We start from the raw sequence: 72,089 nt of genomic DNA, 5'->3' as shown, positions 1-72,089 counted from the left end.
TTTTTAACCCCTTAAATCGTGCTGTCAAAATGTGACAACATGATGTAAATCCCTGCCGCGGTAAATGTTTACTCACTCGGCTCCATCGAGTGAACCGATGGTTGCCATGGTAGTACAGGGTCATGTGATGACTCCTGTAGCTGACATGACTCACTTCCTGTAACACTCGGCAGAGCAGCCGCTGTCACAGAAGACGAACATTTCTCCTGTTTTAAGCTGTGCAGAGCTGATCAAAAGAAATAAACCAGCGATCAGACTGCTGATCCTTATGGTACCCTAGGGGGACTAGTAAAATAAAAAAAAAGTAAAAAAAAGTTTTTAAAAAATAAAAGAACCTAAAAGTTCAAATCACCCCTCTTTCGCCACATTAAAAATTAAAGGTTTAAAAAAAAATAAAAAATATACACGCATCCCGTATTGCTGCATTCAGAAATGCCCAATCTATCAAAATATAAAATCAATTAATCTGATCAGTAAGTGGCGTGCCGGCAAAAAAAAAAATCACTTTTTTTGGACAAACTTCTGATTTATTTTTTTTAACCCCTTGGATAAAAGTAAACCTATGCATGTTTGGTGTCAAACTCGTACCGACCTGAGGCATCACACTGATTCATCAGTTTTACCATATAGTGAACACGGTGAAAAAGAAATCCCAAAAACAATCGTGCAATCATACTTTTTTTTTGCAAGTTTTCCGCACTGAATTTTTTTTGCCAGTACACTATATGGTAAAACTGGTTTATTTTAAAAGTACAATTCATCCTGCAAAAAGCAATGCCCTGCTATGCAGGGAAACAGTAGTATTACCCCACATATAGGGTATTGGCATATTTGGGAGAAATTGCTCAACAAATTGCATGGCCCAGTTTCTCCTGTTAACCTTGAAAAAATGAAGCATTTGTGGCTAAAGCAATAATTTTGTGGGAAAAATTACCATTTCCATTTTTTTCCTTCCACATTAGTTTAATTCCTGTGAAGTAGTTACAGGTACAATAAACTTCTTTAATTTGGTTTTGAGCACTTTGAGGGGTGCAGTTTTTAAAATGGTCTCACTTTTGTTTATTTTTCTGTCACATAAGCTGTTTAAAGCGACTTGAAAGGTGATGTAGTCCATAAAAAAATTGGTTTTGCAATTGGGAAAACTGAAAAATTGCGAAAAACTTTTACCCTTCTAACTTCCTAATAAAAAAAAATATGTTTTAAAAATGATGAAGATGTAAAGTAGAGATGTGGGTAATATTTATTAATGATTGCAGAACCCCTGATGTGCCTACATAATGGAAACCCCCCACAATTGACCCCTTTTTGGAAACTACACCTCTCAAGAAATTTATCTAGAGGTGTGGTAGCACCTTGAATCCAAGTGCTTCACATAATTTTATAATGTTGAGCCACGAAAATGAAAAAATACATTTTTACCACAGAAATTATGTTGTAACACCCGAACTTTTTAATGATTTTGTGTGATAAAAAATATTTGTTTTAAGGGCATAAAAATTCAAAGTTTGAAAATTGCTAAATTTTATGTCATTTTTTACATTTTCATAAATAAATGCAAATTATATCAACCAAAATTTACCTCTATCATGAAGTACAACATGTCATGAAAAAAACAATCTTAAGCGGGCTTTACACGCTACGATATATCTAACATGTCGTCGGGGTCACGTCGTAAGTGACGCACATCCAGCATAGTTTGATATATCGTAACGTGTGACAGCTACGAGCGACTGTGATCGTGCAAAAATACTCACCTTATCGTTGCTCGTTGACACGTCGTTCATTTTCTAAAAATCGAACGTACGGTTGTTCAATGTTCCCGAGGCAGCACACATCGCTCCGTGTGACACCCCGGGAACGATGAACTGCAGCTTACCTGCGGCCGCCGGCAATGCGGAAGGAAGGAGGTGGGCGAGATGTTTACGTCCCGCTAATCTCCGCCCCTCCACTTCGATTGGCCGGCCGCTTTGTGACGTCGTGATGATGCCGAACGTCCCTCCCCCTTCAGGAAGTGGATGTTTGCCGCCCACAGCGAGGTCGTTTGGAAGGTAAGTACGTGTGACGGGGGGTTACAACATTGTGCGACACGGGAATCAAATTGCCTGTGCCGCACAAACAATGGGGGCGGGTGCGATCGCAAATGCGATCACACGAGAAATTGTTAAGTGTAAAGCAGCCTTTAGGCTCCTTTCAGATGTCTGTGTTTAAACAAGTGCAAGTCACACGTACCGGTATTGTCATCCGTGTGACATCTGTGTGTCACACGTATGACGTCCGTGTTTGCATACGTATGACATGTGTGTGACTGGTACCGGTAAATAATGCACGATACTGAAATTAATGGTATTTTAATGTGTAAAAGATGGGTGAAAACTTATAGATAGCTATAGAAAGATACATAGGGATAGATAGATAGATAGATAGATAGATAGATAGGAAGATAGATAGAGATAGCTAGAACAGATTAGATAGATAGAATAGATTGAGAGATATAAAGAAAGAAAATAAGAAAGAACATATAAAATAGACAGAAAGAAAGAACAGATAGAATAGCTCAATAGATAAAGATTGCTAGCTTGGTCAGCTGTTTTACAGCATTTTCATTTTTTAATTTAAAAAAAAAAAAATTCACGTGGGTCCCCCCAATTTTTATCTCCAGCACAGGAACAGCAGCAGCAATCCTCAGCTGTCTGTTGTACCTTGCTTGGTTATTAAATTTTTTTTTAATTTCTAGGGTTTTTTTGTTTAAAAAATATGACGTGGGGTCCCCTCATTTTACTAAAACCAGCCGAGGTACAGCAGACAACTGGAAGCTGATATTATCACGGTAGGAAGGACCTTGGTTATTTGGCCCTTTCCAGCCTAACAATAGCAGCCCGCAGCCGCCCCAGAAATGACGCATCCATTAGATGTGCGCCAACTTTGGTGATGGACCCGGCTTTCCCCGTTGCCCTGGTGCAGTGGCAAATGGGGTAATATTTGTGGGGTTGATGCCAGTTCCAGCTGGCATCAAGCCCTGGTATTAGGAATGAGTGGCGTCTTGCAGACACCCCCATTACTAATCTAGTAGTTGAAAGGAGAATAAAGAAGATTATTTGAACAACTTCCCCCCCCCCGACTCCAGCCCTCATTCACCAATTTATTTGTTTGTTTTTTTGTTTATTTTTTGTTTATTTTTTTTTTTAAATACAAAAGGTTCGCCGTAATCCATGGTGAGGTCCCAGGACGTTCCCCAAAAGCAATCTGAAAAGACATAAAAAGAGAAAATCATTCAATAAATTAGACAAGAGACAGCCTCTATTCCAATTTATTTCCCTGTCAATGCCCTAATCCTGGTCCGCCATAATGCAATAAGGGGGGTCCCAGGTCGATCCCATACTGCTGGCACATTCAATGGAGAACCGAAGTTCCCCATTGTTTGTGAGCGCAGTCCCTGCAGGCACACACAGACTGCTGTGTATTCTTCCCTGCGGTGACTTGGACCTCATAAGGTCAGACCTGGTCACCGCAGGGGTGCCCTTATCAGTGTGTGTGCTTCCCTGCAGTGATCTGGACCTTATAAGGTCAGCCCAGGTCACCACAGGGGTGCCCTTATCAGTGCGTGTGTGCATGTGGCAGTGACCTCAAGGGTTAATCAGAGTTCACAATGAACTCTGATGAACCTGTGAAGTGACAGCCCCTACACCTGTGTTAGCAGGCGTGTCACTGTGGTGTCATCAGAGTTCCTTGGATAATCCAATGTTCCCCTGATGTGACTGCGCACACACACACACACTGTTGGATACTCACCTGTGCCCAGTGATGCCATCCCCAATGCTGATGTCCCAACACTGCACCTGCTTCCAGCTGCTCAGTGCAGTGAATATACAATGAGTTTAATGAGCGGGGGTCAGAAGCAAGTGACAGCACAGCACCGAAGACAGCAGCACTGGAGACGAGTATGGAAAATCCTTTTTTTTCAAAGACAAATGTTTTCTCCGGTACATATCACACGGATGTCACACGGATTACATCAGTGTGCGATCCGTGTGACACCCATGCTACTGGCAAAAAAACGAACATGTCTCTGTGTGTGCGTGCGGGGCCACGCAGGGTCACACGGTTGATGTGAAAACATGGCCATGTGAGTAACACCAGAGAATAACATGTGTGGCATCAGTGTTAGGCCCCCTTCACACGCACGTGTCTCCGGTACGTGCTAGGTCCGTTTCCGCATTTACCGGAGACATAGGCACACGTAAACCCATTAAAATCAATGGGTTTATGTGCACGCACGTGTTCAGCCATTGGCCCGTGCCTCCGTGTGGAGCAGACGTGAGCCCGTGTGCTCCATACGGAGGCATGTCCGTTTTTCTCTGGCAGCACGGGTGTCACGCGGCCCGCACACGTACCACACAGATGTAGTGTGGATGCGGGCCTACGTGACACGCGGCGGAGAAACACAGGTGTCATTGTTAAAATAAAAAAAACACATACTCACCTCCACCAGCCCTGCAGTCTCTGCCGCGGCTGTCACCTGCATCCGACACCCAGTGAATTTGAACAACGCATCTTTTTTACTGGAGGCCGGAAGCAGCATCAGCGGGGCGTGGCCTGTGCCAGACACTGTCATTCAGCACCACAGACAGCTCCGGAAGAAACAGGTAACACACAGAGAACACGAATATGCCACAAACACCGCACACGGGAAGCAAACCACCCATTTAATATGTACGTGAAAAAACGGTTCTTTTTTTTCACGTGAATGTGAAGGGTGCCTTAAAAACGGATATTACACGTACCTAAAACACGAACGTCTGAAACCGGCATATGTTGAAGCATTCCAGGTTTATTACTACATAAATTGACAATGGTCAGACTCAGAATTGAAAAATTTGACCTGGTCAGGAAGGTGAAAACAGGCTTTGGCAGTAAGGGATTAAAAAGGTTCTCCAGTAGTGATGGGCGAGCATATTTGCCTCTGCTCGATACTCGCCCCGTATTTTTTGCGGCTGTTAGACAACCAATAAACATGCGCCGATTGTCTGACATACACAGTTATGTCGTAGCCATATTGGTTACTGGCATTGCTCTGATTGGCTGGCCACATTGCATCATATATGAGACCCAGGGGCACGTGCTCAACACACTGACATCTGGAAGCAGTTCAGGGAGAGCTGGTATAGGAGGAACAGCTTAGATTAGAGTAATAATAATAAAGTTAATAATAATAATAATAATAATAATAATAATAATAAAGAGTAGAGTTTGTACCCTTATACCTTATGACGCCTTTCATGTGGCACTAAAGAATGTTTTTAGCATGGTTTAAATAATAAATAATTAAAAGAAATCTGCTGACATATTACATTAAAGGTTTAAATTTACATTTACTCAGCAATCACTAATCAGCAAAGGTGAGTTTGTTAAAATGAAAAAGGAGGAAAGTGTGCAATATAGACATTTTGTCAGTTGAGGAGGATTAGGGCAGCCGACAAGTTCTCTATAAGAGGCGAGCACCTATTAATGAATTTGGTACATACTTCAGATGGTTTGTGCCACTACAAAAAATCACGTATCAAGCAATATTTGGTACTCAGTAGGTGATTTTGTTCTATTTATTTTAAATATCCGGAAATTAAACAGACACAAACATTTCGGTCAGGCGACCTTCATCTGTGTGTTCATTAACACTAGAACTACTGAGGTAGTCATTTTGACTACTTTGCACCATGTATTTCTATATAGGTGTCACGAGTCCAGTAGTTCTAGTGTTAAACATCTCTGCACACAGACTGAAATGTTTGTGCCTGTTTAATTTCTGGATATTTAAAATAAATAGAACAAAATTACCTATAGAGCGCCAAATATTGCTTGATACGACATAAGGGTTTGGAACCTACTTGTGCACCACCGAGCCAGGAGTGCCGCGCTATCACTATCTACTACTAGAAATGACTCCGATCAGCGACTGAAATACATTTGTGTTGTAATTTACACTACTTTTGTGCCATAAAGTATGATGAATTTGTCGACCCTGCTTGGCCACTCATAGTCTTCCTAAGCTATGCTGCATTCAAAAAAGTTGCTGGAGTAAAATCAGGACTAGAGTAAGTATTACAAAAGTTGCAAAATGTTTGCACAATTAAGAGTTGCACAAACATTTTGCAACTTTTCCAACAGTTTTATGCCAGAGTTCTGACAAAAACTGTTAGACAAATCTTACCTATAGTACTTATCTATATGAGGATGATATTATTCATAAGTAGGATTTGTTTTCCTAGATATTTCACAGCCATTGCTCACCGTTATCTTGCACAGCCAAAGATCACTAATTTCAGTGTAATTAATGTTGTGGTTACATGGCGACCAGGGGCATAACAATAGCGTTTGCAGAGATCGCCACTGTGATCGGGCCCAGCAGGGTTAGGGGCCCAGCGCCCATCCTGCAGAGAAGCAGCTGGCTCCACTCTGTGAGAGAGGATCTGCAATATCCAGTGATAGATCATGCAGCCGCTAAGGGTCCAGTAGCGGAACATCGCCCCCCCCTTGATCACGGGCCCTTGTCTGTCATTGCACAAAGTAATGATGGAAGATGGAGCTATATACGAGGGAGGACAAAGATAAAAGCATGGGATGGGAAAGTTTTGTGCTGAGAGAAAAAGGCTCTTTAGCTCAGCACCCAGCTTTCCCATGCTCTGCTATACATCTTCTCTCAGCACCCAGCTTTCCCATGCTCTGCTATACATCATTCCCTCAGCACCCAGCTTTCCCATGCTTTGATATCATGGAAAGGCTGGGTGCTGAGGGAAAGTTAAATATCAGAGCATGGGAAAGCTGCATGCCGAGGGAAAGATTTATAGCAGAGCATGGGGAAGGTGCGTGCTGAGGACAAGATGGATATCAGAACATAGGAAAGCTGGGTGCTGAGGGAAAGATTTATAGCAGAGCATGGGGAAGGTGTGTGCTGAGGACAAGATGGATATCAGAACATAGGAAAGCTGGCTGCTCATAGAAAGAGGGATCATGGGAAACATGAGTGGTGAGGGAAAGAGCCAAGTTTCAGCGACACTATTCTGTACCCCGAGTGTCGGCACCATTTTACTGTACCCTGAGTGCCTGTGTACGATTGGAGAGGGGGGCTCAGGTTGAAACTTTGCATCGGAGCCCATCAAACTCTTGTTATGGCAATGATGGTGACTTTATGCGTGACACGAGCTGCTTTGCCAAAATCGCTATGTGCAGCTACTGCATCAAGCATAATGCAGATGAATGACTGCTAGCAAGACAAACAAGTAGCAAAAAATCAAATGGTTTTCAACTTGCTTGCCGTGATATTTCAGGGATTGCAATGTGACCTCTTTCACCTGCAATAGTGATTTTTGACCGAGCAGCTTAGCCTGTGTCAAGCAAAAAGTCACCATGTATCCAACATAATCACACTGAAAATAAGAAACTTTTAATGTATTAAGGTAAAAACAAATGTTTACTCTTATGTATTATTAACTCCTTCATGCTCCAGGCTTTTTTCACCTTCATGACCCGGCCAATTTTTCCATTCTGACCAGTGTCACTTAATGAGGTTATAACTCTTGAACGATTCAATGGATCCCAGTGATTCTGAGAATGTATTTTTGTGTCATATTGTACTTCATGGTAGTGTTATATTTAGGATGATTTTTTTTGCGTTTATTTGTGAAAATATCAGAAATTTGGCAAAAATGTTGCCATTTTCAAACTTGGAATTTTTATGCCCTTAAACTAAGAGAGTTATGTCACACAAAATAGTTGATAAATAACATTTCCCACATGTATGCTTTACATCAGCGCAATTTTGGAAAAATCTTTTTTTTGTTAGGAAGTCAAAAGAGTTAAAAGTTTATCAGCAATTTCTAATTTTCACAACAAAATTTACAAAACCATTTTTTGGGACCACATCACAATTAAATTGACTTTGAGACCTAGGTGATAGAAAGTAATCAAAAGTGGCACCATTCTAAAACTGCGCAAACCACATCCAAGAAGTTTATTAGCCCTTTAGGTGCTTCACAGGAACTAAAGCAATGTGGAAGAAAAAATGAACATTTCACTTTGTTCCACAAAAATGTTATTTTAGCCCCATATTTTGCATTTTCACAATGGTAGCAAGAGAAAATGCCATAAACAATTTATTGTGCATTTTCTCCTGAGTACACTTATGCCACGTGTGTTGGAAGTCTACTGTTTGGGTGCATGGCATGACTCAGAAAGGAGCACCATTTAATTTCATTTTTAGAGTGCAAAATGGTCTGGAATAGCCAACGCCATTCCACATCTACAGAACCCCTTATGTGCCTAAGTAGTGGAAACTCCCCACAAGTGACCACATTTTGAAAACTAGACCATTCAAAAATTGTATCTAGATGTTTGACGAGCACCTTGAACCCCCAGGTGCTTCACAGAATTTTATAAAGCTCAGCCGTAAAAATGAAACAGTAAATTTTTACCACAAATATGTTGCCCTAACCCCAAATCTTTCATTTTCACAAAGGTAACAGGAGACAATGCAATTAATCCTGAGTACTCCTATATGTGGTCAAAAACTACTTTTGAGGCACAGTACAAAGTGAAGAAGGGAAGGAGCACTATATTGTAATTTAGATTTAGTTGTAATGGTTTGCACGTGCCATGTCACATTAGCAAAGCCCCTGAGATGCCAGAACAGCAGACACCCCCACAAGTGACACAATTTTATAAACTGCTCCCCTCAAGTAATTCATCTAGGGGTGCAGTGAGTATATTGACTCTATAGGTGTGTCACAATTTTTATAATATTGGGAGGTGAGGAAAAAATAATTACATTTTAACCACTAAAATGTAATTTTACCCCAGATGTACAATTTTCACAAGGGAAATAGATAAAAAAAGGCCCCATAATATGTTACACAATTTCTCCTGAATGTGGTAATACCCTACATGTGACTGTACAGTACTGTTTGGTTACACCGCAGGGCTCGGAAAGGAAGGAGCGCCATTTGATTTTTGGAGCACATATTTTCCTAGAATACTTTGCAGGCTAATTTGGCAGAGCTCTTATGTACCAGAACTGCAGGAATCTCCTAAATTGATCACATTTTGTAAACTACACTCTTTTGGGTGTTCATCTACAGGTGCAGTGATTACATAGTCTTTGGAAAACACCCATGATGTGAAATGCAGTGAATGTTGCAGAATTAAAAATTTCAAATAAGCCCTTGTCGTTCATACATTGTGCCCAGCTCGTGCTTCTGGAGACACACAACCCATACATTATGCAGGCTCTCCTCACTACAGTAATGCTAAACATGTGGATGTTAACTGTTTTTAGGCACATTTGGTGCTCAGAAGGGAGGGAGGCATTTGGTTTGGGAGTACAGATTTAGAAGGATTTCTTTTTTGGTGGAGGAGCCATTGCGCTTTTCCAAAGTCATTGTGCTATCAGTAACATCCATTAACAGATGTCTTCAATGGAGGAGGAGAAAAAGGGGTTAATCCCGCGCAATCCACCAGAATGAGATGTAGAAATGTTGATAAATTAATAACTTTTTTATTCCATAGGTCTACGTGTTTCGAGGTATGAAAACCTCTTCCTCAGGACCAGAATATCAGCAATGCCATTGATATACTTTAGTTTTTGCTGCACTAGTTCTGCTGTTTTGTCTGCAGCCTTGGTGCCTGGCTGCAACCATGTTGTTATTATTATTGCAGTGGTGGGACTAGCGCTCTCGCAGGCCAACTCACTAGCCAGGGTGAGTGCAGGGCAAGCGAGGGACTAGGCATGTTGTTGGTGATAGGTTGAAAGAACCAGTTTAGGGATGTTAGGGAGTACAGGTAACTACCTCAGGTGAGCGCAGGAGGTGTCCCTGCTCCCCTCTCCTAGTGTCAGGACGCACCATTGTAACTGAGTCTCCGGTGTAACCTGTTTGTGGCGGGACTTGTTGGGGGTTCTTTGGTGCTTGATGGTAACCCCAATATTAACAGTAGAAATATTCTTTGTCGCTACAGTAGGTCACCATGCCAGAGTGACTGTGCTCGGAGCTCCGGTGCTGGTCGGTGCTGTGTGTGGTCCAGAAACTTGATCCTGCACCGATCAGCATGGAGCTCTAATCCCTGACAGCATTGCCTGTCATTGCTGCTCTGGGAGATAAAACAGAATTTGGGGTGTACTCTTGCAAGAACAGAGCCAGTGAGAACCTGTAAGAGCCCAACAGATGGTGGAGCTCTGGGCACTGTGTGGAGACGGCGATCTTAATATGCTTAAAACAAGAGCAGGAAGCAAGAAGCTGTCCTGGCAGGAGGAGAAGCCAAGCAGACAAGAAGATGTGCACATATGGATACTAGAGAGGAAATATTCAAATTAAAAAAATTATATTAAAAAATGCAGTCCAAAAGATTTGAGGAAGTTCAAGCCAAATATAATCACCCTGCGGGACAGTTTGACATGTATGCGCTAATGTGAACATACCCTTAGGCTGAAAGAATAGGGCGCTATATAAAAGCACCCACACAAAGTCCTCCGCACCATCCACGCATTTTGTCCTGCAGCAGGTGAACCATCCCAGGTTTGATGTTCTCCAAATATTTCCTGATACATAACTGTCTATTCTTTTTAATAAAGAGAGGATCACTATTTGCCTTCCTGTGCATACCAGTCAGTAATCCTGCAACCTGACATTCCTGCATTACCAGCAAAGATTTTCTACATCTTTAATATACTCAGTTTTCTCAAGCTTGCACACTTTCACACCTAGAATACCAGAAACGTGTAACAGATTCTTGAAGGTGTATTCTCTTCTCAGAAAGTCCCATATCAAGGCTGCTCAGCTATTTCTGTAATTCCCCCATAAGTGAATAGAGAGATAACACAGCCGAGGCACCGCTCACAGCGGCATGATGTGGGGCCCCATTTTAAGGACTTGAATCTCAAACATCTGTATCTCAGATATCTCTGCAAATACCATGAATATCTAGTGCAGCAAAGTCCAAGGAGTAGGTCAACATGTTTTCTAAATGATAGAATTTCCTTTTTTTATTTTATTATACGGATTATATTGATAATGACCAGTGAATGGAAACATTTTCTGGAGCAGCTTGGATATTTTATTAAAGGGGTGGTTCACTACTCACCATTAACGGCCACATCGCTGTAAAACTCATATGGAAGGCTTTTGTCAAATACCTTCTGTAGCACATTCTGCCTCTCAGCGGTGCTATTGTGGTCCGCTCATACTCATCAAGTGACCTCCCCCGGGGTCGATGACCTCTGAAATCCGGTGATGTCACATCAATTTCCAGTTGATCTGACATCACCGAGGCGGACCTCAGTCTCCCTGAGTGACTGGGCTGTGGGCAGCGGTTCACCGCTCGTCACAGCCCAGCATCTCACGCACGCTCTCCTCTGCTGCAGAGCACTACAAGCAAGAGGGATGATGGGCTGTGACGAGTGGTGAAACTCCGCCCACAGTCAGGCACTCAAGGAGACTGGGGCCCGCCTCTGTGATGTCATATAAACTGAAAGCTGACATGACATCACTGGATCTCAGAGGTGATGGAGCCCAGGGGTCACTTGATGGGAATGAGCGGACCGCAATAGCACCGCTCAGATACACAAGGTATCTGACAAAAGCCTTCCCTACAAGTTTTACTGTGATGTGGCCACTAATGGTGATTAGTGAACCACCCCTTTAAGTGCAATGTCCTCTTCACTGTTGGATCATTTGCAATCAGTGACATTTCAGAGCCCAAACTCAGAAATCTGTTTTTATCTTACTCTATTTCTATGCAAAGCAAATCTAGGACAGCATAACTCCTTACGTTATTTTATTATTACTAGACGGCGGTTTACAATGGGCATGTTTCCTGTTACAAAGTGGTATTTTCCCAGTATAAGACAATAGGCTCAAGTAGGGATCTGCACTTAACCTTTTCAGCCATGTTGTACATGGAAAAATACAGCTTACGTATGTAAAAAAAAAAGAAAAATACATAAATAACCTATTATACAAAATATGTGGAGAAAATCACATGTACAGATTATAAAAAAAGTCTTAATTAAAGAGAGAGTGGCTAAGAAAAGTCATAATTTGTGCCAAATTTACTTAAATAATATCTGTCATTTTTTATTTATTTATTTTAACATATTATTCTCCTTTACAGATGCTGCCAATCAGTGGCGTCCAGATACTGAGGCCCCCAGCAATCACTGAAATAATAGCTTTCAATTGCACTGCGGAGGCACTTAAAGGGCTCAGCTCCAGCTTTGACTGCGCACACGAGAGTTGTAGGGGCTCAATAAAACATGTATGGATCTGTAAATTATTCTATACACAGGCTTATGGAATTTCTGTTCATCCCATACACCACTGTGTGCATCTGTTGCATTCAAGAGCTGATTAGAGATGAGCAGACCCATGGATGTTCGGCTTCGCCGAGTTTGGCTTAACTTTAGTTAAAAGTTACAAGTACACTGCCTTGTGAAAGTATTCGGCCCCCTTGATTTTTTCAACCGTTTCCCACATAACAAACATAAGAATAAAAATTGAAATTTTATGGTGAAGAATCAACAAGTGGGACACAATTGTGAAGTTGAACAAAATTTATTGCTTATTTTAAACTTTTTTAAAACATAAAAAACTGAAAATTGCGGCGTGCAATATTATTCGTCCCCTTTACTTTCAGTGCAGCAAACTCACCCCAGAAGTTCATTGAGGATCTCTGAATGATCCAATGTTGTCCTAAATGACTGATGATGATAAATATAAGCCTCCTGTGTGTAATCTATTCTCCGTATAAATGCACCTGCTCTGTGATAGTCTCAGTGTTCTGTTAAAGCGCAGAGAGCATCATGAAGACCAAGGAACACAACAGGAAGGTCAGTGATACTGTTGTGTTGAAGTTTTAAGGCAGACTTGGTTACAAAAAGATTTCCAAAACTTTAAACATCCCAAGAAGCACTGTGCAAGCGATCATATTGAAATGTAAGGGGTATCATACCACTGCAAATCTACCAAGACCCGGCCGTCCCTCAAAACTTTCATCTCAAACAAGGAGAAGACTGATCAGAGATGCAGCCAAGAGGCCCATGATCACTCTGGATGAACTGGAGATATCTACAGCTGAGGTAGGAGAGTCTGTCCATAGAACAACAATCAGTCGTACACTGCATAAATCTGGCCTTTATGGAAGAGTAGCAAGAAGAAAGCCATTTCTCAAAGATATCCATAAAAAGCGTAGTTTAGAGTTTTCCACAAGCCACCTGGGAGAAACCAAAGATGTGGAAGAAGGTGCTTTAGTCAGATGAAACAAAATTGAACTTTTTGAGCACAATGCCAAACGATATGTTTAGTGTAAAAGCAACACAGCTCATCACCTTGAACACACCATCCCCACTGTCAAACATGGTGGCAGCATTATGGTTTGAGCCTGCTTTTCTTCAGCAGGGACAGGGAAGATGATTAAAATTGATGGGAAGATGGATGGAGCCAAATACAGGACCATTCTGGAAGAAAACCTGTTGGAGTCTACAAAAGACTTCAGACTCGGACGGAGATTTTTCTTCCAACGAGACAATGATCCCAAACATAAAGAAAAATCTACAATGGAATGGTTCACAAATAAACGAATCCAGGTGTTAGAATGGCCAAGTCAAAGTCCAGACCTGAATCCAATCAAGAATCTGTGGAAAGAGCTGAAAACTGCTGTTCACAAACGCTCTCCATCCAACCTCACTCAACTCCAGCTGTTTACAAAGGAAGAATGGGCAAGAATTTCAGTCTTTCGATGTGCAAAACTGATAGAGACATACCCCAAGTGACTGCAGCTGTAATCGCAGCAAAAGCTGGCGTTACAAAGTATTAACTTAAAGGGGCCGGATAACATTGCACGCCCCACTTTTCAGTTTGTTATTTTTTAAAAAACTTTAATATAAGCAATAAATTTAGTTCAACTTCACAATTGTGTCCCACTTGTTGTTGATTCTTCACCATAAAATTAAAATTTTTATCTTTATGTTTGAAGCCTGAAATGTGGAAAAAGGTTGAAAAAAATCAAGGGAGCTCAATACTTTCGCAAGGCACTGTATAACAGAAAACTGACTAGCAGCTTCAATAAGTACAAAAGCAATATCTAGTGGCACTCAATAATATAAGGATACTTTGGCATTGCAATAGTGCAGTAGGAATATTAGGAAAAAAAAAGGAATAAATACACAGCTAATGTGAAAATGAGGAAAAAGACATATGCATTGCATTACTGCTTTAGGCCTCTGCCACACTCACGTGAATTTCACGCACGTGCCGAGAGACACGTATTTTCCCTGCGTGTTGTGTGCAGGTAAGTACGTGTCTCTGGTACGTGCGTGACACGTGTGTTCTACGTGTGCTATCCGCGATAGGCCAAAGGAAGAAAAGGAAGTGTGCATTTAAGAGGGATACACCAGGTTAGTATAAAAAGGTACTTTATTACAAAGATAGAACACAGGATCACACACTTAAAATCATTTAAAAATCATAAAGCCTAAAAGCTTTATATCAAAAAGATGTCCCAACCTCTGTTAAGGTTGGACTATCCTCTGTTGCCAAAAGAGGGGAGCCATGCAATATAATACAGTACCCAGGGTAACAAAATGTGTAGCTATAACACAACGATATACATTAACAGTGGGTTGTATTGGTGCAGCCAAACAAGTGCAATACAGAAAGTGACATAATAAATATAACAATGACACAATAATATGCTCTAATAGTCAGTTATATTATTGTAGATAATGCCAACCATCTACTAGGGTACCATATGTAGAAACGTATCTATGGAACACAGAAGTAGTATCACCATATACAATTGGAGTTTGCATATAAAATACCGCACAGAGGTAGGCTGCTATATAGGGGTGATCTAACAATAAATAATGTTAGTACAAATAATGTAAACAGTCCAAGAGGGTATATAGTGCGAGGGTGTACATGCTGAAAAAACACCACAGTATATAACAGCAATAGACTATATTGGTAAAGTTTACATAAAAGATGTTTTAGCCTCTATGAAGGCAAAGTACCCCAAAGATATTTACAGCATATCACCAAAGAATGCCTAAGGGAAGTCCCCAGCATAACACACAACCAACCGGAAAGATGTTATAATAAACCCTGGATGCCAGGCATGGCGACCCTAAATCAAGAATCAGAGGATACACGTCCCCACGCGTATCGTCACCACCAAGGGTGACTTCATCAGGGGTGGGTTCCCTGTGCCCTAAGAGACCAGGTTTAAATACCTGGAGGTCCTGGATGTAAGCCGTAATGGCGTTTCAAAAAACGCGCGCTCCTGAGAGACCCGGCGTCCCGGAAGTCTCTACTGCGCCTGCGCTAAGTCAGAAGAAAGAGGAAGTTGGGAGTATCGGAGTACCGCGCATGCGCGGGACTCCGAAAATATGGCGGCCGCCACAAGAGGAGTCATTTTACATTATTAAGCGATCCGTAACTTTGAAGAAGCATGTTAAGGCTTGGTAAGGTGTAAAGCCTTATACTGGAGGAGAAACCAGAAAAAACTGATAGAGAAAGCAGTTTTATATTATGTATACAGAGACCTATACATTCCATATTGGGGGAAAGACCAACGTATATTCATCCTGTCTCTACAGGATCTTTAAGGACATAAAGACCTAACAATACCAATACCAGATGTAGGCACTGTTAAATAAAGCCCCCAAAAAAGGGGAAAAGATGGTAACTGTAAGAGGAGAAAAGAATACTTTAACACACAAAAACCCATACATCATGAAGAACAGACTAAGGTGCAAATTTCCCCAAAATAAACCACCATAGAGGAATAGGGACTGTACAATCATGTTGAGGGCCCAGGTATATATGGCCAGGCAAAGGCCTAACCATATATACGCCAACCCTACCTCTGTTTATAGAAACCCGTGAATAACAGTTCCTCATTTAACCCCACTGGTGCCAAACTATTCAGGTTATAGATCCAAGTAGATTCTCGTCTGAGTAGGTCCAATGTAGGGTTCCCCCCTCTTATATTAGTTTTGATGCTCTCCAGTCCAAGGATCCTTATACCAGATGTTCTGCCATTATGCTGTCGTAGAAAATGTGCTGCCACTGAAGAAAGAGTCCTGCCTTTTTCAAGGTCCGCCCTGGCCGTATTGATAGTGGAGATGTGTTGTTGGATTCGTCTTCTCAATTCTTGCCCGGTCTGTCCCACATATATCTTGGGACAATTGCAAATAAGGCCATACACTAGATTCCGTGTCCGGCAGTTGAAATAACCCTTGGGTTTCTGTTGAGAAGGAAATAAGTTATCAAAAATAGGGTCTCTTGCTAGCATCAGAGGACAGACATTACAATTTCCACAGGGGAAAGAGCCCTCCAAGGAGGAGCCCCCCCCCACCTTTCTAGATGGTCTGAGAAAATGACTAGAGGAGAGTACATCCCTGAGATTTCTGGCCCGTCTAGCAATTAATCGGGGGGTTTCTGAGATATGTGGAGAAAGAGCCACTTCACTTCGCAAGATCCCCCAATTCTTCTTCAGGATTCCACGCAGGTCAGACCATTGGTTATTAAATATGGTGATAACCCCAATATTACCATATGGGGTTCTCTCATCTCTTTTCCCGGCCAAGATTTCTCCTCTCCCCTTCAACATTGAGGATTGGAAGGCCCGTGAAATTACCTTCTTAGGGTATCCTCTTGCTTGGAAACGTCTCGTCAGTTCCTTTGATTGTAGCTGGAAATCCACAACCTGACTACAGTTCCTCCGAAGACGTAAGAATTGGCCCTTTGGAATCCCATTTCGGAGATGCTCTGGGTGAAAACTGCCGTAGTGCAGGAAACTGTTGATTGAAGTTGGTTTTCTAAATAAATCCGTGATGATTCTTGAATTCTCCAGAGAAAGTTTTAGGTCCAGGAAGTCTACCATGGTGAGAGACATGTGAGACGTTAAATAGATGTTACATGTATTATTATTTAGCTCGGAGATAAACTGCTCGCATTCTCCCCATGGCCCGGTCCACAACATAAGGACGTCGTCCAAGTAGCGAAACCAGCGAAAAACATGTTTGGTGAAGTTAGCCATATTCCTCACTATAGTCTCCTCCCACCATCCTAAGTATATATTAGCATACGACGGGGCACAACGTGCCCCCATCGCAGTTCCTGAAACTTGTTTGTAAAAAACTCTATCAAAAATAAAGTAGTTCAGGTTAAGGATAAGTGACAGCATGTTCAAAAGAAATTCGTCGTGTTCCCTGGTGCCAGTGCTCCGTGCGGATAGGTAGTAGGAAACAGCCCCCATACCTAGATCGTGTGAGATGTTCGTATATAGCGATTCCACGTCCATTGTGACAAGAATGGTACCCTCAGGGATGTTCAATTCCTCCAATTGTACAATCAGATCAGTTGAATCTCTGATGTACGATTCCAGACGAAGAGCAAAGGGCTGTAGATAGAAATCAAGATAAGTACACAGTTGTTCAAAAATACTCCCGATCCCTGCCACAATCGGTCTCCCAGGTGGTTTTAGAAGGGATTTATGCACCTTTGGAAGCATATAGAATGTTGGTACTATCGGGTTTCGTACTGTAAGGTAATCCAGTTCTTTCTTGGAGATAATCCCCTTCTGGTGCGCATCCAACAATAAACGATCCACCTTAGTTTTAAAGACATTTGTTGGATCAGAGGGGAGAGGTTGATAAATCCTCCTATTGGACAGTTGACGTTGTGCCTCCTCCAGGTAGAGTTTCACGGGCCATAGAACAATGTTCCCCCCCTTATCTGCTTCCTTAATTACCAGATCGCCATTCTCCCTCAAATGCTGTAGTGCCCTCCTCTCCTGAGTTGAGATATTATCTTGTCTATTTTTGTCCAATTTAAGAGATTGGATATCCCTACAAACAGCATCGAAGAAGACCTGAACCACTGGGAACAGAGAAAGACTAGGGGTGGCTTGTGAGGGGAGTCTGCCCGGAAATTTCTGCTTACCAAGAGGGGCCGACTGTTCATCCATCAGATCCAATAGGGTTTGGAAGGCCATTCTTTCATCCTGGGGGAGGGAGTCGATCAGTTGAGGTTTGTGGTACAGGAGTTTGAAGGTAATTTGTCTGCAGAACAAATAAACATCCTTAATAAAGGTAAATTTATCTAGTTTGTTCATGGGGGAGAAGGATAAACCTCTAGAGAGGACCCCCCTTTCCACCTCACTAAGCTCATAATCAGCAAGATTAATAATATTCAAATTACCTCCAACCTCCTGGCTTTCAGCTATTTTTTCTTGCGGTTGCCTCCTTTGTGGTGTGGGGACCAGCCCGTTTTCCTTAGTCCACTTCTCAGGTACCGGCCGCTTCCTTCTGCCCCTCCTGCATCGCTTTCTTGATCGCTTGGATCGGATGATAAAAAATCATCACTAGTAGATGCTTGATTTTCCCTGTTAGATTTGGTTGGTGAGGACACCAAGGGTCTACTTTTTGAACTCTGTTTTGATCTTAAATTACCCTTGTGGTTCCACTTAAAGATTTCACCAGACTGAAAGTCTTTTTTATCCCTTATCAATTTATTACGTTTTCGTTTGATCACCTCCTTCTCAAAGAGATCAATAATTCCCTTCAGTTTAATCTGGAAAGGCGCCACCACCGTAATTTGATCAAAGTTTTTTAGTTTAGATTCCCTATCCCTTATTTCAGTTCTAATGATAGTCATTAATTCTTGATCATGTGCTAACAACATATCTAGAATAATAGAAGAGCATTTCAAAAGACCGGTTTCCCAGGTTTTTTTGAAGGTTGGATCCGCCTCCCATGCAGGGAAGATTTGGACCCTCAAACCCCTCGGTACAATACCCAATTTTTTATAATGCTCCAAACTTTTTATGTTGTACCACACTTTGGTCAGATTTTTGTGTAATTTGATTAAATCTGTGCCAATTTTTTCAAAACCAGTATTCTCCTCCATATTTTCAGCCAGTTGGACAGTTACGGAGAGATCAAAAACATCCGCCACCTGGTTAGACCAGGCACTCTCCCTTTCTTCCAAATTCATCCTGATAACAAAAGGACCAAATATACGTAGTAATATAAGTAAACCAATTCACAAATGAATAGCCTAAATGTCGTTTAGGTAAGAAAGGTGTGCCACAACTCCAGAAAAGTATCCCAAAAAGGAGGATACTATAAACATAGAGTATCAGAGACAGAGGGGGGAGGGCACCACCTGGGGGGATAATTTTTACCCAATAACAATAGATGGGTTCACCTCAGCACACTTAATACATTATATGCCAAAGGAAGAAAAGGAAGTGTGCATTTAAGAGGGATACACCAGGTTAGTATAAAAAGGTACTTTATTACAAAGATAGAACACAGGATCACACACTTAAAATCATTTAAAAATCATAAAGCCTAAAAGCTTTATATCAAAAAGATGTCCCAACCTCTGTTAAGGTTGGACTATCCTCTGTTGCCAAAAGAGGGGAGCCATGCAATATAATACAGTACCCAGGGTAACAAAATGTGTAGCTATAACACAACGATATACATTAACAGTGGGTTGTATTGGTGCAGCCAAACAAGTGCAATACAGAAAGTGACATAATAAATATAACAATGACACAATAATATGCTCTAATAGTCAGTTATATTATTGTAGATAATGCCAACCATCTACTAGGGTACCATATGTAGAAACGTATCTATGGAACACAGAAGTAGTATCACCATATACAATTGGAGTTTGCATATAAAATACCGCACAGAGGTAGGCTGCTATATAGGGGTGATCTAACAATAAATAATGTTAGTACAAATAATGTAAACAGTCCAAGAGGGTATATAGTGCGAGGGTGTACATGCTGAAAAAACACCACAGTATATAACAGCAATAGACTATATTGGTAAAGTTTACATAAAAGATGTTTTAGCCTCTATGAAGGCAAAGTACCCCAAAGATATTTACAGCATATCACCAAAGAATGCCTAAGGGAAGTCCCCAGCATAACACACAACCAACCGGAAAGATGTTATAATAAACCCTGGATGCCAGGCATGGCGACCCTAAATCAAGAATCAGAGGATACACGTCCCCACGCGTATCGTCACCACCAAGGGTGACTTCATCAGGGGTGGGTTCCCTGTGCCCTAAGAGACCAGGTTTAAATACCTGGAGGTCCTGGATGTAAGCCGTAATGGCGTTTCAAAAAACGCGCGCTCCTGAGAGACCCGGCGTCCCGGAAGTCTCTACTGCGCCTGCGCTAAGTCAGAAGAAAGAGGAAGTTGGGAGTATCGGAGTACCGCGCATGCGCGGGACTCCGAAAATATGGCGGCCGCCACAAGAGGAGTCATTTTACATTATTAAGCGATCCGTAACTTTGAAGAAGCATGTTAAGGCTTGGTAAGGTGTAAAGCCTTATACTGGAGGAGAAACCAGAAAAAACTGATAGAGAAAGCAGTTTTATATTATGTATACAGAGACCTATACATTCCATATTGGGGGAAAGACCAACGTATATTCATCCTGTCTCTACAGGATCTTTAAGGACATAAAGACCTAACAATACCAATACCAGATGTAGGCACTGTTAAATAAGTGCCTACATCTGGTATTGGTATTGTTAGGTCTTTATGTCCTTAAAGATCCTGTAGAGACAGGATGAATATACGTTGGTCTTTCCCCCAATATGGAATGTATAGGTCTCTGTATACATAATATAAAACTGCTTTCTCTATCAGTTTTTTCTGGTTTCTCCTCCAGTATAAGGCTTTACACCTTACCAAGCCTTAACATGCTTCTTCAAAGTTACGGATCGCTTAATAATGTAAAATGACTCCTCTTGTGGCGGCCGCCATATTTTCGGAGTCCCGCGCATGCGCGGTACTCCGATACTCCCAACTTCCTCTTTCTTCTGACTTAGCGCAGGCGCAGTAGAGACTTCCGGGACGCCGGGTCTCTCAGGAGCGCGCGTTTTTTGAAACGCCATTACGGCTTACATCCAGGACCTCCAGGTATTTAAACCTGGTCTCTTAGGGCACAGGGAACCCACCCCTGATGAAGTCACCCTTGGTGGTGACGATACGCGTGGGGACGTGTATCCTCTGATTCTTGATTTAGGGTCGCCATGCCTGGCATCCAGGGTTTATTATAACATCTTTCCGGTTGGTTGTGTGTTATGCTGGGGACTTCCCTTAGGCATTCTTTGGTGATATGCTGTAAATATCTTTGGGGTACTTTGCCTTCATAGAGGCTAAAACATCTTTTATGTAAACTTTACCAATATAGTCTATTGCTGTTATATACTGTGGTGTTTTTTCAGCATGTACACCCTCGCACTATATACCCTCTTGGACTGTTTACATTATTTGTACTAACATTATTTATTGTTAGATCACCCCTATATAGCAGCCTACCTCTGTGCGGTATTTTATATGCAAACTCCAATTGTATATGGTGATACTACTTCTGTGTTCCATAGATACGTTTCTACATATGGTACCCTAGTAGATGGTTGGCATTATCTACAATAATATAACTGACTATTAGAGCATATTATTGTGTCATTGTTATATTTATTATGTCACTTTCTGTATTGCACTTGTTTGGCTGCACCAATACAACCCACTGTTAATGTATATCGTTGTGTTATAGCTACACATTTTGTTACCCTGGGTACTGTATTATATTGCATGGCTCCCCTCTTTTGGCAACAGAGGATAGTCCAACCTTAACAGAGGTTGGGACATCTTTTTGATATAAAGCTTTTAGGCTTTATGATTTTTAAATGATTTTAAGTGTGTGATCCTGTGTTCTATCTTTGTAATAAAGTACCTTTTTATACTAACCTGGTGTATCCCTCTTAAATGCACACTTCCTTTTCTTCCTTTGGCATATAATGTATTAAGTGTGCTGAGGTGAACCCATCTATTGTTATTGGGTAAAAATTATCCCCCCAGGTGGTGCCCTCCCCCCTCTGTCTCTGATACTCTATGTTTATAGTATCCTCCTTTTTGGGATACTTTTCTGGAGTTGTGGCACACCTTTCTTACCTAAACGACATTTAGGCTATTCATTTGTGAATTGGTTTACTTATATTACTACGTATATTTGGTCCTTTTGTTATCAGGATGAATTTGGAAGAAAGGGAGAGTGCCTGGTCTAACCAGGTGGCGGATGTTTTTGATCTCTCCGTAACTGTCCAACTGGCTGAAAATATGGAGGAGAATACTGGTTTTGAAAAAATTGGCACAGATTTAATCAAATTACACAAAAATCTGACCAAAGTGTGGTACAACATAAAAAGTTTGGAGCATTATAAAAAATTGGGTATTGTACCGAGGGGTTTGAGGGTCCAAATCTTCCCTGCATGGGAGGCGGATCCAACCTTCAAAAAAACCTGGGAAACCGGTCTTTTGAAATGCTCTTCTATTATTCTAGATATGTTGTTAGCACATGATCAAGAATTAATGACTATCATTAGAACTGAAATAAGGGATAGGGAATCTAAACTAAAAAACTTTGATCAAATTACGGTGGTGGCGCCTTTCCAGATTAAACTGAAGGGAATTATTGATCTCTTTGAGAAGGAGGTGATCAAACGAAAACGTAATAAATTGATAAGGGATAAAAAAGACTTTCAGTCTGGTGAAATCTTTAAGTGGAACCACAAGGGTAATTTAAGATCAAAACAGAGTTCAAAAAGTAGACCCTTGGTGTCCTCACCAACCAAATCTAACAGGGAAAATCAAGCATCTACTAGTGATGATTTTTTATCATCCGATCCAAGCGATCAAGAAAGCGATGCAGGAGGGGCAGAAGGAAGCGGCCGGTACCTGAGAAGTGGACTAAGGAAAACGGGCTGGTCCCCACACCACAAAGGAGGCAACCGCAAGAAAAAATAGCTGAAAGCCAGGAGGTTGGAGGTAATTTGAATATTATTAATCTTGCTGATTATGAGCTTAGTGAGGTGGAAAGGGGGGTCCTCTCTAGAGGTTTATCCTTCTCCCCCATGAACAAACTAGATAAATTTACCTTTATTAAGGATGTTTATTTGTTCTGCAGACAAATTACCTTCAAACTCCTGTACCACAAACCTCAACTGATCGACTCCCTCCCCCAGGATGAAAGAATGGCCTTCCAAACCCTATTGGATCTGATGGATGAACAGTCAGCCCCTCTTGGTAAGCAGAAATTTCCGGGCAGACTCCCCTCACAAGCCACCCCTAGTCTTTCTCTGTTCCCAGTGGTTCAGGTCTTCTTCGATGCTGTTTGTAGGGATATCCAATCTCTTAAATTGGACAAAAATAGACAAGATAATATCTCAACTCAGGAGAGGAGGGCACTACAGCATTTGAGGGAGAATGGCGATCTGGTAATTAAGGAAGCAGATAAGGGGGGGAACATTGTTCTATGGCCCGTGAAACTCTACCTGGAGGAGGCACAACGTCAACTGTCCAATAGGAGGATTTATCAACCTCTCCCCTCTGATCCAACAAATGTCTTTAAAACTAAGGTGGATCGTTTATTGTTGGATGCGCACCAGAAGGGGATTATCTCCAAGAAAGAACTGGATTACCTTACAGTACGAAACCCGATAGTACCAACATTCTATATGCTTCCAAAGGTGCATAAATCCCTTCTAAAACCACCTGGGAGACCGATTGTGGCAGGGATCGGGAGTATTTTTGAACAACTGTGTACTTATCTTGATTTCTATCTACAGCCCTTTGCTCTTCGTCTGGAATCGTACATCAGAGATTCAACTGATCTGATTGTACAATTGGAGGAATTGAACATCCCTGAGGGTACCATTCTTGTCACAATGGACGTGGAATCGCTATATACGAACATCTCACACGATCTAGGTATGGGGGCTGTTTCCTACTACCTATCCGCACGGAGCACTGGCACCAGGGAACACGACGAATTTCTTTTGAACATGCTGTCACTTATCCTTAACCTGAACTACTTTATTTTTGATAGAGTTTTTTACAAACAAGTTTCAGGAACTGCGATGGGGGCACGTTGTGCCCCGTCGTATGCTAATATATACTTAGGATGGTGGGAGGAGACTATAGTGAGGAATATGGCTAACTTCACCAAACATGTTTTTCGCTGGTTTCGCTACTTGGACGACGTCCTTATGTTGTGGACCGGGCCATGGGGAGAATGCGAGCAGTTTATCTCCGAGCTAAATAATAATACATGTAACATCTATTTAACGTCTCACATGTCTCTCACCATGGTAGACTTCCTGGACCTAAAACTTTCTCTGGAGAATTCAAGAATCATCACGGATTTATTTAGAAAACCAACTTCAATCAACAGTTTCCTGCACTACGGCAGTTTTCACCCAGAGCATCTCCGAAATGGGATTCCAAAGGGCCAATTCTTACGTCTTCGGAGGAACTGTAGTCAGGTTGTGGATTTCCAGCTACAATCAAAGGAACTGACGAGACGTTTCCAAGCAAGAGGATACCCTAAGAAGGTAATTTCACGGGCCTTCCAATCCTCAATGTTGAAGGGGAGAGGAGAAATCTTGGCCGGGAAAAGAGATGAGAGAACCCCATATGGTAATATTGGGGTTATCACCATATTTAATAACCAATGGTCTGACCTGCGTGGAATCCTGAAGAAGAATTGGGGGATCTTGCGAAGTGAAGTGGCTCTTTCTCCACATATCTCAGAAACCCCCCGATTAATTGCTAGACGGGCCAGAAATCTCAGGGATGTACTCTCCTCTAGTCATTTTCTCAGACCATCTAGAAAGGTGGGGGGGGGCTCCTCCTTGGAGGGCTCTTTCCCCTGTGGAAATTGTAATGTCTGTCCTCTGATGCTAGCAAGAGACCCTATTTTTGATAACTTATTTCCTTCTCAACAGAAACCCAAGGGTTATTTCAACTGCCGGACACGGAATCTAGTGTATGGCCTTATTTGCAATTGTCCCAAGATATATGTGGGACAGACCGGGCAAGAATTGAGAAGACGAATCCAACAACACATCTCCACTATCAATACGGCCAGGGCGGACCTTGAAAAAGGCAGGACTCTTTCTTCAGTGGCAGCACATTTTCTACGACAGCATAATGGCAGAACATCTGGTATAAGGATCCTTGGACTGGAGAGCATCAAAACTAATATAAGAGGGGGGAACCCTACATTGGACCTACTCAGACGAGAATCTACTTGGATCTATAACCTGAATAGTTTGGCACCAGTGGGGTTAAATGAGGAACTGTTATTCACGGGTTTCTATAAACAGAGGTAGGGTTGGCGTATATATGGTTAGGCCTTTGCCTGGCCATATATACCTGGGCCCTCAACATGATTGTACAGTCCCTATTCCTCTATGGTGGTTTATTTTGGGGAAATTTGCACCTTAGTCTGTTCTTCATGATGTATGGGTTTTTGTGTGTTAAAGTATTCTTTTCTCCTCTTACAGTTACCATCTTTTCCCCTTTTTTGGGGGCTTTATTTAACAGTGCCTACATCTGGTATTGGTATTGTTAGGTCTTTATGTCCTTAAAGATCCTGTAGAGACAGGATGAATATACGTTGGTCTTTCCCCCAATATGGAATGTATAGGTCTCTGTATACATAATATAAAACTGCTTTCTCTATCAGTTTTTTCTGGTTTCTCCTCCAGTATAAGGCTTTACACCTTACCAAGCCTTAACATGCTTCTTCAAAGTTACGGATCGCTTAATAATGTAAAATGACTCCTCTTGTGGCGGCCGCCATATTTTCGGAGTCCCGCGCATGCGCGGTACTCCGATACTCCCAACTTCCTCTTTCTTCTGACTTAGCGCAGGCGCAGTAGAGACTTCCGGGACGCCGGGTCTCTCAGGAGCGCGCGTTTTTTGAAACGCCATTACGGCTTACATCCAGGACCTCCAGGTATTTAAACCTGGTCTCTTAGGGCACAGGGAACCCACCCCTGATGAAGTCACCCTTGGTGGTGACGATACGCGTGGGGACGTGTATCCTCTGATTCTTGATTTAGGGTCGCCATGCCTGGCATCCAGGGTTTATTATAACATCTTTCCGGTTGGTTGTGTGTTATGCTGGGGACTTCCCTTAGGCATTCTTTGGTGATATGCTGTAAATATCTTTGGGGTACTTTGCCTTCATAGAGGCTAAAACATCTTTTATGTAAACTTTACCAATATAGTCTATTGCTGTTATATACTGTGGTGTTTTTTCAGCATGTACACCCTCGCACTATATACCCTCTTGGACTGTTTACATTATTTGTACTAACATTATTTATTGTTAGATCACCCCTATATAGCAGCCTACCTCTGTGCGGTATTTTATATGCAAACTCCAATTGTATATGGTGATACTACTTCTGTGTTCCATAGATACGTTTCTACATATGGTACCCTAGTAGATGGTTGGCATTATCTACAATAATATAACTGACTATTAGAGCATATTATTGTGTCATTGTTATATTTATTATGTCACTTTCTGTATTGCACTTGTTTGGCTGCACCAATACAACCCACTGTTAATGTATATCGTTGTGTTATAGCTACACATTTTGTTACCCTGGGTAGTGTATTATATTGCATGGCTCCCCTCTTTTGGCAACAGAGGATAGTCCAACCTTAACAGAGGTTGGGACATCTTTTTGATATAAAGCTTTTAGGCTTTATGATTTTTAAATGATTTTAAGTGTGTGATCCTGTGTTCTATCTTTGTAATAAAGTACCTTTTTATACTAACCTGGTGTATCCCTCTTAAATGCACACTTCCTTTTCTTCCTTTGGCATATAATGTATTAAGTGTGCTGAGGTGAACCCATCTATTGTTATTGGGTAAAAATTATCCCCCCAGGTGGTGCCCTCCCCCCTCTGTCTCTGCTATCCGCGATAGCACACGTAGAATCAGTAATTATTATACTCACCTGGTCCTTCCTGATGTCCGCGCTGCTGTCCGTGGTGCTGATCTTCGGCTCCAGCCCTCCCGTCTCCCCGCTGCTTCTGCTGCCAGGCTGTGAAGTGAATATTCAATGAGAATAATGAGCGGCGGTCGGCAGCAAGAGGCAGCAGCGGCAGAGACAGGAGGGCTGGAGAAGGTGAGTTAATGTTTTTTTTTTTTTTCACTGACATGTGTGTTTTCTCCGGCGCGTGTCACACGGGACCGCATCCACACTACACCCGTGTAGTACGGGTGCGGGCCGTGTAACACCCGTGCTGCCGGCGAAAAACCGGACATGTCAGCGCTTTGAAAATCGCACACACGTACAAACGCACACGGACACACGTTCCGTGTGGTTTTACGTGTGTGTGCCTGCTACAATAGGGTAGCATTGGTTAAAGTGTCTCCGTGCCGCCGGTACGTGTAAAAAATGACAAACACGTGCCGGAGGCACGGATGTGTGGCGCAGGCCTTAGAAATATTTGCAAAGAGAGATCCTTAGCGTATGTATCGACAAATCCATGTGAGCCCGATTACCTCGACAAGGTGATCTCATTATATCGGGAACCTAACCTTAAGGCCCCTTTCAGATGTCCATGTTTCAGGTACGTGTGACATCCGTTTTTAACACAGATGCCACACGTACCCATGTTATTCTCTGGAGTTACACACACGTCCGTGTTTTCACACTGACTGGGTGACCCCTCGTGGCCCCGCATGCACACACGGAGACATGTCAATTTTTTCTCCGGCATCACAGGTGTCACACGTATCGCACACAGATGTGATCCATGTGACATCAGTGTGACACATACCAGAGAAAACACGGGTCTTTGAAATAAAAAGATTTTCTATATTTACCTGTATCCAGCGCTGTTTTCTTTGGCTCTGCTGCCTCCCGCTTCTGACCGCCGCTCATTATATTCATTGATTATTCACTGAACTGAGGACCTGGAAGCTGGAGCTTCCCTGGGGACAGCATCGGGGACAGCACCGCCGAGGACAGCATCATTGAGTACAGCATCGCCAGGAACAGCACCAGGGACGATGCCGCATCGCCGGTGACAGGTGAGTATTCAGCAAGCGAGCAGTGTGTGTGCAGTGACGTCCAGGAGGTCATTGGCGTTACCAATAAACTTGCGTGACACACATATGACCATACTGATGCGTGTGGCTTGTACCTGATCAAACACGGATGTCTAAAGGGGCCTAAATGCCTCTATGTGCGATTAAACATCTGCGTGTCTGGGCAGATAGGTCCCTGGCTAAATAAGATGGTGGACGCACTCTGGCTATAGGACGGACTGCTATGTCAGAACAAATGCACTACAACTATATAAAAAACTGACCAGGAGCTTCAATAAGTGTGAACAGACGCCAACTGAAAAAAACAATATAACTACAAAAGCAATATCCAGTGGCACTCAATAATATAAGGATACTTTGACATTGCATTACTAGGAATATTAGAAACACGCACATATGGGACTGGAAACGGGGCACACAAGGCTGCTGAGAAGAGACCTCTACTTTACATATGGTGGTATATATGACTGGCATGGTCATTCATTGATTGAAACATGATTTTTATTACACATTTTTTTATTTAGCCTTTTTCCCCTCTTCCTATCTCTACTCCGTCATTACAGATGGCAGAAGTGATGTCACACTAGTGTTATTGCTCTGTTGTGATTCGGTTACCCGAGCGTCTTAACCACAGTCATAGACAATGTATATTATCTCTTCTGACAGTCACGCAATGCTTGTAAGCACCATGACTAATGATTGTATAATATTTTTCTTCATGTCACCATCCTTATGTCATAAGCTAGTAATTATCCATTTATACTTCTATTCTGTATGTATGTATACTGTGAATAGTAAAAAAACAAAACAAACATATTAAGGACAACTAAAGGGAGTGTAACAAAAAAAAAAGGTAGCTATAAAAACAGTTAAAGCACACCTAATTATAATAGTAAGTAATATACTATATTAGATAGATCAATACAAAAATGTGACACAAAAACATCATAAAAACATTTAAAAAGAACATAGTGGAACAAAGGCAGCTAAATGGAGGAGAATAAGGGGTATGACGTAGGACCTCAGAAATCGGCACAAAATTGACTGAGGGCTAAAATGGAAAATGACATATTCTTAAAGGGTTATTCCCACCTCCAAGATCCTTTCCCAATATGTAGTAGGTGTAATGATGATAATATTATGAGCACATACCTTTGATTCGAAATGTAGTATAGTTGTGATATAGCCATGTCTCTTACCTCATATGCAGGGTATTGCAGTAGCTTAGGTACCCATGGTTATGACCACAAGAAACTAATTGTCACAATATGAGTGGTTGTAACTGTGGATACCTAGACTCTTTTAGACTCTAAGTTCCTGTTGTTTCAGGAAACAACACATGAATATAGCCACAGTGTTTGGATCCCAATCCTATATGCTGTATTGAAGTGTTTAGTGAGCATATGCAAAGGTCATTGAGGGAGGAGGACCAGGATCAAGTATGACAAGAGATGAATGGATGCGACAATTTTGGGGTGGCTGAGGGCTGCTATTTTTAGGCTAGGGGGCCCAATAACCATGGGCCTCCCCAACCTGAGAATACCAGCCCCCAGTTGTCCACTTTATCTTATCTGGGTATTAAAATTGGGGGGGACCGCGGGCTGTGTTTAACATTTTTTATTTAAATAATTTTTAAAAATGCCGCATGGGGTCCCTTGTGTTTTGATACACAGCCAAGATGACGCGCACAGCTGAGTGCTGCAGCCTGTAGCCGCTGGCATTATCTGCACTGGGTATCAATATACGGAGGACCCTACTCCATTTTTTCCAATTGTTTACTTATTTTTACACTCCACAACCACAGATGCCGGCACGCCGGTCGTCTGACTGCAACTAATCACAGACACTGTCACAGAGGGTGTGCGGTGGAAGCAGAGAATATGCATGAGACCTAAGAAGCAGATCCGGAAGCAGTGTGACAGCCTCATGAGAGACTCAGTAAGTATAATTCTCCTGTTTTAATCTCTATTTTGCTTCCTTTCAACTTTTATTTTTTTCAGGGTGGCCAATCTCAAACAGTAACACAGACTTCCCTGAGAAGTCTGTGTTCGGGGTCCATGCACAAACACTAGGAGTCCAGGACGGACTTCGAATTTTACAATTCGGGTTCGCCCATCACTAGCTGTGACATCAACTATTGTAATTGGTATACCCTGTGTTATCAGCTATGTATAGAGGTGTTATTTGTCATTGTAATCCCACCTCTGATGATTTAGAGCTTTGCTGTAAACGCTTTGTGAAAAGACAAGAAATATGAGTCTAATAAAGTCCTGGTGGCCAGAGTAACAATTGAAAGATTAATAATTTTAATAATTTTGTTGTTCTATTTTTCCAATAAATATCATAATATAAAAAAACATTGCCAGCGTTTGTTTTTAAGTACATATAACACAAAATCCTGATGTAAATGATTCAGGGTACTTCCCCCTTGACGCAGCTTTTGGGAGGGGAATGCTCTCCTTAAAGGAGACAAGCTGTGCATGGAGTGTTACTGAGAAATACTCAATGGGAAAAAGTTTGCAAACTATTTATTTCCCAGAACAAAATAAAACATCTTTATTGGAGCCAGCAATACGTCAACCCGCATGAACGAGATATTATTAGCACAGCCAGACATTCCTCTACCGGTAGTTGGTTTGGTGTACTTGCCCTGGAGAACTGTACAAGAAAAGTTGACTTGCTGCATGTAGCAGCCAATGAGATTTCAGCTTTAATTTTTCAGAAACTTCTTCTTCGATTGGTTGCCATTTTTCCTTTGTACCCGTTTTCCCTAATTTACATAAAAGAAAAAAAAAGTTTTTAATTTATAGTTAAATATCAGGTAATGCTGAAAAGTTCTGAAACAAAAGACTGAAAATATTGCGAGGTCCTCAGTATTACGAAGTCTTTCCACAGTCACACGTCCAGCGAGGTTATCATGTGTTGTAAAGAATTGACTATAAACAAATCAGCCTTGGAATTTTGAATAGTGTAAAAAAGATTTGGCCTCAAACAAAAGTTCTCCTGCACTTTTTCCATTTTTTTTTTACATTTCTGGCATGAAAACTGGCAAACAGAATAGAAAGAACTATACATCAACAACAGTCTTATCCTACTACTACATACTACTATACTATGCAATTACTTCCACTGCTCCTCCTCCTACTATACCATTCTACATGTCTGTACTGTAGATGTATATTGTCACAACTTCCCTTCACTGCACAGAGGCAATTCCCTTAGACTCATGATTATCTTCCAAGGAATAATGTCACATAATATATGGCTAATATTGGTATTAGTATTGATCTAAGTGCAGCACCTAGGGTTAGGACTAGTATTGATGAGCGGCTATATTCGGCACTATTCGTTACTCACAAGAATATTACAGTATTTGTGAAATCCGTTACTCGTAGAGTATTCTGCTCCTCACCTTGTGAGCTTCTAGACCCCTCCCAGCATTGGTGCCACTAAACATGGTTGGATTGCTTGCCAATCACAATAATGCCATAGCCATCTTTGCTACTGGCATTATTGTGATTGGGGGCACAGTGAAAAAAACAAAAATGACTTTCAGTCAATAAAGCAGGAGAATTATACTTATTGAGTTTCCCTGTCACACTACTTCCTGGTTCACTCATTAACCTTTATGAATATGCACTGCTTCCCCCGCCCACTCTCTGTGCTGGCGTCTGTGATTGCTTCCCCTGCCCAGTCTCTCTCCTGGTGTCTGTGATTGGTGGAGTGTAAAAATAAATAAGTAATTAACGTATAGTCCACTATATTTTGATTCCCAGAGCAGATAATGCAGTCAGCTATGGCCTGCAGCCCCCAGCTGTTATTGTTTTCTTGGCTGTGCATCAAAATATGAGGGACCCCATGCAGAATTTTTTAAAATTATTTAAATAAATAATTTTAAAAAACAGTGCCGTCCTCCCAATTTTGATACACAGCCAAGATAAAGCCGACAACTGGGAACTTGTATTCTCAGGCTTGCGAGACCCATGGTTATTGGGCCCTCCCAAGCCTAAAAGAAGCAGCCTGCAGCTGTGACGCCCCTGGACTATCAGGTCATCACAGGGTACTGTACAAACTGCCCTTCCATGCAGTATTCCATGTCCCTCATGGTTCTGGGTCCCTATTTAATAGTGTTGCCTCCAACAGCAAATCAAATCCTAGATACACCCTGCACCACACCCACCAGATACACCAGTGGATGGCTTGAGTGGAATAGAGTCGCCCACCTGCAGGTTCAGGGAGGGGAGGTGAGAAGTGTAGTCAGTGAAGAGCATAGAGTGAGAGTGAGAGGAAGTCGGGAGCGGTGGATCCTAGAGAAGTTGTCTAGGTTGCAGACGGTGGTCTGGGCCTAGAGGAGTCGGACCCCTGGTCGCAGGGGAGTGTGGCTAGGTGTCTGGACTTGTCATGGAGGACAGCCAGCAGCCTAGCACTGTCACCGATCCGGGACCGAAGGACCGAAGGTACGACGGGGTACACGGACCCTACGGCGGGGAGTAGCTTCAGGCAACCCAACAATTCTCCTGAGGAGAACGGAGCCTTCATGATCCGTTCCCACCTGCTCCAGAATTAGGGCATTAGCGCAACGAGGGGGATAGGACTTTCCAATCCAAAATGGTCCAGAAAATCCCAAGTGTGAGCCTTGAGAGCAAGCTCCCACACTTAGCCATAGTGGAGAGCAGGGCCCGGCAAGTTCCATACTACCGGGCCACCACATTGAAGTTAAACTTAGTGTCAGGAAGCAGGTCACGGATCACCAGGCAACACTATAGGGGACGGGGAGAGAGGGGAGCCAGCACGATCTGAAATTGGCATGCATCATATAAAAAGTGAAAATTCACAGATTTATTCCAACTGTACTACAATAAAAAAATGAGATTTTTAGCAAATAATTGATCAATTTTTTTTTTTTTTCCTACGCGTTTCAGAGACATTGCCCGTCTCCTTCAGGAAATAGAGATGATTTCTTTTTCCTGAAGAAGGAGAAGGGCAATGTCTCTGAAACGCGTAGGATTGTGAAATAAAAAAGAAATTTTTAATATACCGGCATCAGTGGTTTTTAGCATGGCATAAACCCACTTCCCTCTGTGATCTATACTAAACCACGTTATCCACGGGGCCGCTGCTGAACCACGCGGACACTCACACACGAGTATAAGGGGTTGTAGCTGGCACAACCATACCAGGTGAGTGTACCTTTTCTCTGCATTACAAACCATCATACCGGGTAAGACCCTATTGTGCCCTTTTTTCCCATCTCCAGCATTTGTCAAAAAATAACAGCTGTCATCAAGCCCGAGGTGATTGGGAGGGGTCCATGAGACCCCCATTACTAATCCTGTAAGTCAAAATAAACACAAAAATCCTAATCCGGTTATCTGGCATTAATTACCGAGACTGCACCTGAGGTGAGGTCACTGAGTTCATTGACTTCACCTCAGGTCAGTTCACCTGAGGCCACAGCCAGGGTACTGTGTGAAGTCATTGAACTTGATGCTAGAATACCGAATTAGGCAATGTTTGCACATTGAGTATTTGGTTGCAGTAATTTCTGAATGAAATCTGTATATCCTGGTAGAAAAAAAACCCAGTACCGCATTAAAAATGCATGCAGTTTTGGTGCGTTTTTTTTGACAGGAGTTGCAGATTTGGTGCAGAAATGTCTGTAACCAAGTACTTAATGTGCCCACATCGCCTAATCTGGCATTGAGTTCAATGACTTCACTTGAGGTAAGGTGACTTAGTTCAATGAGTTCACTTCAGGTCAGTTCACCTACGGTCACAGCTGGGGTACCGTGGGGACTGCCAGCTGTGACATCAAGTGAACTCAGTGACGTCACCACTCACAGCTGCAGCTCAGTGTGTCCCTGATGGCTACAACGAGAGATCATGTTTTCTAATGTGACCGCGCACTGCGAGCTTGGATGTAGAAGTGTCGGGTTTATTGTGGGACCTCATGTGGATTACGTCAGACCTGCGGGGATGATTTGGGGGTTAATAAACTGGTGAAAGTGGGTTTTTTTTATTTACAATAGAGTATTTTTGTGTTTGTGTTTATTTCTTTTTACTTACAGAGTTATTAAAGGGGGAGTCTCATAGACCGCTCCCAATTACTAACCTTGGGCTTGATGACAGCAGTGATTTTTTGACAAACCCCCACTGTCATTAACCCCTTATATGACTTTGATTGCCACTGCACCAGAGCAATCAGGATGAGCCGGGTAGAGACGAAACTGTCGCATCCAATAGATGCGATATTTTTGCAGCGGCTGCACACTGCTATTTTTAAGCTGAGGAGGGCCCAATAACCATGAACCTCCCCAGCCTGAGAATACCAGCCCCCAGCTGTCTGCTTTACCTTGTCTGGGTATCAAAATTGGGGTGGAATCACGCGCCATTTTTTAAAATTATTTATTTAAATAATTTTAAGAAAACGCCGCCTGGGTAAAACATGTTTGATACACAGACAAGATAACGTGCACAGCTGGGGCTGCAGCCTGTAGACATCTACTTTACTTGTGCTGGGTATCAATATATGAGGGACTCTGTGCCATTTTTTTCAAATTATTTATTTATGTTAACAGTGCCCGTCCCGCCCCAGACAGCTACTGTGATGGCAACCAATCACAGACACTGGGAGTCTGACTGCAGCCAATCACAGATGCTGTCACAGAAGGTAGGTGGGGAAAGCAGTGCATATGTATGAGATCTAATGAGCAGACTCAGAAGTAATGTCACAGCCACGAAATCTTAGTAAGTATAATTCTCATGCTTTATAATCCACATAATACTCTGACAACATTATTCCTAGAAACCAAATACAAGTCAGAAATGCATCCAGGCATCTTCCTCATGCTGTTCACATTCAGTTTCAGCACTTTTCCATTCATTTCAGCATTTTTACAACCTTCCCAACCCTATTTCTAAGATCCTTCAGAAAATTATTCGAGTTTCCCATTGACTTGCATTGGGTTTGTTATTCATTATGAATATAGGAATAATAGATCTTATTAGGTTTGAATAAGCTGAACCCGAATATTTGACTATTCGCCCATCTCTATTGGTGTATTTTGTCATTATATCACTTCACTGTAAAGGGGCTGAACCAGGTAAAACGGTCTGCGTATAAAATTCAGAGACTCATGATCATCTTCTAAGGAATAACATCATATAATGTGCGGCTAATATTGGTATTAGCATTGAACTGATTGTAGCACCCAAGGGGTTAAGAGACCATTGGAGCAAAGTGATAATTTATTAAATGAAGTGCCACATTGATTTGTGTAATTCTTTATTTCCCATTTGTCTCATGCACAATGAACTGAGACAAAAGGAGTGTCTAGGGACTGTATGGCAGAATATACTATTAATTGTAAACTATACATGTCTCCATCTCTCCAGAGGGACAGTACAAGACCACAGCAGGCTATATGTGGTTGTATTATGGATTATATATAAACCTTTGTATACAAATGTGGCAGAATACATCAGAGTGAGTCCCTCAAGCCTCAAGCTAGAGAGTGCATGTACAGTGCTGGCCAAAAGTATTGGCACCCCTGCAATTCTGTCAGACAATACTCAGTTTCTTCTTGAAAATGATTGCAATCACAAATTCTTTGGTATTAATATCTCCATTTATTTTGTCTTCAATGAAAAAAAAAAATAATTGTCATAAAGCCAAATTGGATATAATTCCACACCAAACATAAAAAGGGGGTGGACAAAAGTATTGGCACTGTTTGAAAAATCATGTGATGCTTCTCTAATTTATGTAATTAACAGCACCTGTAACTTACCTGTGGCACCTAACAGGTGTTGGCAATAACTAAATCACACTTGCAGCCAGTTGATATGGATTAAAGTTGCCTCAGCCTCTGTCCTGTGTCCTTGTGTGTACCACATTGAGTATGGAGAAAAGAAAGAAGACCAAAGAACTGTCTGAGGACTTGAGAATCCAAATTGTGAGGATGCATATGCAATCTCAAGGCTACAAGTCCATCTACAAAGACCTGAAAGTTCCTGTGTCTACGATGCGCAGTGTCATCAAGAAGTTTAAAGCCCATGGCACTGTGGCTAACCTCCCTAAATGTGGAAGGAAAAGAAAAATTGACGAGAGATTGTGCGGATGGTGGATAAAGAACCTCGACTAACATCCAAACAAGTTCAAGCTGCCCTGCAGTCTGAGGGTACAACAGTGTCAACCCGTACTATCCGTCGGCATCTGAAAGAAAAGGGACTGTATGGTAGGATACCCAGGAAGACTCCACTTCTTACCCCGAGACATAAAAAAGCGAGGCTGGAGTTTGCCAAAACTTACCTGAGAAAGCCTAAAATGTTTTGGAAGAATGTTCTCTGGTCAGATGAGACAAAAGTAGAGGTTTTTGGGAAAAGCCAACAGCATAGAGTTTACAGGAAAAAAAAAGAGGCATTCAAAAAAAAACCACGGTCCCTACAGTCAAACATGGCGGAGGTTCCCTGATGTTTTGGGGTTGCCTCTGGCACTGGACTGCTTGACCGTGTGCATGGCATTATGAAGTCTGAAGACTACCAACAAATTTTGCAGCATAATGTAGAGCCCAGTGTGAGAAAGCTGGGTCTCCCTCAGAGGTCATGGGTCTTCCAGCAAGACAATGAGCCAAAACACACTTCAAAAAGCACTAGAACATGGTTTGAGAGAAAGCACTGGAGACTACTAAAGTGGCCAGCAATGAGTCCAGACCTGAATCCCATAGAACACCTGTGGAGAGATCTCAGAATGGCAGTTTGGAGAAGGCACCCTTCAAATCTCAGGGACCTGGAGCAGTTTGCCAAAGAAGAATGGTCTAAAATTCCAGCAGAGCATTGTAAGAAACACATTGATGGTTACCGGAAGCGGTTGTTCGCAGTTATTTTGGCTAAAGGTTGTGCAACCAAGTATGAGGCTAGGGGTGCCAATACTTTTGTCTGGCCCATTTTTGGAGTTTTGTGTGAAATGATCAATGATTTGATTTTTGTTTCATTGTCTTTTGTGTTTTTTCATTGCAAGCAAAATAAATGAAGATAATAATACCAAAGAATTTGTGATTGCAATCATTTTCAAGAAGAAACTGAGTATTATCTGACAGAATTGCAGGGGTGCCAATACTTTTGGCCAGCACTGTATATAACGACAGAGGTCCATCTTAAAGGAAATCTGTCACCAGGTTTTTGCTATTTAATCTGCAGATCTAGAAGTGCTCAGAATGCTAAGGACTGCAAAACCCCACCCACACCACTGATTGACAGCTTCCAGTGTACACTGCACATTGACAGTCAACGGCTAATCAGTGGAGGGGGCGGAGTTACACAAAGCAGTTGAATAGGAGACACAAGAGTAGTCCTGTAGAGATAATCTGCTACTGATAAAACAATGATTTAGTTGAAATAGTAACTCACATCTTAGTAAATTTCTCTTCAGTGAGGATGTAGATGAACTCTAGTACCACCTATTGGAGGTAGCAATCCTAAAAGTTAAAAGTGACCCTTTAATGAACCTTGAGATATGACTTAGGATTTAGGCCAGATCAGAACCTCAATTTGCAGACACAATGTTTCGGGGTGATTGCCCCTCGTCAGTGCAAAGCATGAGATCTGATCTGGCTGTGTAGCGCCCCTGAGACCATCAGAGAGCTACAATGTACTGCATCCCCACCGGGATGCAGGACCTACCCCCAGGGTACCCAGAAGACCAGTGCCGGTAACAACCAAACATTCCAGGTGATCCCTGTTTTTCCCCATAGACTGGTACCAGGCTAGGGTTGGACCTATGGATGGCCACTCAGAGTTGGAGCCAATCCAGTCCACTAAACGATCAGGTGGGAGGGGCAGACAGTGGACAGTCAGTAAGACAGTAGTCAGTCTGTAGTCGCAGTGAAAGAGAGTGGAAGCACTGACAGGAGTGTGACAGTGACCTGAGGGCCCAGGCGGTTGGTTGCAACTGGAGTACGGTGGAGCACTCCCAGAACTTCGCACCAATGAAGTACAGAGTCCTAGGTCAGGCAAAAGCTCCAGGCAGACCTGATAAAATCTGCACAGTGATGGGACCATCAAGGACCTCACTGATCTTGACGTTTGGGACACAGTGTGTTGTGAATACATTTGACTTAGATTCCAGTTTGAGGCTTCCTCTTGTGGTCAGTGCTGGTAGTGCACTTGACTTGCTGAATGGGAAACAGACATCTGAGAAGGAATGGCAATCAGGCCATTGGGACTGGGCTTATATAACTGAGTAGTTTCTTCCTGTTCCTTGGCGGTACGCAATGTATCTCCTGTGTGCTAAGGACATTCTGAAACCAGCCCTTTCTCTGTGTCTATCAGAACTCCTCTCAGATAAGTTGTTCTTTGTACCTCTGCTTATGGTTTTCACTTTCTTGTTATTTTGCCTGTGTGGAGTTCTTGGTGGAGTTGGATCATTCCCTACTGGGAGTGTCTGTGTACCTTGCTCCATGTTCTGCTATTTATTGCGTTTTGTCATGCTTGGTACTAAATTCAGTCCCTCCTCTATATAAGTGTTTTTCTTGGATCCCAGTAACACCAGAGTACTGATATAGTGAGGAGAACCTGTGTAGGCTCAGTATTTTTCAATATCAGGCATTCTGGTATTTACTAGGGATTTACGACTGCAGTCAGTGCTCTTTCCTATCCTTTCCTATGCACATAGTTTGGGCCTCATCTTTGCTGAATCTATTCTCTAGCTACGTATTGTGTTTTTCTATATCACCGTAGTCTTTACATGTGGGGGGCTATCTATATCTTTGGAGACTGCTCCGAGGCAGATTAGCTTTTCTAATATTTCTCTCTGTAAGAATATTTCGTTTTCTAGCTAAGTCGAGGCGACCAGGTCATCGTAGGCACGCCCCACGGCTACTTCTAGTTGTTTGTCAGTATTAGGTCTGCAGTCCGTTAAGGTTCTAGCCACTCTGGTTATTTTTTGGGTTTCCAAGTTTTCGTCCTTTTTCTGATCCTCCTCGGTCACTGAATCATAACAACAGTGGCAACGGGAGAACCGAGGACAGGACCAGAGACTCCAAACCCACAGGGTTCACGCTACCGTCATACGGACTGCTGTAAAAGTCAACCAGCAGGGGACCCCCAGTTGCTCCAAGCCACGGGGACCCAAAAACCAAAGACAGGTGCAGGGGAAAGAAGCCACCAGATCACTAAACCCGCACTGGGACTAAGGGGACTTGCGATTGGAACCAGCCTTCCCCGGGTGACCAGTACAACTGAAAGTGAGTAAAAGAACCAGATACTGCAACCAGTGTGTGGTCTACCTTCTTTCAACACCCATTTACATCACCTATCCTCTGGGTCCTGGCCCTGCTGGCGGAGGGTCGAACATCCAGGCTGCCATTAACACCAGCCCCAGTAGCAAGAACTGTGCAGCGGCGACTCCATCCCCATAGCCGCAAAACCACAAATGGCGTTACGTGTGAACTTTATTCCAGATCCCTAGTAAATATTCCCCTTATACAAAGCACCCAGGTGTCGATTCGTATTGAATCTTACAACTTTGTAATTCAATTTTTTTTCTCTATCTCGTTCCGTTTTCGAGATAAAAATGCTAACTCCGTTGTTTTCCACCAGGTGGTGCAATAGGTGGTTTCATTGCAGGGATCACCCAGACACGCTCCACGCAGAGTAGCACATGGTCCAGCCGGAATTAGCACACTACTGTTGTTTCCTGCATTAGTACCGAATGTTTTACCCTGCCTGACCATCTACATGACATCACGGCCATATGTAGAATAAAGCTCTGTATACGTACAATTATCGCAATTGCTGAAGAGAACTATACAACAGATATCACATTTGCAGGGGCTCTCCTGGCATACATATGTCCGTTTTCCTTACTAATATATACATACCAAAAGATAACTTACGCCTTACATGTGATAATATTCCAGTCTGACGAAGGCCCAACGGCCGAAACGTCGACTTTTTTGGACAAATGCATGTGTCATCTGTTATTTTTGATCAATAAAAATACCTGATTAAGCAACCTGTTTCTATTCTTGTGGGGTATACAGTGTGCCGGAGTTCCCTTTCCAAAAAGTTTCATTGCGTAGTGCTTGGCTACTTTACTATACCTAGACACCACTTCTATAACTATAGCTGCCGCCATTCTCAAGTTAATGGTGGTGGACAGGATATGGGTGGACACACTGTATAGCAAAAACCTGCTGACAAATTCGTTTTAATCATAATGATTGTAAGCACTGTACGGCACCTCAGCAGATGACCATGCCGTTACCGAATAAAAGATAACACAATACCACTGTAACATTATATCCCCCCTGCCTGTATCATATTGCAATCAGGCTTCAGCAGTAGCTATTGTCCTTGATTTGGTGGGGGTTGCATATATATTGTTCTCCTCTGCAGGGGGCTTCCCTAGTACACAATCTCTGGAAACTGTGTCTAGGAACTTCTTTCTAACTAGTAGCTACAAGAAGCAAATGTTAAGGGGGTGGATCTAAGGAGAGGTGGGAGATTCAGACACATGTTTTTTAGTTTAGTGATGCTTTGTTGGGTGAAGGGCGAGGACCTGTGCTGAGGCCAGCTCCTTTTTGCCCGTACATGGACGATTGGACATTGAGAATCAGCTGCCACACTGCTGGATTTAGGGAACGCATCTGAGGACTGTTGCATTCTCCTTGGCGTCGGATTGCCCCAGATCTGTTTCCTTTGTGTGGACTCTAAAGAACCATTTGGATATTGGATGTTTTATGCTCCCTGCCTCATTAAATCTTCTTGGATTGTTCATCGGTCTGGTGTCCCTTACTGCTCTGTCGCATACCCCGTCACAACCACAACCAAGGGTAATATTACTACCACACAGTGATGATATATGGTGGGTTTAGTCAGAGGTTCTAAAGACTATACAAGTGAACACAGTACAAATAACTCACACTTGATCTCTTGTTGGAGTTGTTCAACTTTACCATGTTTACCACCTGGCCCAGACCACCATGAAGACGTCTGCCAGCATCCTATATTTTGCAAACCTAAAAAACTACTCATCTTATTGCTATCTCCTTTTACTGTGCATATTGCTGTCCTGACATGTTTCACTGCCTCTATGGCCTTTTCTGGGCAATAGCAACCATGTTGGGTAAACTCTGTAAATCATTTTATATTTGCACATGTTGATTCTGCGACTTAGTAGGTGTTTTCAGGCTGAAAATAGCATTTGAGCAATTGCTCACTGCAATATGTAGATCTCTAGAGATCCTGTCAGGCTTTTTTCGGGCTCTAATTAGCCAAATAAGAATTACGTTTTATAGATACACAGATAACTATGGGCAGCGCTGTTGCTTTGCAGCATTGGAGTCCTGGATTCAAATCCCACCGAGGAGCTTGTATGTCCTCCCCGTGTTTGCGAGCGTTACCTCTGGACAATTTGGTTTCCTCCTAAACTCCAAAGACATACTGATAAGGAATATAGATTGTGACTAGAGATGAGCAAACCTGAGGTTCGATTGTCGAACTGAACACCAACTTAAAAAATCAAGGTATGAGTTAAGGATTCGGATGCTTTACGTCTGAACTTCACTTGCGTGAGCAACACTATGCTCAGGTACGCTTGGTGCTCAGCCCTGTGCAAGCCGCTTGCAGTGTTTGAACGGTTCGCACTGGGGGTAACATCAGCACGATTACATGTAGCGTAAACCCAAAAAAATGTTTGAAAAAGCCCGCCTACCCTCCCCCGGAAGTGATCTGCTTATGGATGGCTGTATGTGGGAGGAGACTCAAACTGCCAATCAGTTACTTTCTTCGGGGTTTGGCTCAAGCTCGTGCCAGTGGAGGCTTGGCTCTTTGGCTGCTGATGAACCGAACCTCCATGGAACTGCTCATCTCGAATTGTGAGACCCAATGTGGACACAGACTGAAGAAGGCCCCTGAGCAAGAACAGTATATGGGCCCTTTGCAATAACTCATCATAAGGCACAATCCCACCTGCTTTGGAGGTAGAAATGGGCCCTCTGACCTCTTTGGCCTCTGTGCGGTTGCACAGGCTGCACCAATGGTGAACCCTACAGGTGACATGTTTGTAATGCACTACAGGCTATGTTGGAGCTACATACCTAAGTTAGCATAAGTTGTCAACTTCATCAGCATCCTGTAGACAAGGTGTGGTTTTCTCTCAAAGAGACGGCATAAGGCAGTCCCCACCATATAATTGAGCCACCATGCTATGCCACTGGTATGAGCCATAAAAGTGACATCAGATCATTTAACCTGAAGAAGGTCTTAGTAGAATAGAAATGTCCGTAATAGAGAAGTTTTACAGTAATTATAGTAGGAAATTTCTAACTGACAAATCCATAATGTGATAGTAGCACTAATATATCTTTTTCCAATGTCTCATTCACACTTTTTTCTAACACATTCATAGCATGTTCTCACTGTGGCATGTTCCTATTGGCCCATGTTGGTATCATTTTTAGCCCAAAAGGTTCAGCCAAGAATGGTTTGAATTCTAAAATATATATATTTAGTGTTTGCTCAGATGTGTATTGGTTCCGTTTTTTTTATCCTGCATATTTTTGTAAAATTAAGCTTTATTCACATTTATATTGGAGTTGATCCTCCAGCACAGATTGTGCCAAAAAACTTACAAGCAGCATGAAAAAAATGGGATGGACCCTAATATAGTCAATGGGGTTTATTGAACACTTATTGGTGTCCTCTGGGATCCGTGGAGAATTGGAAAATTTTGTCAATTTGCAATAGGGCATTTTTTACTTAACTGCTTCTCCAGGTTGCTCATCAAGGCCAAGGGCAGAGCTCAGCAGCCCTATGGAGAATTCAAGCATGTGCACTGCTGATCCATTCTAGGGATAATAGTGTCACATTCTACCAATGGGTAACAGGTGCCATTGGTTGGAATCTCACTCAGATGAGGGAACCTGAGGATTCAATTTCAGAGTTCAGGCGCTTTACGTATGCTAACAACTTACTTGAGCATCGCTGTGCTTGGGTACGCTCGGCGGTCAGCCCAGTGTGATCTGCTTGCAGTGTATGATCGGCTCGTACTGGGGGTAACAACAGCATGATCGGAAGTAGTGTGCACTAAACATAAAAAAAAAACAACAAAAAAAACACCCCTCCCCGGAATTATCTGTTTATGGCTGGCTGCATGTAGGTGAAGACTCGAATTGCACAATTAGTGACTTTCATTGGGTTCAGGTCAAGTCCGGGTCCAGAACAGAACGTTATCTAAGGCCTCCTTCCAGGGTGGATAAAAATCAATGTTTTTTTAAAAAAAAAAACAAAAAAAATCGGATTTTTTTGATTTAAATCGGATTTTTTTTATTTAAATCGGATTTTTTTTATTTAAATCGGATTTTTTTCAATAAACTGCTTTTTGAGGAAAATATTTTACCATCCAAAGGTTCTTCCATCATGAGATAAAGCTGAGTTGTTTAACTCAGTAGAATAAAGGCTGTATATGTGTAACATTCACAATGCCATGTTCTTCCAGAGGTTTCTGTAGGATTAGTGGGCAGTTTCTCTCCTATATTATCACAGACGCTCGCTTTACTTACGCAGTTCTCAAAACTGAATTTGACTCCGCAGAGGTCCCAGCCTCTTCTTCACGGCAAAAATATTACATCATGAACAGAGTTGAGAAAAAGACCTTAATCCTATTGTTCTACAAACCTATGAATACAGAATCAACCCCTTCAGTGCCAAGTCCAAGAAGTTAGACAATATGTTTCTGATTGTTTGGAGTGGAATAGATCTGCACAACACAAGAAGAATGTGAATCTAAGTGTGAGGAGGAGGAAGGGCAAGCAGACAAGAAAATGAAAGTGAAACTTTGAGCACAATACTGCAGCATAGCCACAGACACACAAGTCTGGATCTGTTTGTGTGTACGATCTGAGGTTTATTACATTCTTTCCTTATAATGGCAGCAGGCCGTAAAAGAGATCCAGTTTGGGAATATTTTAATGAAGCTCCTTCGCCTATCGGTAAGGCAGGCATGCGTGCAAAATGCAAACGATGCAACAAAGAGATGCAAGGCCTGGTGGCGCGAATGAGGCAACATCATGAGAAGTGCGGTGATGAAGATGACCAAAGAAACACTTCTGAACAGGCAGGATCTTCAGGTTGGTAAACATTTTTATTGAATCCTATTTCTAAAGACTGAACTGTCATGTGTGAGAAAAATTATATTTCTTATTATTACTGCATGTTACTGTCATTTGGTACAGTTATGAAGAAGAAGGGAATTTTGTTACTTACCGTAAATTCCTTTTCTTCTAGCTCCTATTGGGAGACCCAGACGATTGGGTGTATAGCACTGCCTCCGGAGGCCACACAAAGCATTACACTAAAAAGTGTAAGGCCCCTCCCCTTCTGGCTATACACCCCCAGTGGGATCACTGGCTCACCAGTTTTAGTGCAAAAGCAAGAAGGAGGAAAGCCAATAACTGGTTTAAACAAATTCACTCCGAGTAACATCGGAGAACTGAAAAACCGTTCAACATGAGCAACATGTGTACCCGAAACAACCCAAAAATCCCGAAGGACAACAGGGCGGGTGCTGGGTCTCCCAATAGGAGCTAGAAGAAAAGGAATTTATGGTAAGTAACAAAATTCCCTTCTTCTTCGTCGCTCCATTGGGAGACCCAGACGATTGGGACGTCCAAAAGCAGTCCCTGGGTGGGTAAAGAAATACCTCATGTTAGAGCTGCAAGACAGCCCTCCCCTACGAGGAGGCAACTGCCGCCTGCAGGACTCTTCTACCTAGGCTGGCGTCCGCCGAAGCATAGGTATGCACCTGATAATGTTTGGTGAAAGTTTGCAGACTCGACCAGGTAGCTGCCTGGCACACCTGTTGAGCCGTAGCCTGGTGTCGTAATGCCCAGGATGCACCCACGGCTCTGGTAGAATGGGCCTTCAGCCCTGAAGGAACCGGAAGCCCAGCAGAACGGTAGGCTTCAAGAATTGGTTCTTTGATCCATCGAGCCAGGGTGGCCTTAGAAGCCTGCGACCCTTTGCGCTGACCAGCGACAAGGACAAAGAGTGCATCCGAACGGCGCAAGGGCGCCGTGCGGGAAATGTAGATTCTGAGTGCTCTCACCAGATCTAACAAATGTAAATCCTTCTCATACCGATGAACTGCATGAGGACAAAACGAAGGCAAGGAGATATCCTGATTAAGATGAAAAGAGGATACCACCTTCGGGAGAAACTCCTGAATGGGGCGCAGCACTACCTTGTCCTGGTGGAAGACCAGGAAGGGAGTCTTGGATGACAGCGCTGCCAGCTCAGACACTCTCCGAAGAGATGTGACCGCTACCAGAAAAGCCACGTTCTGGGATAGTCTAGAAAGTGAAAACCTCCCTCAGAGGCTCGAAGGGCGGCTTCTGGAGGGCAACTAGTACCCTGTTCAGATCCCATGGATCTAACGGCCGCTTGCACGGGGGAACGATATGGTAAACCCCCTGTAGGAACGTGCGCACCATAGGAAGGCGTGCCAAACGCCTCTGAAAAAAGACGGATAGCGCCGATACCTGACCTTTAAGGGAGCCGAGCGCCAAACCTTTTTCTAACCCAGATAGCAGGAAAGAAAGAAAGGTAGGCAATGCAAATGGCCAGGGAGACACTCCCTGAGCAGAGCACCAGGATAAGAATATCCTCCACGTTCTGTGGTTCTTAGCGGACGTGGGCTTCCTAGCCTGTCTCATGGTGGCAACGACCCCGTGGAATAATCCTGAAGACGCTAGGATCCAGGACTCAATGGCCACACAGTCAGGTTCAGGGCCGCAGAATTCCGATGGAAAAACGGCCCTTGGGACAGTAAGTCTGGTCGGTCTGGTAGTGCCCACGGTTGGCCGACCGTGAGCTGCCACAGATCCGGATACCACGCCCTCCTCGGCCAGTCTGGGGCGACGAGTATGACGCGGCTGCAATCGGATCTGATCTTGCGTAGCACTCTGGGCAAGGGTGCCAGAGGTGGAAACACATAAGGGAGCCGGAACTGCGACCAATCTTGCGCTAGGGCGTCTGCCGCCAGCGCTCTTTGATCGCGAGACCGTGCCATGAAGGTTGGGACCTTGTTGTTGTGCCGGGACGCCATTAGGTCGACGTCCGGCCTTCCCCAGCGGCGACAGATTTCCTGAAAACACGTCCGGGTGAAGGGACCATTCCCCTGCGTCCATGCCCTGGCGACTGAGGAAGTCTGCCTCCCAGTTTTCTACGCCGGGGATGTGAACTGCGGATATGGTGGAGGCCGTGGCATCCACCCACATCAGAATCCGCCGGACTTCCTGGAAGGCTTGCCGACTGCGTGTCCCCCCTTGGTGATTGATGTATGCCACCGCTGTGGAGTTGTCCGATTGAATTCGGATCTGCTTTCTTTCCAGCCACTGCTGGAAGGCTAGTAGGGCAAGATACACTGCTCTGATTACCAGAACATTGATCTGAAGGGTGGACTCCTGCTGAGTCCACGGACCCTGAGCCCTGTGGTGGAGAAAAACGCTCCCCACCCTGACAGACTCGCGTCTGTCGTGACCACCGCCCAAGACGGTGGTAGGAAGGATCTTCCCTGTGATAATGAGGTGGGAAGAAGCCACCACTGCAGAGAGTCCTTGGCCGTCTGTGAAAGGGATACTTTCCTGTACAGGGATGTCGACTTCCCGTCTCATTGGCGGAGAATGTCCCATTGAAGTGAACGCAGATGAAACTGCGCAAACGGAACCGGCTCCATTGCCGCCACTATCTTCCCGAGGAAGTGCATGAGGCGTCTTAAGAAGTGCGACTGACCTTGAAGGAGAGTCTGCACTAGTGACCGCTGCTTGTCCAGCGGAAGCTTCACTACCGCTGAGAGGGTATGAAACTCCATGCCAAGATACGTTAGTGATTGGGTCGTGACAGGTTTGACTTTGAGAAGTTGATGATCCACCCGAACGTCTGGAGAGTCTCCAGCGCAACATTCAGGCTGAGTTGGCATGCCTCTTGAGAGGGTGCCTTGACAAGTATATCGTCCAAGTAAGGGATCACAGAGTGTCCCTGTGAGTGCAAGACTGCTACCACTGCCGTCATGACCTTGGCGAACACCCGTGGGGCTGTCGCCAGCCCGAATGGCAGAGCTACGAACTGAAGCTGGTCGTTTCCTATCATGAAATGTAGAAAAAACATTGGTGCTCTGTAGCAATCGGCACGTGGAGATAAGCATCTTAGATGTCTATTGATGCTAGGAAGTTTCCTTGAGACATTGAGGCAATGACGGAGCGGAGGGTATCATCCGGAACCGCCTGGCCTCCACGTGCTTGTTGAGCAGTTTTAGGTCCAGAACGGAACGGAAAGAGCCATCCTTTTTTGGCACCACAACCAGATTGGAGGAAAACCGTGTCTTGTTCCTGAAGAGGAACCGGGATTACCACTCCTTCTGCCTGCAGAAGAGCATCTGCTCGGTGGGGAGGTGGGGACGTTCTGAAGAATCGAGTCGGAGGACGAGAACAGAACTCTGTCCTGTGCACGTGGGAACACTGTCCCTCACCCACCGGTCTGTGACCTGTGGCAGCTAAATGTCGCCAAAGGCGAGCGAGTCTGCCATCAACCGCGGATGCGGAAAGATGAGAGAGCTGAGAGTCATGAGGAGACCGCCTTGGTAGCGGTTCCTCCGGCTGCCTTCCTTGGGCGTGATTGAGCCCGGCCGGCAGCTGAGCCCCTCTGAGGCTTTTCAGCCCTTTTGGACGAGGACAATTGGGACCTGCCCGAGCCTGGGAAGGACCGAAACCTCGGCTGTCCTTCCAGGACAGCATTAATAGGGTAAGTCGCAATGCAGACATTGCGAGTTTACGGACGCCCCTGCGGCACAGATGTACTTGTGCTCAAGACCAGCTGCGCAAGAACAGCTGAACAGCTTAGGGTGCCTATACGGCTGTGAATGCCGGAGCAACCGACACGCCGATAGCCTCACAGACAGAGTTCAACCAGAGTCCATCTGTCTGTCAATGGCATCTGTAAGTGAAGTCCCATCTCCACTGCAACTATGGCTCTAGCCGCAAGCCTGGAGATTGGAGAATCCACCTTTGGACCCTGGGTCCAACGCCTGACCACGTCAGGGGGAAAGTGATAACGTGTATCCTTAATACGTTTGGAGAAAACGCTTATCTGGGAAGCGTGGTGTTCCTGGACTGCTTCTCTGCAGTCAGCGTGGCCAGAACAATACTCAATATACGTTTGAGCTTGAAATGGGACTTCTCCTGCTGTGAAGCTGACTCCTCCGCTGGGGGAGCTGAGGGAGAAAAGATCCAACATTCCATTGATGGACGCTATAGGATCATTCCTTATGGCGTCACCATCCGGTGTATCCGGAGTGAGAGCGGTGTCAGGATCAAAGTCCTGATGAGCTACGTCTACCTCGTCATACAGAGAGCCTCCTGGGACCCCCCCCGGAGCACCGATTTTTAATCCAAGTGAGGGTGGCCAGGGAGCAATGATCCAGATTGCCCATGGCCTGTCCGGACTGCAAGTCTCTATCCCATTGCAACTCCGTCCCTGTCCTTGGACAGGGTTGAGAGGTGGTTCTTTTGGCCACGTCAAGTAGAGACCCCGGCTGACCAAGTGCTACAGGGGAGCATTGCACCCAATGGGGAGCAGTGCCGTGGAACAGTATCACATGCAGCAAAAACAGCATCGAAAGCCTGTGTTGCTTATATGCTGCTGCCGACTTATAGAGCCAAGAATGGCGACCGTACAGTGCAATGTTTATCATACAAGCATAAAGTACAAATGAACACTGCAGCACATGCAATACAAGCAGCATAGAAAGCCTGCTTTTCTGCTGCTGTAGACTAGCCATCTAGGGGAATATAGCCCAGAATAGCGACCATACAGTGCAATGTATAGCATACAAGCATAAGTACAAATGAACACTGCAACACCTGCAATACAAGCAGCATAGAAAAAAACCTGTGCCTCAGCACCCTTGCTTTTCTGCTGCTGTAGTCTAGCCATTCTATGGCGAATATAGCCAAGACTAGTGACCGTACAGTGCAGTGTATAGCAGACAAGCATAAATACACATGAACACTTCAGTACGTGCAATACAAGCAGCATAGAAAGCCTGTGCCGTAGCACCCATGCTTTCCTGCTGCTGATGTGTCGCCATCTAAGAGGGCATATAGCCCGAAATAGCGACCTATGCAGTGTACTTAAATACAAATAGACAAACTGCGGTATTTCAGTGTCAGCACCCCAGGTGCCGCTTACCGCCCGCCTATAAGCGGGTGTGTGGTCGCCCTATTCCTGTTGGTTGCCCAGAGTCCGTTCTCTCAGCTCGGGCTGCAGGAATGGCTGCCGGCGTCCTTCTCCAGCTCGTGTGAGTAGGGGCGGGCCGTGGGCGTGCCCCAAGTCAGAGCGGGAAACCGGCGTCCCACAGTGTCTAGTGAGAGGGCTGGAGCATGTAAATAAGGCTCCAGCCCTCGGTGCTGTACAGCGTCTCTCCCCTACCCTGATTGACAGGGTGGGGGCGGGAACGAAGCTGAGCTAGGCCGCAAAAGCCGGGGACTGGATTTATGAGCGCCGCCGCCGTAAAAGCGCGGTCGGCGCTAAGTCCCCGGCGCACTACAAGTCCCAGCCGCGCCGCCGCTCCCGGAGCGTCCGGCGCGGTAGTTCCCAATAAATAAAGTCACTCAGCTAGGCTGCAGTGACTGTAACCCTTTACTGTCCCCGGCGCACTAGCACACCCAGCAAGTCTGGAGTGTGCTGTGCCTGTGTGTACGGGGACACAGAGTACCTGAATGGTGCAGGGCCATGTCCCTGAACGGCACTCCCGCTCCACATCCAGCAGGTTCAATGGGTCTGTGGATGGAGCCCGGCCTCAGGGCTTTGGGGCCGGTAAGATCCCACTTCCTCAGAGCCCCTCAGGGGGATGGGGAAGGAAAACAGCATGTGGGCTCCAGCCGCCGTACCAGCAATAGGTACCTCAACCTTACAAACCACCAGTGGGGTGAGAAGGGAGCATGCTGGGGGCCCTATATGGGCCCTCTTTTCTTCCATCCGATATAGTCAGCAGCTACTGCTGACTAAACAGTGGAGCTATGCGTGGATGTCTGACCTCCTTCGCACAAAGCCGAAAACTGGTGAGCCAGTGATCCCACTGGGGGTGTATAGCCAGAAGGGGAGGGGCCTTACACTTTTTAGTGTAATGCTTTGTGTGGCCTCCGGAGGCAGTGCTATACACCCAATCGTCTGGGTCTCCCAATGGAGCGACGAAGAAAAACAAATATTCCTTTTGGGGCAAGGGCAGTGATGTGTTGTGTACAATAAGCAGAAATTGTATAATAAACAATAAAATAACAGCATTGACTTTTTTTGTTTAGGGGAATTCATGGATTCTGGAAACTATCCACCTCCAAGATCACCATCATCCTGTTCTACAGTTTCAGAGTTATCCATCCAGGATAGTGCTTCATTAGCAGCAGCATCATCATCAGACACCCACAGCCACATATCACCATCACCCAAAATGAAGAAAAAGCCTTTACCTCCTGGAACCACCATAGATAGGTTTGTGATAAGAACTAGCAGATTAGAAAAAGAGTTGATTGATGAAAAAATTGCCCAGTTTATTTATGCAACGAACTCTTCTTTCCGTCTGACTGAGAACCCACATTTCATTAATATGGTTCAGTCACTGAGACCAGGATACAGTCCACCCAGCAGAGCTGATGTTGCAGGGAAACTGCTGGATCAAGTGTATGACAGAGAAATGGAGCAATGTGCAACAGCTCTGGAGGGTAAAATTGTTAACCTAAGTATTGATGGGTGGAGTAATGTCCACAATGATCCTATTGTATGTGCTTGTATAACAACAGAAGAAGGTAAAGTCTTCCTTGCACAAACAACTGATATGTCAGGAAATGCACACACAGCAGAATACTTACAAGAAGTGGCAGTAAAAGCTATAACGACATGTGAACAAAAATTCAAATGTCCAGTACGCAGTTTGGTCACTGACAATGCTATAAACGTATCCAAGATGAGAAGAGATTTAGAAGAGCAGGGAGGGAATACAAAGCTGCTAATAACATATGGTTGCAGTGCTCATTTGCTGCACCTCTTAGCCAAAGACTTAAGTGTTCCAGAAATAAAGGCTAATGTTGTTGAAATTGCTAAATACTTCCGTAATAATCATTTTGCTGCAGCAGCTCTGAAAAGGATGGGTGGAACCAAGCTAACGCTCCCACAAGATATTAGATGGAACTCTGTGGTGGACTGTTTTGAGCAGTATATCAAAAACTGGCCTATTCTGATGACACTTTGTGAAGAAAATCGAGATAAAATAGATGGCACTGTCACGGCCAAAATCCTCAACATTGGGCTTAAGAAAAATGTTGAACATATGCTGAGCTTCCTGAAACCCATCTCTCAAGCCTTAAACAAAATACAGAAAAATAGCTGTTTTATTGCGGATGCTGTTGAAATTTGGAAGGAACTGAGTGAACACTTAAAAACAGAACTACACATGGACAGAATTAAATTACAAGCAGTAAACAAACGAATGGGACAAGCACTGACTCCAGCTCATTTTTTGGCAAATATTGTCAATATCCAATATCAGGGTCAAAACCTAAGTGCTGAGGAAGAGGAGTTAGCTATGACATGGGTATCCAGCAATCATCCATCTTTAATGCCAACTATAATAAACTTCAGAGCTAAGGGGGAACCATTCAAGAAATATACGTTTGCTGAAGATATTTTAAGGAAGGTCAAACCAGTAAACTGGTGGAAGTCACTTAAGCGCTTGGATTTAGAGACTGTTCAAGTAATGATTTCACTTTTAACAGCAGTAGCTTCTTCTGCAGCCGTTGAAAGAATATTCTCTTCCTTTGGACTCATTCATTCTAAATTGAGAAATCGGTTGGGACCCAATAAAGCAGGAAAGCTTGTTTTTCTTTTCCAGATTATGAATAGGAACAAAGAAGAAGATGATGATGAAGATGACGACAAGTGAGCTACAGAGGACAGCAGGGATAGTAGTATTTAAGTTTTTCATGTGTCAGCTGGGCTGACAGTCTAAGTTTCTTAAAATATATATATATTTTGTTTAGCCAAATTAGTTAAACATGGATGTTTGTTTAAGCAAATAACTTATGCTGTAATGTTGTTATTGTTTCAGTTGAATAAATCTATTTAAATTGTTATTAAGGTGAGGATTATTTGTCTCCTTCCTAAGTACAACAGAACAGTGGTGTCCAAATATGAATGATTAACCCATTAAACTGGGGAGAAAAAAGTAATAGAAAAAGTGATTCTAAAAATCTTCATCTACTTGCATGTTAAAGTAGCAAGAACTAGTTTAGGTAGAAACTTTGATTTAAATCACTGATTTAAATCAAGCCTTACTGACTAGTGATTTAAATCGTTATTTAAATCGTGATTTAAATCAGTTAGATTTAAATCAAATCCACCCTGCCTCCTTCACATGTCCGTGTCTCCGGTACGTGGTTGGTCTGTTTCCTCACAGAGCCAGAAACATGACACACGTAGACCCATTAAAATCAATGGGTCTGCGCACACGTGCGTGTTTTGCTATGGACCATGTGTACGTGTGGAGCATACGTGTGTCCGTGTGCTCCACATGTAGACATGTCAGTTTTTCTCCAGCATCACGGGTGTCACACGGACCGGGGAAAACCCACATGTTTGTAATAAAAAAAAAAATCTATACTCACCTTCTCCAGCCCTGCTGTCTCTGCTGCTGCTGGCACTTGCTTCTGACCCCCGCTCATTATGATCATTGAATATTCACTCCACTGTGGGCCGTAAGCAGCAGCAGCGGGGAGTCGGCAGGGCCGGAGACTGAAGATCAGCACCACAGACAGCAACGCCAGGGACGGGTGAGCAGAAAGTTCCCCTTCTCCGTGTGTTATCCGTAATAACACACGGAGAACACACGTTGTGTCATAAAAATGGCACACGGAGGGCAATACACACCTTTGACACGTCAGTGAAAAACGTGCGTGATTTTCACAAACGTGTGAAGGGGGTCTTAGATAAAGTTCTGTTCTGGATCCGGACTTGACCTGAGCCTCTTTGGAAGTCAGTGATTGGCAGTTCGGGTCTCTGCCCACATGCAGCCAGCCACAAACAGATCACTTCCAGGAAGGGTTGACAGGGTTAACTCTGATTATTGAGCCCTTCAAACACTGTGCGGCCCACACTGGGCTGAGTACTAAGTGTACTCGAGCACAGTCATGCTCGAGTGAGTGGTCAGCATACGTAAAACACCCAAAGTCCGAACCCAAACATTGATTTTTTTGCAAAGTCCGTGTTTGGTACGAACCCGAACTTTAAAGTCTGGGTCCCCTCATCTCTATCAATAAGTTATCACCTATCCTATAAGTAATAACTTCTTTTCACTGGACAGTCCCTTTACAGGTATGTTCACATGAGCGTATGAATCAGACGAGTGCAATGCGAGAAAATCTCTCATTGCACTGGGACTAATTTTAGTCAATGAGGCAAAGCAATTGGTCAGTTTTTTTCTCATCTAGATTCTACGAGTGCAAAGTCGCAACGTGCTGTAATTTGCTGCCAAAATCATCCAAAACTCACCAATACAAGTCAAGGGGTGTGAGAAAAAAATGGACATCACACGGACAGCACACGGACCATCCTAGTGACGCCCATTTTTATGGATACATTATTATCATATAGCACAGAACACTGTAAATGGTCCTGTAAATGACTAATAACTGCTAAGAAAAAACGGATTGCACACTGACAGTACACTGACAGTACACTGAGAGCACACTGACAGCACACTGAGAGCACGCTGACAGCACACTGAAGCACGCTGAGAGCACATTGACAGCACACTGATAGCACACTGACAGCACATTGACAGCACACTGAGATCACACTGACAGCACACTGAGAGCACACTGACAGCATACTGAGAGCACACTGACAGCACATTGACAGCACACTGATAGCACACTGAGATCACACTGAGATCACACTGAGAGCACATTGACAGCACACTAAGAGCATACTGACAGCATACTGAGAGCACGCTGACAGCACACTGACAGCACACTGATAGCACACTGACAGCATACTGAGAGCACACTGACAGCACATTGACAGCACACTGATAGCACATTGACAGAACACTGATAGCATGCTGACAGCACACTGAGAGCACACTGACAGCACACTAAGAGCACACTGACAGCACATTGACAGCACATTGACAGCACACTGATAGCACACTGACAGCACACTGACAGCACACTAAGAGCACATTGACACCACACTGAGAGCACATTGACAGAACACTGATAGCATGCTGACAGAACACTGATAGCATGCTGACAGCACACTGAGAGCACACTGACAGCACACTAAGAGCACACTGACAGCACATTGACAGCACATTGACAGCACACTGATAGCACACTGACAGCACACTGACAGCACACTAAGAGCACATTGACACCACACTGAGAGCACATTGACAGAACACTGATAGCATGCTGACAGCACACTGAGAGCACACTGACAGCACACTGAGAGCATGCTGACAGCACACTGAGAGCACCTTGACAGCACACTGAGAGCACACTGACAGCACACTGAGAGCACACTGACAGCACACTGAGAGCACACTGAGAGCACACTGACAGCACACTGAAAGCACATACTGAGAGCACACTGACAGCACACTGAGCACACTGACAGCACACTGAGAGCACACTGACAACTGACAGCTTACTGACAGCACACTGAGAACAAACTGACAGCACTGACAGCACACTGAGAGGACACTGACAGAACACTGAGAGCACACTGACAGCACACGCATGACAAGTGAGAAAAAAAGTGTCCTACTCTCCTGGATGAGAATGGGAGTGTTTTTTCATAGTTGTGTGAGTTCAGCCTAATAATTAACACCCATTACATAAGTATTAACACATCACACCTAAAAACAGTGCCCTAATGCCACTAAGCACCAGTTGCTCCTTAGGCTGGAATCACACTTGCGAGTGCAAAATCGGTCCGATTCTCATGCCAGAAAGTCGGACGATTTCTTCTCACATTTCATCAGTGTGCTGTCAGTGTGCTGTCAGTGTGCAATCAGTTTTTACCCTCAGCAGCTGCTCCTCATGTACTGTTATGTACAGGAGCATTTACAGTGTTCTCTGCTACATGCGTGAAATGTATTGAGAAAAACGGATGTCACTAGGATGGTGTATGTGCTGGTCCGTGTGACATCTGTTTTTTTTTCACGCACCCATAGACTTGCATTGAAGAGACTTGCGCGAGAAACCAAAACGCAGCATACTGCGATTTTTTTTCTCAGTCCGATTGGGACTGAGAAAAAAATAGCAGATGGGAGCTGCCTCATTGATTAACAATGGTCCGAGTGCAATGCAAGATTTTCTCGCATTGCACTCGTGCGAGTTAATCGCAAGTGTGAAGCCGGCCTTATGCTAGTTTCACACTTGCGTTGTGAGGCATCCGTCACAGTGCGTTGTGTGACGCATGTGACAGATGTGTTGCAAATAGTGTGCTAATAAAGGTAACGGATTCCTTTAAAAGAACGTTTTGCATTTTTTTTTTGTTTTTTTTTTTAATGTTTTGCCGGGAAAGGAGATTTGCGGTCGGGAGGAGAGAGAGAGGTGACCGCAAATCTCCTGAGTGACTGCAGTGAGGGCACAGCTGATCGCGCAGCTCACTTCAGTTGTTGCCTGGAGCTGATAGAGAGCGGTCGTGTTCTACTGCCGCTCCTGTCAGCTTCATGTAGCAGAGCTGAAAGCGTCGCGGGACCTTGTGTGGATTACGCCGGACCTGGAGGGGTATTTGGGGATTAATAAAGTGAGGAAAGAGGGTGTCTTTTTGTCTTTTATTCTAAATAAAGGATTTTTTTCGGGTGTTTGTGTTTATTTACTTTCACTTACAGGTTAATCATAGAAGGTATCTAGGGGAAACGCCTGCCATGATTAACCTAGGACTTAGTGGCAGCTATGGGCTGCTGCCATTTAACTCCTTATTACCCCGATTGTCACCACACCAGGGCAATTCGGGATGAGCCGGGTAGAGTCCCGGGACTGTCGCATCTAATGTATGCGGCAATTCTGGGCGGCTGCTGGCTGATATTGTTAGGCTGGGGGGCTCCCCATAACGTGGGGCTCCCCATCCTGAGAATACCAGCCTTCAGCCGTGTGGCTTTATCTTGGCTGGTATCAAAATTGGGGAAAACCGCACGCTGTTTTTTTTTTAATTATTTTTTTTTAATTATTTTTTATTTTTTTTACTGCACGATATAAACCCACCCACCGGCGGCTTTTATTGGTTGCAGTGAGACAGCTGTCACTCAGTCACTCATCGTGGGGGCGTGTCTGACTGCAACCAATCATGGGCGCCAGTGGGCGGGGAAAGCAGTGAATACGAGATTGAAAAATGGGCGGCCGGCATTTTCAAAAGAGGAAAAGCCGCCGGAGCTTTGTGACAGCCGTGCACCGACACGCCCGTGATCGGTGAGTATGAGAGAGGAAGGGGGGGAGTGGGGAGAGAGACCAGGTGTGATTTTAAACTATTTAGATCGTTCTGCTGGACATTCTAAGCATGCTCAGTAGAACGTGACGGGAACCGTCAGCGGATTCCGCCGCTTAGCGCATAGCGGTGGAATCTGCCGCCATAGACAATCATTAGACACCTTGGCGGATTCAACGGAATCCGTCAAGGTGCGCTATTTTAACGACCAAAAAAAACGCTACATGCAGCGTTTATTTCGCCAGACGCAGCGTCAAAATAACGACGCTGCGTCGTCCAGCGGATGCAACGCAGACACTTGCGTTACAGTGTGTCGTCCATACAAGTCTATGGAGAATAGCGCAGTGCGTTAACGGACTGCGCTATTCTTTATAGTGACGGACTGCGCTGAACGCAAGTGTGAAAGTACCCTTAGGCAAACATTCTGGGCACCTTGTATATGTGAGGATCTGCAGATGTGAATATTAGCAATCAATGATGAACTCTCCGGGCACTTTGTCATACTGTAATCAGAATGTTACCAACACAAATATGTCCCGAGCGGCTCCAGCCCTTCCTTCCAGGCACTTCCTTCCTTATTCACCGCTGGAGCTTATAAAACCTGGTACAAATGTGTATTTCACACGGATCCCTCCAGCTGCCGCTCGTCCTGCCGCTCGTCCTGCGCCCCGATGCTGCCGATCCGCTTCACCTGGAGGGCGCTCGTCCTGGCGCAGCTGACGCTCCTGGCGCTACAGGAGGAGCCGCACGCGCAGTTCCTGTGCTCCGGGGACCGCTGCTGTGCGCTATCTTGGATCAGTAGGCGCTTTGACAAGGCACGAGGAGCCTGCAAGGAGAAGGGAGGGGACCTGGTGACCGTGAGGAACTCGGTGCAGGCTGATGCCATCGCTATGTTTATGGCCAGGGCGCACAAAGAAGACTCCAAGGTGTGGATAGGGCTGGAGCAGCAGGACAAAACCAAGTGTACAGACCTGCAGCAGAGTCTGAGGGGCTTTACCTGGGTGACAGGTGACAGTCACACTGACTACACCAACTGGAGGACTGAGGAGCAGACGTGTGGCGCCCCCTGTGTCACTGTGCGCAAAGATGGGACCTGGGAAGAGACCAGCTGTGACTCCAAAGCTGATGGCTACTTGTGTGAGATAAGTTACTCCTCAAGCTGTTCACCTCTTGTCTTACCTCCCTCCTACAATGTCACCTATTACCACCCAGGCCTTGGAATGGGCCACAGTCTGGGCATGAAGTGGCCACCTGGCACCATGGCAGATATCTCCACAGACCCACACATTACCACACTGTCTTGTGCAGACAAAGGTGATGGGACTGTGGCTTGGAGCAGTGAGACCCCAGGAGCCTGGAGCTGTCTGATTGAGAAGGGGGGCTGTGAACATGACTGTATGGAAGAATATAACATTGCAGAGTGCAAGTGTCCTTCAGGATCACAGCTTAAATCTGATCAGAGGGGCTGCACCAAACCCTGTGACCCCAATCCCTGCAGTGATCACGATGTCCCAGAACCAGAAGGGTTACTCCATATGTGTTCTGATGGCTATACACGAGCAGCTGACGGCAAAACATGTGAAGACATTGATGAGTGTGCAGACATCCCCAATATCTGTGAAGACATGGAACAAGGCAAGGAACAAATGCTAAATAAAATATGCAAAAATACAGAAGGAAGCTTTACATGCGACTGCAAACCTGGATTTCAGGAGGGTACTGCGATGTGTGACAGTGAAGATAACTGTGTGACCCATTGTTACATGATCGACGAGTGCGACAATCATAAGTGTGAACATATCTGCGAGAGTCATCCAGGCGGCCATCAATGTGAATGTTATGAAGGTTTCATCATTGATGAGAATAAGCAGAATAAATGCAAGAGGTTCTGTAACACATCTACCTGCAAGGCTGACTGCACGAAGAACGACCAGTGCTCGTGTCCCATGGGCTACATACTGGAGCAAGCGGACCATGGTGGAAAAGTCTGTAATGACCTGGATGAATGCGCTTCCTCCACTTGCACCTGGCTATGTAAGAACACATTCGGGTCATTCACGTGCACCTGCCCTGAAGGCTATATTATGGACAATGGTGACTGTATTCACCCAACCAGAGCACCCTCAGAAATCATTTTAGAGACCCCACCACCTACCAGTAGACCCGCAGATATCTACAGCCTACAACCTGTTATAATGTGGGGTATCTGCTCCGGATTATTGTCCATGTTAATTGTCTTGATTGTAATGATGTCTCATAGGATGAGAAAGCACTACATGTACCAGCATGATCTGGATTATAACTATAAAAATGCCGACAAGGACGTCGTACTCAAGAAAATAATTGTGGAACCTCAATGGAGACTTTAGCTTTTTAAATCGAGGACATGGAACGAAGATGTATAGTATATAGTGGGCACAACGCCTGCCTTTTACAAAGGTCACAGCTATCATTAAAAGCCCTGTTACACACACAGATAGATCTGTGGCAGATCTGTGGCAGATCTGTGGCAGATCTGTGGCAGATCTGTGGCAGATCTGTGGCAGATCTGTGGCAGATCTGTGGCAGATCTGTGGCAGCAGTGAAATTGTGGACAATCACTGCCAGGTTTGTGGCTGTGCACAAATGGAACAATATGTCCATGATTTCACTGCAACCACAGATCTGCCAAAGATTTATCTGTGTGTGTGACAGGGCCTTAACACTAGGAAGTTGGGGGAAATTGGCATTAAAATGCATTTTGTGTGCCTTAAAGGTGCAAGTTCTAAAAACGAAAAAGTTTTCCTTGAAGTTAAAAAGTTTGAAAAAAGTTTTGAAAAAGTTTTGTTAGATGGAAACTTTTGCATTGAGAGAACGTATAATGGAACCTCAGATTTCTTGATATTGTATATACAGTTCTGTTTCCCAGAATCTACAGACAAAAAATCTGAGCAGTCACATGTCACCGGGGAAATTCTGCCCCAAATTCGGCTATAGTCCTACTGACTAGTTCAGCTATATCGTATCCTGGTTTATGATTCTTGTAATTGTAGAGATATTGGCATATTACACATCTATTATAGTGGCAACGAGATCCCCGGCCATAATAGAAGATACTTTAATAATCCCCCAATTATTACTTTCTGAGACAATGCTTGCAAAATGTACAACCAGTATGATGGGGAAACTGGTTGACATTTTTTTAATGGTCACTGTAATAGCGTCTGTATAAGACAAGCACCGTTTGGCTGTTGTTCTAATGTATGATTTGTTATGAGTTCTCTTGCTTTCTCTGCTGAAGGGCAAAAACCCCGAAACATGTGTCTGCAAATGGAGCTTGTGGTAAGGGAAAGGTCACCAGGTTTTTGCTCCCCAGTCTGAGAGCAACATGATGTAGAGACAGAGACGCTGATTCCAGCAATATGTCACTTACTGGATCGTATATTTTATTTTGGATAAAATCACTGTTTTCTCTCCAGCAGATCTACCAGTTCTCTGAATGCTGAGCCCTGCCCACACCACTGATTGTCAGCTTTCTGTGTACACTGTGCATAGTCAGAAATCTGCTGATAAATGATGATGGGGCAGCATTATACAGAGCTAATTAATATGAAGGATTGCGTGGCAGCAGGTTTACTAGTCCTCTGCTAATAATCTCCTGTTGATAAAACAGTGATTTTATCAAAACTACAAAAAGCAGCTCAGTATATGACACATCGCTGGAATCAGGGTCTCTGGCTCTACATCCAGCTGCTCACAAGTGAGGTGGTAAAAACCTGGTGACAAATTGCCTTTAAAAACTCTGTTTTGAATGTTAGGATTCCCCTTGCTGCTCTGTGTACATATAATTGTAATTGTTTAGTATAATATGAGTCTAATTTGCATATATTTGGGAACTGGTGTTTCTGCAATGTTCTACTTTAGTACTGTATGAAGAGCACATCAATCTAGGACTGTGTACAGATGACTACTATGTGCATTGTTTATTTTGTACAGTACAGCGCAGTGAAAGTATTCCTATTGCTAATACATGCTATTCATTTACAGTTCTTAAAGGGGTTTTTCCATCTCTGAGATCCTATCCCAATATGTAGTAGGTGTAATAATAATAATATTTGCAAATACCTCCAATTACAAATGTAGTGTAGTTCTGCTGATTAGCTATGTCTCCTACCTCATGTTCAGGGCATTGCAGGACCTTAGGTATCCATGGTTATAACCACAAACAACTAACTTTGACTATATGCGTGGTCGTAACCATGGATACCTAAGGTGCTGCAATGCCCTGAACATGAGGTAAGTGACATACTGAATCAGAACTATACTACATTTCAAATTAGAGACATCTGTTAATATTATTATTATGATTATTATTATTATTATGATCACACCTACTACATATTGGGATAAGATCTTGGAGATGGGTGCACCTTTTTAACTAGTCCATGTGATTGATGCAATCCTTAAAGGGGTTTACCACTTTAAGGAAAATGGACCCCAAATGTTGTAATTTACCGACATCTAACTTCGGCATGGCCACCGAGCTCCGTGATTGGCTGCAGTGCTGATGTGAACTGTCAATGGGATGTCAACTCTGCAGCCAAAACAGGAGCAGCATCGGGGGGAGGGAGCACTAGACCCGCAGAGGGTGAGTACCTGCTTTGTTTATTATTTTAGGTACAGAAGAGTAATGAGGGTTCACTTTCCTAAAAGTGGATATCCCTTAATAAGCCATGACTGTCCGACACTAATTTATCAGCACAACACTTTTATGAGATCCGGTTGAGTTCTCACTCGCACCTTTATAGTCTTTTAATTAGTAATAGAATACAGAAAATGTGTTTCCAGCTGAAAATGGAGATTGTATGTCTAGGGCTTTGGTGTAAAAGATAAACCAACGTCATCCATCTATCGGATCATTCGGATGCAGATTAGTGAAGAGCGAACACTACCATGCACGGGTGCTCGGTACTCAGAACCAGCGGTCGGATGCCTGGACGGGCTCAACTCGTACTGAGTATAATTGAAGTCAATGGGGAACTAGAGTATTTGTCTAGAAGTTCTTCCAGAAAAAAGCTTTTGTTCCCTATTGACTTCAATTATACTCGGTACATGAGTCGCATCGATCCAAGCATCCAACTGCTCGCTCCAGGTACCGAGCACCTGAACATGGTAGTGCTCGGTCATCACTACTGCAGATATATCTAATGCTGATTAGCTACATACATGTTCTATAGTCTATATACTGTAGTTACTTGTACAGTGAAATATCTTGAGCGCTCAGGACTACATTATGGCTGGTTTCAGACGTCCGTGTTTCAGGTACATGTGACATATGTTTTTAACACGGATGCCACACGTACCCATGTTATCCTATTGTGTACTCACACAGCCATGTTTTCACACGGACCGTGTGGCCCCGCTATTCCCCGCACGCACACACAGAGACATGTCCGCTTTTTCTCCGACAGCACGGGTGTCACACGTATCACACACAGATGGGATCAGTGTGAGAAAACACGGGTCTTGAAATAAAAAGATTTTCTATATTCACCTGTATCCAGCGATTCTGTCTCCGGCTCTGCTGCTTCTGACCCCCGCTCATTATATTCATTGATTATTCACTGCACTGAGGAGCTGGAAGCTGGAGCATCGTGGTGACAGAGCTGGATACAGCACCGCCGAGGACAGCACCCCCGAAGACAGCATCGCTGGGGACATCGCTAGTGACAGGTGAGTATCTTGCCAGCAGTGTGTGTGCAGGTCCGTCCAGGAGGTCATTAGATTTCCCAATGAACTTTGATGACCTCCTGATGACACACCTGCGACAACTGCGCTACAGCGAGTGTCACAATGGTGACTTCCAGGGGTTCATGAGAGTTCATTGGGAACTCCAATGACTCCCTGGATGTCACTGTACACACTGCTGTATACTCACCTGTCACCGGCGATGTCCCCGACGGTGCTGTCCTCGGCTGTGCTGCCTGGCGCTGTCCCGGCAAAACTCCGGCTTCCAGATCCTCGGCAGTGAATAATCAATGAATATAATGGGCGGGGGTCAGGAGCGAGAGGCAGCAGAGCTGAAGACATCACCGCTGGATATAGGTGAATCTAGAATATCTTTTATTTCAGACATGTGTATTCTCCAGTACGTGTGACACGTATGCAAACACAGATGTCACACGTCCATAACCATGACCATAACCTTGCGTGTGGCTTGTACCTGATTAAACACAGACGTCTGAAACTGGCCTAAAGAGAACCTGTAAAGCCGCTTCTTGTTGCCTGAACTATTATTCATAGGATGACTAGTCCAAAATGCATCTCCTCACCTTGCACCTCTACCCTGACAGGTCTTGTCTCTTCCTACCTGTATGTCAAGGGAAACGGGTCAAGGAGAAGCTGCCTGTTGGACTATTCATCTTAAGGTTCCGTCACATGCAGCGATATTGCTAACGAGCGTACCCGCCCCCGTCGTTTGTGTGTCACGGGCAAATCGCTGCTCGTGGTGCACAATATGGTTCGGAGCTGTCACACAGACTTACCTGCCTACCAACGTCGCTGTGGCCGGAGAACTGCCTCTTTTCTAAGGGGGCGGTTTGTGTGACGTCACAGCGGCGTCACTAAGTGGCCGCCCAATAGAAGTGGAGGGGCGGAGATGAGCGGGCTAACATCCCGCCCACCTCCTTCCTTCCTCATTACCAGCGGCCGCAGGTAAGCTGTTGTTCGTCGTTCCCGGGGTGTCACATTAGTGATGTGTGCTGCCTCGGGAACGAGGAACAACCTGCGTCCTCAACAATCAACGACGTGTCAACGATGGAGGATTTGGTGAGTATTTTCCTTCGTTAACGGTTGCTCATTGGTGTCACACGCAACGACGTTGCTAACGATGCCGGCCGGATGTGCGTCACGGAATCTGTGACCCCGGCGATATATTGTTAGATACGTCGTTGAGTGTGACGGGGCCTTTAGTTGCATGGTCCCCAGCAGCCATTTCCCAGTATTTCAGAGTGAAGCATGCATGGCTGCTATAACAGAGCCAGACCCTGATTCCTGCTGTCGTTCGGGCCGTAATCAGCTTTAATGTACACAGAATAAATCCCTGCATCATGGCGGCACCTTCTCGAAATTCTACATGTCTAGGATGGATGTGCGTCATCAACATGTATCCCGTGTAGCTATATCTCTATTAGCTGCTTCTGTAAACATTGAATTAGTGTCCCTGTGATGCATTGAGTACACGGTACAGAATGTGGCACAATGGGCTCATTTATCATTGTGTCAATAGTGCAAATTGTTTGGGATGCTTGGCCGTTGTTGTGTATGGGTATTTAATTTTTTTCCATTTTGCAAACACAAAGGTTCTTCTTAGACCTTTTTAAATGGCAAATGCCTAAAAACCATCCAAGATAAAGACATAGTAAATCATTGTAGAGCTGCGGCTTCGGCTGCGGGGGCTCTGAGCTCCCAGAAATATTTCCTACAATTATTTAGCTTTAGAAATAAAAGCAGGAAACCAATTTAAAAGCTTTTTATCGTTTTAGCCTTTGTTTTTATACATTGATGTGATTTCGCAGCATTTATTTGTATTTGCTGGTTTGTTTCTATTACGTTTTGGGATCGATGCTTTTATATTACTGTCCTTCTGTGAATAATGCTCGCTAATATTTGTACAGCTGTGTATATATGCGAGGAGGATGTAGATGATAAATGTGTATAAAGTGCTTTTAATAAATAAAAAATATCTTTGTTTTTTATATCTGTGTTGTGTGTACATGTATGAGAGAGAGAAAATAGAGGTTTGAGGCCTCTTTCACACATCTGTGGAAAACACACACACATTTTTCATGGACGTGATGAAGGTGTGTATGGCCCTCTGTGTACCGTGATTTTGGCACACCTGTGTTATCATGGATAGCACACGGTGATCAGGACCTTTGTACTCACCTGCTGCTGTCTTTGGCGCTGCTGCTTCCGGGTCTGCAGTGAATATTCATGAGCATAATGAGCGGGCCCTGAAGCAAGTGACAGCAGCACCGAAGACAGCAACAATGGAGACAGGTGGGTATAGAAAATCATTTTATTTCAAAAACACATGTTTTCTCCGGTACATATCACACGGATCACATCAGTGTGTGGTCCATGTGACATCAGTGCTGCCAGAGCAAAATAGGCTTGTCTCTGTGCAGAACACACAGACACGCATGTGCTCCATACGGACACACGTCCGTGAGAAAACAGGGATGTGTGGGCAGACCCATTGATTTTAATGGGTCTGCGTATGTCTGTGTCTCCAGTAATATGAAAACGGATGTCATGTGTATCAGAATCACAGATGTATGAGGGGGCCTAAGGCTGTGTTCCCATGATCAGGATCTGTTGAATTTTTGACGCTGCAGAATTTCTGCATCATCTCTACACCTTAAGCCAGCTTTACACCTTATAATTAGGTATGCGATCTCGTATGCGATGTGACACGCCCAGGTCGCATATGCGATTGAATGAGATTGCACGTAGGTCATTCATTTGCTGTCACACGAGCGTTAGTAGTCTATGTTAAATTGATCAATTTTATGTGCGATCCTTTAGATCATGTGTTCTGTGACGTATGCATTGGGCACCCTTTTTTTTTTTTTTTTTTATTTATTGACTTGCCAAGCGTGTGTAATGTGTAGGGATGCGTTTTTACTATGTCCTCTGCCATTCAGCTCTGCTACATGGCCGCTGACAGCAGACACAGACAGCCATGTAGCAGAGCTGAATGGCAGATGACAGCAGACACAGACAGCCATGTAGCAGAGCTGAATGGCAGATGACAGCAGACACAGACAGAGCCGCACTGTCAGAATGAACTCGGTTGAACTTCACCCGACTTCATTGTCATGCTGCGGCTCTGTCTGTGTCGCGTCCTGATTAGCGGTCACCTGTGAAGGGCTCACCGGTGACCGCTAAACTCCTGAGTTTAGCAGCCCTCTCTCATACTCACCGATCCCCGGCGCTGCACGGCATTCACACTGCTCCGGCGGCTTTTACTGTTTTGAAAAAGCCGGCCGCCCATTAAACAATCTCGTATTCCCTGCTTTCCCCGCCCACCGGCGCCTATGATTGGTTGCAGTGAGACACGCCCCCACGCTGAGTGACAGGTGTCACACTGCACCCAATCACAGCAGCCGGTGGGCGTGTCTATACTGTGTAGTGAAATAAATAATTAAATAATTAAAAAAAACGGCGTGCGGTCCCCCCCAATTTTAAAACCAGCCAGATAAAGCCATACGGCTGAAGGCTGGTATTCTCAGGATGGGGAGCTCCACGTTATGGGGAGCCCCCCAGCCTAACAATATCAGCCAGCAGCCGCCCAGAATTGCCGCATACATTAGATGCGACAGTTCTGGGACTGTACCCGGCTTTTCCCAATTTGCCCTGGTGCGTTGGCAAATCGGGGTAATAAGGAGTTATTGGCAGCCCATAGCTGCCAATAAGTCCTAGATTAATCATGTCAGGCGTCTCCCCGAGATACCTTCCATGATTAATCTGTAAATTACAGTAAATAAACACACACGCTCGAAAAAATCCTTTATTATAAATAAAAAACACAAACATATACCCTGGTTCACCACTTTAATCAGCCCCAAAAAGCCCTCCTTGTCCGGCGTACTCCAGGATGCTCCAGAGTCGCTTCCAGCGCTGCTGCATGGAGGTGACCGGAGCTGCAGCAGACACCGCCGCTCCTGTCACCTCCACGCAGCTAATGAAGACAGCCGTGCGATCAGCTGAGCTGTCACTGAGGTTACCCGCTGTCACTGGATCCAGCGGTGGACGCAGCGGTGGCCGCGGGTAACCTCAGTGACAGCTCAGCTGATCGCGCTACTCACCGCTGCTCCTCTCACCTCCACGCAGCTACTGAGGTGAGTAGCGCGATCAGCTGAGCTGTCACTGAGGTTACCCGCGGCCACCGCTGCCTCCACCGCTGGATCCAGTGACAGCGGGTAACCTCAGTGACAGCTCAGCTGATCGCGCGGCTGTCTTCAGTTGCTGTGTGGAGGTGACCGGAGCGGCCGTGTCTGCTGCAGCTCCGGTCACCTCCATGTAGCAGCGCTGGATGCGACGCTGGAGCATCCTGGAGTACGCCGGACATGGAGGGCTTTTTGGGGCTGATTAAAGTGGTTAACCAGGGTATATGTTTCTGTTTTTTATTTCTAATAAAGGATTTTTTCGGGTGTGTGTGTTTATTTACTGTAATCTACAGATTAATTATGGAAGGTGTCTCATAGACGCCTGACATGATTAATCTAGGACTTATTGGCAGCTATGGGCTGCCAATAACTCCTTATTACCCCGATTTGCCAACGCACCAGGGCAAATCGGGAAGAGCCGGGTATAGTCCCAGAACTGTCGCATATAATGTATGCGGCAATTCTGGGCGGCTGTTGGCTGATATTGTTAGGCTGGGGGGCTCCCCATAACGTGGAGCTCCCCATCCTGAGAATACCAGCCTTCAGCCGTATGGCTTTATCTGGCTGGTTTTAAAATTGGGGGGACCGCACGCCGTTTTTTTTAATTATTTAATTATTTATTTCACTACACAGTATAGACACGCCCACCGGCTGCTGTGATTGGGTGCAGTGTGACACCTGTCACTCAGCGTGGGGGCGTGTCTCACTGTAACCAATCATAGGTGCCGGTGGGCAGGGGAAAGCAGGGAATACGAGATTGTTTAATGAGCGGCCGGCTTTTTCAAAACAGTAAAAGCCGCCGGAGCAGTGGGAATGCCGTGCAGAGCCGGGGATCGGGGATCGGTGAGTATATGAGAGAGGGGGATAGACTGACATGGACAGAGAGTGAGGGACAGAGATAGTGACCGACTGACAGAGATTAGTGAATGACAGACATTGTGAGGCGCTTCAAAACGCAGCTTTTCATCTACGCTCTGAAGCGGACCTTTTTTAAGCTGCGGTGCAGAGCGCACACCTGCGCACATAGCATCAGACACCAAAATCGTATGAGGGATGTCACACGTTACAATTGACTAGGTTCATACAACAAAACGTCCAATGTATGAGGAATAAACGACGTGTATGCGATCACCGTATTTTCGTTCAATCTTGATTGCACATAAGTGTCACACGCAAATACGTCATGAATAGTGATGAGCGAGCATGCTTGTCACTACTCGGTACTCGCACGAGTATCACTGTACTCGGGCTGCTCGGCGGGGAACGAGTAATCTCGCGATACTCGTGCTTTACTCGTGGTCTTCATTTCTGCATGTTGGCGCTCTTTTGAGAGCCAGCCCTCATGCAGGGATTGGCTGGCAGACCACTGCAATGCCACAGCCCTGTTAGTTGTGGAATTGCAGTGATTGGCCGGCCTGCACAGCGTCACCGAGCCTTTATATAGGCCGGCGCGCTGTGCTCTGCTCACAGCTATTCTGACAGTGAGTGTAGGGAGAGTGTCGCTGATTCAGGGAAAGCTTTGCGGCCCTTTATAGCTTTTTCAGTTGCAGGGCTGCAAACAGTGTGACCAAAAGTCCTTCTCAGGACTATTCTAGTTGTATACAGGCAGGCAGGGTATAGCCAGGTCGGCGTACAGTAGCAGAGTCCTTCTCAGGACTATTGTTGCTATATACAGGCAGGGTATAGCCAGGTCTGAATACAGGCTAGTGACCAAAAGAGTCCTTGTCAGGACTATTGTAGCAGTATACAGGCAGGCAGGCAGGCAGGGTAGTGGTGACCGTATACCAGCCTTCATATCTGGGGCTGGTGTACACAGTGTAAAACAGTCCAGATAGTGTCTGACTTGTCTGTACTGTAATTGTCGCTCCCCAAAAAAACCTGTTAGGTTATTATTGCGTCCGTGCTTGGTTTTTAAAACCGCACGTGTGTGCCTGTTGGTGGCAGCGTACAGGTGCACTGGTGTGCGTTTACCAAACTATTATATAACGCACAAGTGTAGTGTATAATACACGTCAGTCAGCAGTGGCTGATAGTGTCAGAGTTCTTAATTTTTGCTCCTAAAACCTGTGTTAGGTTATTATTGCGTCCGTGCTTGGTTTTTAAAACCGCACGTGTGTGCCTGTTGGTGGCAGCGTACAGGTGCACTGGTGTGCGTTTTTACCAAACTATTATATAACGCACAAGTGTAGTGTATAATACACGTCAGTCAGCAGTGGCTGATAGTGTCAGAGTTCTTAATTTTTGCTCCTAAAACCTGTGTTAGGTTATTATTGCGTCCGTGCTTGGTTTTTAAAACCGCACGTGTGTGCCTGTTGGTGGCAGCGTACAGGTGCACTGGTGTGCGTTTACCAAACTATTATATAACGCACAAGTGTAGTGTATAATACACGTCAGTCAGCAGTGGCTGATAGTGTCAGAGTTCTTAATTTTTGCTCCTAAAACCTGTGTTAGGTTATTATTGCGTCCGTGCTTGGTTTTTAAAACCGCACGTGTGTGCCTGTTGGTGGCAGCGTACAGGTGCACTGGTGTGCGTTTACCAAACTATTATATAACGCACAAGTGTAGTGTATAATACACGTCAGTCAGCAGTGGCTGATAGTGTCAGAGTTCTTAATTTTTGCTCCTAAAACCTGTGTTAGGTTATTATTGCGTCCGTGCTTGGTTTTTAAAACCGCACGTGTGTGCCTGTTGGTGGCAGCGTACAGGTGCACTGGTGTGCGTTTACCAAACTATTATATAACGCACAAGTGTAGTGTATAATACACGTCAGTCAGCAGTGGCTGATAGTGTCAGAGTTCTTAATTTTTGCTCCTAAAACCTGTGTTAGGTTATTATTGCGTCCGTGCTTGGTTTTTAAAACCGCACGTGTGTGCCTGTTGGTGGCAGCGTACAGGTGCACTGGTGTGCGTTTACCAAACTATTATATAACGCACAAGTGTAGTGTATAATACACGTCAGTCAGCAGTGGCTGATAGTGTCAGAGTTCTTAATTTTTGCTCCTAAAACCTGTGTTAGGTTATTATTGCGTCCGTGCTTGGTTTTTAAAACCGCACGTGTGTGCCTGTTGGTGGCAGCGTACAGGTGCACTGGTGTGCGTTTACCAAACTATTATATAACGCACAAGTGTAGTGTATAATACACGTCAGTCAGCAGTGGCTGATAGTGTCAGAGTTCTTAATTTTTGCTCCTAAAACCTGTGTTAGGTTATTATTGCGTCCGTGCTTGGTTTTTAAAACCGCACGTGTGTGCCTGTTGGTGGCAGCGTACAGGTGCACTGGTGTGCGTTTACCAAACTATTATATAACGCACAAGTGTAGTGTATAATACACGTCAGTCAGCAGTGGCTGATAGTGTCAGAGTTCTTAATTTTTGCTCCTAAAACCTGTGTTAGGTTATTATTGCGTCCGTGCTTGGTTTTTAAAACCGCACGTGTGTGCCTGTTGGTGGCAGCGTACAGGTGCACTGGTGTGCGTTTACCAAACTATTATATAACGCACAAGTGTAGTGTATAATACACGTCAGTCAGCAGTGGCTGATAGTGTCAGAGTTCTTAATTTTTGCTCCTAAAACCTGTGTTAGGTTATTATTGCGTCCGTGCTTGGTTTTTAAAACCGCACGTGTGTGCCTGTTGGTGGCAGCGTACAGGTGCACTGGTGTGCGTTTACCAAACTATTATATAACGCACAAGTGTAGTGTATAATACACGTCAGTCAGCAGTGGCTGATAGTGTCAGAGTTCTTAATTTTTGCTCCTAAAACCTGTGTTAGGTTATTATTGCGTCCGTGCTTGGTTTTTAAAACCGCACGTGTGTGCCTGTTGGTGGCAGCGTACAGGTGCACTGGTGTGCGTTTACCAAACTATTATATAACGCACAAGTGTAGTGTATAATACACGTCAGTCAGCAGTGGCTGATAGTGTCAGAGTTCTTAATTTTTGCTCCTAAAACCTGTGTTAGGTTATTATTGCGTCCGTGCTTGGTTTTTAAAACCGCACGTGTGTGCCTGTTGGTGGCAGCGTACAGGTGCACTGGTGTGCGTTTACCAAACTATTATATAACGCACAAGTGTAGTGTATAATACACGTCAGTCAGCAGTGGCTGATAGTGTCAGAGTTCTTAATTTTTGCTCCTAAAACCTGTGTTAGGTTATTATTGCGTCCGTGCTTGGTTTTTAAAACCGCACGTGTGTGCCTGTTGGTGGCAGCGTACAGGTGCACTGGTGTGCGTTTACCAAACTATTATATAACGCACAAGTGTAGTGTATAATACACGTCAGTCAGCAGTGGCTGATAGTGTCAGAGTTCTTAATTTTTGCTCCTAAAACCTGTGTTAGGTTATTATTGCGTCCGTGCTTGGTTTTTAAAACCGCACGTGTGTGCCTGTTGGTGGCAGCGTACAGGTGCACTGGTGTGCGTTTACCAAACTATTATATAACGCACAAGTGTAGTGTATAATACACGTCAGTCAGCAGTGGCTGATAGTGTCAGAGTTCTTAATTTTTGCTCCTAAAACCTGTGTTAGGTTATTATTGCGTCCGTGCTTGGTTTTTAAAACCGCACGTGTGTGCCTGTTGGTGGCAGCGTACAGGTGCACTGGTGTGCGTTTACCAAACTATTATATAACGCACAAGTGTAGTGTATAATACACGTCAGTCAGCAGTGGCTGATAGTGTCAGAGTTCTTAATTTTTGCTCCTAAAACCTGTGTTAGGTTATTATTGCGTCCGTGCTTGCATTTAAAAACCGCACGTGTGTGCCTGTCGGTGGCAGCGTACAGGTGCACTTGTGTGCAATTTCCAGAAACTTTGATATAACGCACAAGTAGTGAATATACACGTCAGCAGTGCACAGCATTGCAAAATGCGCAAGGGCATTGGCAAGGAACAAGGAAGTGGACGTGATGGTGGTGCAGGCAGAGGCCGAGGTCGTGGGCAAGCTCTAATTTCGCCACAACAAAGGGCCACATCTAGTCGCTCGCACGTCCTGTCCCAAATTCTTGGGGACCGCAGCAGTACACCGCTCTTGAACCAAGACCAGTGTCAACAGGTTGTTAGTTGGATAGCGGATAATGCTTCCAGTCAGATTGGCACCACCACAAACACTCTGTCTTCCACACGGTCAAGTGTCAGTAGCCGTGATACTGCACCGCACATTTCTGAACCTGATCCTCCTTCCTACCACCAGGCTGAGTACACGTCCTCCTCGGACATTAATGATCCCACACTTGGACACTCGGAAGAGCTGTTCACGTTTCCATTCACACATTCTGGCCTCTCGCCAGCTCATATTGAAGTGGGTCATGAGGAGATCGTCTGTACAGATGGCCAAATATTTGAGCAGCCACGTTCTCACGAAGTTGGCAACGTGTCTCAACAAGTGGTGGACGATGATGAGACACAATTGTCAGCAAGTCAGGAGGAGGAGCAGGGTGCGGAAGAGGAAGACGACGTGGTGGATGATCCAGTAACTGACCCAACCTGGCAGGAGGATATGCAGAGCGAGGACAGCAGTGCACAGGGGGAGGGAGGCGTAGCATCACAACAGGCAGTAAGAAGCAGGGTGGTGGCCCCAGGCAGAAGTCAGGCAACCGTTCCCCGGAACAACACGACGACACAAGGTGCCTGTAC

General features: G+C 44.4%; 1 protein-coding gene across 1 annotated transcript; it reads left to right on the top strand.

Moving 5' to 3' along the window:
* The first annotated feature begins 57,178 nt into the window (after window positions 1-57,178).
* LOC142296096 (thrombomodulin-like) lies at window positions 57,179-64,233 on the top strand. The gene has a single exon (XM_075339330.1). It carries the CDS (start codon window positions 57,206-57,208, stop codon window positions 58,901-58,903), a length of 1,698 nt encoding a protein of 565 aa, XP_075195445.1. The 5' UTR covers window positions 57,179-57,205; the 3' UTR covers window positions 58,904-64,233.
* Window positions 64,234-72,089: the final 7,856 nt, after the last annotated feature.

Source organism: Anomaloglossus baeobatrachus, chromosome 3 (assembly GCF_048569485.1).
Source record: "Anomaloglossus baeobatrachus isolate aAnoBae1 chromosome 3, aAnoBae1.hap1, whole genome shotgun sequence".
Taxonomy (NCBI): domain Eukaryota; kingdom Metazoa; phylum Chordata; class Amphibia; order Anura; family Aromobatidae; genus Anomaloglossus; species Anomaloglossus baeobatrachus.
The sequence above is the reverse complement of the archived record's forward strand: the minus strand, read 5'-3'. Positions and strand labels throughout refer to the sequence as shown.

Coding starts and splice junctions, on each gene's coding strand:
- LOC142296096 (XM_075339330.1), top strand. CDS start 57,206: ATGCTGCCGATCCGCTTCACCTGGAGGGCGCTCGTCCTGGCGCAGCTG.